The 72,089-nt window shown below is 44.8% G+C and overlaps 1 protein-coding gene and 1 long non-coding RNA gene across 2 annotated transcripts; both read right to left on the bottom strand.

The window, feature by feature from the left end:
• Positions 1–33,850: 33,850 nt before the first annotated feature.
• On the bottom strand, positions 33,851–48,150 carry pspc1 (paraspeckle component 1). The gene is made up of 6 exons (XM_079463003.1): positions 47,645–48,150; positions 41,852–42,153; positions 41,429–41,524; positions 41,149–41,345; positions 34,632–34,716; positions 33,851–34,499 (listed from the first exon to the last, which is right to left on the bottom strand). Exons 1-6 carry the CDS (start codon positions 47,999–48,001, stop codon positions 34,352–34,354), a joined length of 1,185 nt encoding a protein of 394 aa, XP_079319129.1. The 5' UTR covers positions 48,002–48,150; the 3' UTR covers positions 33,851–34,351.
• A 5,987-nt stretch (positions 48,151–54,137) lies between these two features.
• LOC306898114 lies at positions 54,138–58,702 on the bottom strand. The gene is made up of 6 exons (XR_013787083.1): positions 58,566–58,702; positions 58,400–58,493; positions 58,115–58,220; positions 57,569–57,749; positions 57,354–57,479; positions 54,138–57,289 (listed from the first exon to the last, which is right to left on the bottom strand). It is a non-coding gene; the product is annotated as an uncharacterized lncRNA (long non-coding RNA).
• Between the last annotated feature and the right edge of the window lie 13,387 nt (positions 58,703–72,089).

The raw sequence follows: 72,089 nt of genomic DNA, 5'->3' as shown, positions 1-72,089 counted from the left end.
AATTAGAAAAAGACAATTTATTAAAAACATGCAAAGGAAATCTGCCGTCATACACCAAATTCAAATATTTATAAACAAAAATATGTTAACTGTGCATCCTCTAGCAATACAGGATTATTACAAAACCACTGTGGCAAAGTTTAATATAGCTGTAGTAAACAGTTAGCTTTGTATTTTAAATGTCAATAGGTAAGGAAATATTTGTCCAATTAAGTCATTTGGCAGAGGTAAGTCATCTTACCTTGTTTAACACGAAATATGGGCTTACCTTTTATTGCTTTGTAAATTTTTGTCTTCTCCAAAGATTTCTTGCCCTTTTTTCCTTTACCCTTCATATTAAATTGCGCCATCAGTCCGTTAGTGAAGAGCCTAAAGAAAGATGAGAAGTGACATTAAATAATGTAGGATTTAATCTTTCACGATGAGTGGTTTTGATTCACATGCAAAGATACTTTGATACTATAAACAGAAATATTAAAAGATACACTAGACATCAACACTCATCATTCAAACCTCAAAAATTGTGACAATCAAACTAATTAAGATAAACAGATCAACTGCAATGCATGCTTGGTGTCATAAATTAGTTTTATTAGTATGTTACCCAGCATGCATTGCAGCATGAAGTTTTCTTTTGTCGATTGTCTTTTTTAGTGTTGAGTTTCATTCACTGATTCTTCAAATCCAATTAAGTCAGAATTAGGCAATGTTTTTACTATTAGTTCAAATTGTAATTTACAGTGCCAGAGTTTCATTGTAACATCACATACAATCCATACTGTATGTAGAAACATACCTGTCAAGGACTTTATGAACACAGTCCTTGGGGTTCTTTCCTCCAATTCTTGCAATTTGCAGTACGTGATGGAATAAGTCCATGATTAAGTTGAATGACACTTCCCAAAGGAACTTAACAGAAATGCACTGTATTACATTATGCAAAGCTATCCATTACTTTCCAGACCTGTAAAACCTACCAGGGTATCAAAGGCTTGTGCATCGCAGAGGCGTTGCTCCTCTCTTTCAAATTCCTCCAAGGTCTCAATCCTAGCAATGTTCATGGCTGAAGAAGCAGGTTGTGCTTGTTTATGGTGATTGCGGAGGTCGACCAGCATGCTTAAGACCTTTTTCTGGTACACTGAAATAAACATTTGTTGATTACAATGGTGACCTCCAATTAGAATAGCAAGGCCAGTTAGCTGGTTAAGAATTGTTATTGTAAACAGCTTCAGTGTTTGTTATTAATATACTGTAGTGTATACTGTACTGAGAATATACTCGTATGATAGAAACCACCCTACAATTGACGGTAGAAAAGCAAGCCACTGCTATAATTAAAAAGAAGTTTGTGTGGACTGAGAAAATAGTAGAGAAAAAGGGAAGGTGGTACTATTAAAAGTATCTTTGCTCTATTGCTCCATGTCCTATTGCCTCACACTGCAAACAGATCAATACTTACCATCCCAAGGCAATGGGAATGTCCATCTTCCATTCTCGGTTACTGCATCTGCACCACAGAAAGTTTTAGAAATTATCAAATGAAAAAACGTTCAACAGATTTGGGCCACATTAAAACATAAATTATAAAGCTGTTATATTGTAACGATTAGGGGTGCATCTTTACTACTTACTGAATTGCATAGTACAATTGTGGTCTGTAGATAACTCACCATTCCTTGGCCTGTCATAGGAGGGGCTGGTGAGATCACTGTGTCGTGATCTTTCATCATGTCTTGACCTGGTGGCATCACTGCGGGATCTAGCGGGGGGCCTGGAGGCATTACTATAGGATCTGTCATCACATCTGGAGGTGTCACTATGACGTGACCTTTCATGTCTGGACCTGTGTCGTGACAGGTCTTGTCTGGACTTGGAGATGTGCCTCGAACTATCACTGTGCCGTGACTCGTCATGTCTGGACTTGGTGGTGTGCCTCGAACGATCACTGTGCCGTGACCCATCATGTCTGGATGTGACGGTGTGCCTTGAAACATCACTGTGCCTCGACCCACCATGTGGGGATCTGACTGTGTGCTTCGAAGCATCAATGCACCAGGACTTGGAACTGGACCTGTGTTTGGAGACACTGTGTCTGGACCTGATGCTGGATCCACCACTGGACCTAGTACCATTTAAATTCATTGTAATCACTTGACCATTTTATAACTGAAATAATACAATACCATGTCACAATACTGAAACAGTCTACACCTACTGGTTGGCCAACAACAAAAAAGACACCAGTAGAAGCAAGCCACTACTGATGCTGTGCCTTATCCTTTTTCTTTACCTTGAGCGATAGCCATCCCTGGCACAACCTCTTGCTACATGGCCAGATCCTGAAAACACAAAGAATGTTCCTACATTTCACAAGGCCTAACAAAATATTTTATGGATGAATACTCACTGGGTGTCAACAGCTTTCTGTGCCGAGGTGCTGGCTTGCATCTTGAGAGCCTTAAAAAGACAAGGAATCTTCAAATATGAAAAATGATTGAAATGTATCAAAAACGGCGAGCATTAATTGTGATGAATACTGTCACCAATTTCCTTCCCCCATTGGCATGCTCCACCAGGCCAGACAAGTCTTAAACATATAATGGAGCCTGTAACTACTTTCTAGTGTGTAAATAAATCATAGCACTTTGCCCATATAGACTTTTGAAATTATTGGAGCAATTGTGGATAAAGAGAATTGTCTGCATACTCCACTTGAACAGACATGGCTTCATCTGCAGAGGCTGAAACACATGAATGTAACTATCATGTTATGTATCCACAACACATTACCATGCTTCATAAGTGGTCATCAGTACTCACAAGCATTGTGTAACATGTTGTTGTTCTGAATGGACTGCAGCTTGCTTGGTGCAATAGGGTAGTTGGGCAGCTTTACACCTATACCGTGATAATAAAGTAAAAATAACCATATCCATCCATCTTTATTTATTAACAATTTATTTTGAAACCGGAATTATACATTTATTATATACAGGAAAAGTCTTTCCATACAGGTCAGCACAGCACATGACAAAATGTTTGAGAAGTTCATGAGCATATTGGAGATAGGTATTTCGAATCCTGTCATCTGACTCCAGCATTATTGACATGGCTACTGTCAAGGACAAGAAATGTTTGTATCTTTCAGGGGACAACACAGTTTTCAGTACCACGGGTCCTGTGTAGAGCAAAAACTGCCGTAGTTCAGTGGCTTTCCACCTGTTTATTTCATGCAACCCCCGTGGTTGCCTGGCAAAATCACTCTTCCCTTTCAGTGCAATTAGTTTTTGAGAAATTGCATCCTTTTGTCTCACAGATAAACGACAGATTTTTGGGCCACGAGTCAAGTAAATTAACAGGCGTCTAACTACTCCTAAGCAGACCATATGCATATAATCCAACACGAATGAGCTAACACAAGGAATTCCTGCAGCAATGAATGGGCTGACATCAGTTTGGTGGTTTCCGTACTCCACTCTGGAGAAACCGTCATCGGTTCGCGAAGTATATTCCTGTTCACAGAAAACTATTCTTCCCTCAACACGAGCACCTCTGATTAAATATCTTTCACAACTTTCATAGGAGGTATGGCCCTTAATACATTTCAGATAGGCATCAATACTGACAATGTATGTCTGGCCTTTATAAACTACACAATTGTCTTTGAGATGTTTGTACTCAGTCACAAAGTCTTTTAGATACTCCTCAAGTGGACTTGGCTTACATTGTCCACTAAACATAGCTACAATAAATGGATCAAAATGCCCACACTTCACCTGTATTGGCCAGAATTGGACACCACTACTTTTGAAAAGTGGGATGCCATCAATGTTTACACTGAGGTGCACATCATTACCCTCCATCTGATCTAAATAATGACAGATCCCCTTTTCTAAGCCATAGTATTTATACTGCCCGCCACATTTTTGCTCTGTTGTGTTACGTTGTGGTGTAGCAAGTAATGTCCGACAATCAACAGGCAATTGGTGCCCTTGCTTTCTTAAAATGGACAATAAACCATTATGTGCCCTGTGTGTCACTTTGTGGTCTAAGCTCCATTGTCTCAGGTCGTCTTCAAAGCTGCTGGTCACCTCAGCTTCATCATTTGATTCCTTTTCTGAATCAGTAGACCAATAGTCCACATCAGTGTCAAAGTCAAAACTCTCTGACATCCCAGTTACATTGTCACTGATGAAACTATGTGGGGTCCCAGGCACATTGTCACTGCTACTACTTGTCATGATTCCGCTATCATGTCATGTTTATTTTTGGTCTTGCAGCGGAGTCATGGCATAGCCTTAGGTTTTGTGTGAGAAAGCCATGTGCTTTCTCGTGTCTCGTCAGTGTTTCCCGCCATCTCGTTTCCTCGTTAACCTTCCCTGAGTGTTTCAGTACCCGCACCTGACCCTTGTTAATTATCCTTTGTCTGTCTCCCTTTAAAACATCCTCGTGTTCATTGTCTTGTGCTGGTTCGTTGTACTTGTTACCCTGTCCTAAGCCTTGTTGTGTTAGAAACTTTAAAATCTAGTCTTTGAGTGTTCAGGTTAGTCTTAGTGTTTATAGTTGAGTTCTTGAGTCTTTGGTTTTCAATTTGTCGTGTTTTGCTATTGTGTACTCCTTTGTTACCCCCTCGTGGGTTTTTGTTTTTCTGTTTATATATATATATATTAAAGTCCCTTCTGTTAACCCCTTCATCCCCGTTTCGCTGCCTGCAATTGGGTTCTCCCCTCACGATCATAACACTACTACTCGGAGTCCCAGGCACAGTGTCACAATTATTTGTATATTCATTGTCACTGTCAGAATGACATAGAAGCAGATCGAGTTCTCTTTGACGTTTTCGCCATTCTCTCATTCTTAAAGCCATCTGTAAACACAGATGTGAGTCTAAGTTAGTTAAGTTTTATTGTTTTTTTGACTGGGGCATGTGCAAAAGAAAGGAGGATGAGGTCATGATACCACATACCTTGTAAGACACAAGCAGAGGAGAGAAAAATGGGAAACAAGGCTAAATATGACTGGGATGATCATCCACCAATAACAATGTTTCTGCGATGAATACGGACTAATCTGAATGTAATGAGCATGGCAAATCTGAGAAAAACAAACAAGCAAATAAGACTTTTCTGATAGTTAGTCAAAATCTGTACATACAAAGCCAAAGGAAGCACTTTGTTGGGGCTTTTAAAAAAGCCTTTGGTGTGTATTTAGTACCTGTTGAGACACAAGCAGAGGCGATAAAAATAAGAAACAAGCCTAAATATGAGTGTGAAGACTTTTATTAATTATTACAGACTAATCAGAATGTAATGAGCAAGTGAAATCTGAGAAAACAAACAAGCATATAAAACTTTTCTGATAGTTAGTCAAAACCTGTACTTACAAAGCCAAAGGATGCACTTTGTTGGGGCTTTAAAAAAAAAGCCTTTGGGGTATATTTAGCAGCTGTTTAGACACAAACAAAAAAGAACAAAACATAATAAGTTGTATTTGAGTTGTAACAATGAGTATGTAATTGCTCATTATTAACTAATCCATATGGCAAATAAAAATGCAGAATTACTTTATCGCTTACAAAAATCTGTATCTTACAGTATACATTTTTTATTTTATTCTTTTCTGTTTTTAGGTCTACATAAATATAAGTAGCCTACTGTTTTTAATATAGTCATATTTGTTTTTAAATAAGTGCTATATAATTTTACTAGAACATTTACTTTCATATACTTCATAACAACAATAGTGGTCTAAAAAGAAGTGGTGTGGTTCAGCGCTATAGTTTCTGGTAAAGAAATAATGTAAATTGCCTGTATAATTTTACAATATTATACAATTCTGTTTTCCCTATAATTCCATGATAACAATTATTAGACCGACAGAAAAGTGCAAGTAATGTTACTAAAAATATTCCAGCGGAGTGCGTTGTGCAAGAAAACAGTGTCGCCTACAGGCGACATCACACAGCACCATCGATGGATTGACGTTTATCATGTCAAACTTTACTATTTAGTACGATCAATAACTATTTAAAAAAACTCCAAAACAATATTGAATTATAAAACTAGTATATAGGCTATAGGCCTAACTGATGACAAATATATTTTGATAGACCTACTCATTGAAAAGGTTGTGTGATTTTATTTAACTGCTGATGATATAAATATGAGGAACTAAATTATCACTGGTATTTTTCACACGCCCACAACCTGAAAGACGCTATAATTTACATCAAATAATGACTTTAACAGTGTCCGGCCAGTTGATTGGGTAAATAGCACAAAAAAAGACGGAACCGTGTGAGCAGTTAGTGCACTATAGGTTTGCCTAAATAGACAGTCTGTCAAAAAAAGTTGTATTACCTTCTTCTTAATATGTACGTTTGTGTCGTTATACAATATAAATATATAATATTTTTTACCTCAGAAAAACAGCGTAGCCTACGCGCCGTGGGTTCCACTCAGAAGTCAGTCAGGCTATGTGCGCGCGATGGTCAGTTACCATGGTAACAGTCCCCAGCTTCGCGGGCTGGGCACGCGAGCAACAATTTCTGACAGAAGTTGCTCATATATTTTTTGTATTTTTATTGTATATTTATACAATGATACAATGTGTTATACTACTAAATTACCAAAAATATAAACGCATTAAAAAAGTTTTCTGAGATGCAGCTCTGTACGAGTCCAGGATTGCATACGTTATTGCGCATTGCATTTTGGGAAGATTCCGCCATGTATTCTACGCGCATACCAGCTTGAGCTAGCAGTACACAATAACAACGGGAGTTACAAAGATCAGATGTAAAGTTCCATACAGCGAACATCTTAATAGTTAATTTGTTAACGTTAAGGACATTTGCGGTACCTAGCAAATATTAAAGAAATTCAACGATACGCTTGAACGCAAATAAATTAGCTGGTGATCTCAACGAGCAATAAATGGTTGTACTGTGGATTACAGGCAGTAACCTAAAACATTTAAATCAAGTCAGCTTTATTTATACAGCGGTTTTTACAATTTTCATTGTTACAAAGCAGCTGTACAAGAAAACATTGACGATAAGTAAAACATAAAAGGTTATGGAAGTCAAAACACAGGTCAAATATCAGACACACAATAAATTCCTATATGCAGTGTTAATTAAATATATAGGACTATAAAAAATTAGCACATATTAGTTTATTATTATGGTGTCTTAAAATACTTATACTAAGTACACATGTTTTTTAGGATTATCTCAAGTAGTATTAAATAATCATTTTTTTGTATAGACCTATTTAAAGTAGGCTTATGTGTACTTTTTATCACCTGGATATAGCATTTTAAGTTTTTAGTTTTATAAAGCCTAAAGCTTTTTTTTACATTGTAGCGTGTATTTTTTTAGATTTAAATTTTTGGAAAAGATTGTGTAATTGGACCCAATGAGTCATTTACCTTGTTGTAATTTTCTTATCATCATCTTTTAGATATAACCTTAAATAAACATTGCTTTTAAAGTATGAGATTAAATGTCTTACCTGTTTCCCCATCTTCTTTTCTAGTGAGATTTGCATTGGAGAATTTAGCTCATCCAATGAATCTTTTTCTTTGATGTGATCAAAATATCCTCACTGCAAAATGAAGGTCTTGTGTTGTGAACTTGGACTTTTGTGGAGAATTTGAAATCTCCAATAAACTTTAGCCACTTCATCAGGCAGCAGTTTTTTAAGCTTTTAACATTTCAGTTTTTCAAATGGGACTGTACTGTCTGCAAGTTCCTTGCCTCTTCTGCTAGATGTCCAAGGATTTGTGGCCCAGATCTGGTCTTTTACAAACATTCTTAAAAAATATCTTACCTGGTGTTCAGCAAAAATAAAAATTGTACAGGTTTGGGACAACTTGAGAGTGGGTAAATGCCTTTTTGGGTTAACTTTTCAGTGGATAGTTGCATCTTAACATTTAACTGATATCAATTTTAGCCGATGAAAATTTGGCCGAGAGCAGTGAGATGTCTGTCAACTGAAAATGAAGGAGTTTGTTTTTGGATGAGAACATTGATTTTTATTGAAACCCTCACAAACCATCGAAAGCAGCAGTATTGTTATTTTATTGCCTTTTCTATTAATTTTCAGTGTTTGATCCATTTGATCAAATCATTAAATAAAAATGGTAATTCTACTGAGATAAAGCTTTTTTTAAGTAAAATCTCAAACGTATATAAGTAAAAGTTAGTTCTTACTGAGCATGCATAAAAATGTCCCTCACACAAAAAAGGTAAGCTCATGCATGTGTTATATAATGTGTATTAACTGTAAGTGTGAAGAATATATTTTTCCCTTTGAGATGTTTTTTGAACCATAAACACAATTTCAATTAAATGTTTAGGAACACAGGTAAAAGGAACAAGACAAATTATGTTTTTTGTTACAAATAATTAAAACAGAATTCATGCCTAAAAATTGGGCAACTTTGTCTAAGAAAGAAACAAAATATACAAGTAAAATAGTCTATTGTGTATTTATTATTTAATTTTTTCTCACCTTAGTTTTGGTCTGAGATGGCAGAATTTCTAAGTGTTAAAATGAACTGCATATTTTTCTCAAATGTATAATTTGTTTTCAGATTATTCAATTTTCCTAAAATAATAATATTTATTCGAAACTATATTGCTAATTCTCAAAAAGCTTTTAAAGATAATTTACATTCTGAAAAGTAAAAAAGCCCAAATCATGGTGTCTCTACTGAATGTAACATAATTTGTTAAATTATTTTATTAAAGGTATATCCTTTTACTTTTTTGTTTTATTTGTATTATTACACTTATTTAAATTTGTTTTTGTGTAAATGTGAGAAATGTGTATTTGAATTTTTTTTTTTTTAATCAATTATTAAATTACAATTAAAAACAGCACAGGATGCTTAAAGGGCTAAAACTTTGACTTAATAACAGCCATACTCAATAACCATTTCCACGCCAAGGTTTTTCACTAAAGTTGTCAGTATAAAACATTTAGGATCATTTTCTCAAAAAAAAAACAGGTAAACCCCCAAAATATTGTTTCTGTGGAAATATACAAATATATTCTATTTAATAAGAAAAAACATTTGCACAAACAAAGCCCAAGATATGATGTTTTATTAACAAAGTTCGGGAGGAACCTAAGCATATAAATCAGCCCGATGTTCCATCAGCAGTAATCACCTATCAGCCGAGCACGCTATCTCTACTTAATTATCTAGGCTGGTTCACCATCAGCAATCACCTATCAACCGAGCACGTAATCTCTACTTAATGATCTAGGCTGGTGCACCATCAGCAATCACCGTATCTACCCTATCAGCTCCTGCAAGATCTATCATAAATAGACAAACAATCTTACCTGTTGCATCTTGTCAGATAAGCATCGTCAAGTTTTGCCACTATGTCAGAGTCTCCCATGGTCTCTAAAGTAGCAAACGTTCCAGATCCTTCAGTGCCATCATGCGCACCCCAGCTTTCCAGCTCAGGGTCGGATTATACGGACTATTTCCAAACTTCGCCGCGGGGCCGCCATCCCCGCCGCTCTGAGCGGCGTGCATCTAAGAGGAAGGGTTCGTCATCGCTCCCACCGGCACGATCTCCACCTCATTCACCGGCGTCATCATACGCCTCTGCGCTCCCCAAGATATCTGCATGCAGCAAGTGGACGATCCAGAGCCTTCGTCTGGCCCTTGCCAACGCGGACGTCCCATTCAGCAGGCGTATGTTAAAACTAGAGCTCTACACCCTCTACGTGTCGTCCCAGGCTGACGTCCCCTCGATGAGGTTGGCACGATCGGCTGTCAATAACGAGCCAGGCTCGGCTCGGGGTCCCGTCCATTCCAGGCACGGGCAATCTACCTCCGCGGCTCGGCATGGCCTCCCTCACTCGAGCCGACGCAGCAAGCCTTCGGCAAGTCTTGGAAGCGTTCAGGTCAGGCTAGAAGCCACAGATATCCCGATCGAGCACCTCCGGCAGCCCGCGGCATATCAGCTCAATGCGTGGGACACCACCGCGACTGCAGATGACCGCCCCGTCCAGGCTGGCCGGCAACTCTCAGGAGCCCTGGCTCACCCATACGTCTCAGGCGTGAGGCTGCCTCCGGTGGGGATACAACCGCTGGTCTCTGGACCACAATTCTTTGGCGCCGCCGCTAGCGCAAGCTTGTCTCCGTTACACGCACAAACGCCCGACATTAGATTCGCCCTGCCCGCCCCGGGCTCTTGGCTCCCCAGTGCGAGCCTGCCTCCGCTGGGGACACAAGCGCTGGTCTCCGGACCGCAGTTCTTCGCTGCCGCCGCTAGCGCAAGCATGTCTCCGTTAGATGCACAAGCGGCCGCCATTAGATTCGCCTTGCCCGCCCCGGGATCTTGGCCGGCGGCGCCGGAATTGATTTCTAGTGTGAGGCTGCCTCCGTTAGAGTCACAGGCCTCAGTCCCTGGGCCTCATATCTTCGGCGCCGCTGCCAACGCTAGCACGAGCTTGTCGCCGCACAACGCGCAAACGGCTGCCATTCTCTCTCTTCAACAGGCACGCCCCACGTTTTCATTGACCACAGCCGCTGCGATGCCAGCGCCTCCACACGCGCATGTGATGGAACCTCCACCAGCCTCCAGCAACATCAGAGCGCAGATTTTGGCAGAAGTCCAGGCTGCTGGCGCTCGAACCGGACCCCAGGCCTATTCCTGTACAACCTTATCCGGAGTTGATCTTCCAGTGAATCACCCACTGCAAACGCTTCTCGATGCCTCTCTCAATTCCATAACTAAGGCAGTTTCCCCCAGGACCCTGCAATCATACCTCACGGCGTGGAGAAGCTTCAGATCGTTTCACCAGACTTTCAGCATTCCCTTCCCAGAATTTTCTCTCCTCACAATTACCTCATACATCTCATTTCTCAACACTGCAAAAAACCTTCAGGCCAGCTCCATAAGAGGTTACCTCAGCGGACTCCAGTTCTTCCATAAATTGATTTTCAACTCCCCGTCACCGGCCATAGCAAGCTCCCAAACATCAATGGTTATCCAAGGCATACGAAGATCCCAACCCGCCCGTCAGGACGCTAGGAGGCCCATTACCTTGGAGATTCTCACCAAATGCATCTCCACCCTCCGCAAGGGATATCACTCCACACATGTTGCCCGCACAATTGACGCCATGTTCACAATGGCGTTCTTCGGCTTTCTACGATGCTCAGAGATCACCACCACATCCAAATTCGACCCTTCAGTTCACCCCACCATGAATGACCTCCAGGTGCTGGATTCGGAGACGATTTCTTACTCGATTAAGCAAAGTAAGACTGACCAGACCAGGAGAGGCCATTTCGTCTACGTTTTCAACATCAATTCACCGATTCAGCCATATCGAACCCTCCTAGCCTACCTTCGCTACAGACAACCCCGGTCAGCGGCCTTATCGGATCCCCTCTTCGTCGACGACTCTAATCGCCCGGCCTCACGCTTCTGGTTTCAGAAGCACCTCAAAGCCGTCCTGCTCCAATCTGGCATCCCAGCAGACAACTTTTCCGGTCACTCCTTCCGCATAGGCGCAGCTACCACAGCCGCACAAAAGGGCCTATCCCAGCCGCAGATCCAAGCCCTAGGCCGTTGGTCATCTGAAGCTTTTAGAAGCTACATCCGGACAGACCTGTCGCTCCTCAGGGAAGCCCAGCAAACACTCCTTGCCCGTATCATCTGATAGTCTCGGATGTTAGTTCAAACCTCAGCCACTTTGACTCATGACTCCCTGAAGATCGCATCACCTTTGGACCAATCGACTCAAGCAGGTGTCGCATTCACAAGTTACCAGTTGTCCAGCTTTGACACCCTGGAACGCCTTCGGAGGAGATGGTTCTCACATCTGGGGCTCGGCTGAGCCAGTCTTCTTTGCTGAAGGCGGCACCACAATACAGTTTGTTAACAAGGCAGCCAGCGCTTCCATCTCACGACCGTGTTCTCAAAGTCTCGAAGACTGCACCACTCGCCATGGAGACAGTACCGCAGCAGCAACCGGCCCCGCAGGGGTCCTAGCCTCCATCAAGTGGTCTGTAGCAGCAGGAACCACCAGCAATGAAGCCAGCATCGCAGCAGCGACCGCCCCCACAGGGGCCCGAGCTTCCAACAAGTGCTCTGTAGCAGCAGGCACCACCAGCAATGAAGCCAGTATCGCAGCAGCGACCGCCCCCGCAGGGGCCTGTGCTTCCAACAAGTGCTCTGTAGCAGCAGACACCATCAGCAATGAAGCCAGTATCGCAGCAGCGACCGCCACCGCAGGGGCCCGAGCTTCCAACAAGTGGTCTGTAGCAGCAGGCACCACCAGCAATGAAGCCAGTATCGCAGCAGCGACCGCCCCCGCAGCACTCGTGCATTGGTCACGCAACGCGCATTGGTCGCACAAGGTTCCCAGTCACACTCGTGCATTGGTCATGCAACGCGCATTGGTCGCACAAGGTTCCCAGTCACACTCGTGCATTGGGCACGCAACGCGCATTGGTCGCACAAGGGTCCCAGTCACACTCGTGCATTGGTCACGCAACGTGCATTGGTCGCACAAGGGTCCCAGTCACACTCGTGCATTGGTCACGCAACGCGCATTGGTCACGAAACGCGCATTGGTCGCACTAGGGTCCAAGTCACACTAGTGCATTGGTCACGCAAGCGCATTGGTCGCACAAGGGTCCCAGCCACACTAGTGCATTGGTCACGCAAGCGCATTGGTCGCACAAGGGTCCCAGCCACACTCGTGCATTGGTCACGCAACGCGCATTGGTCGCACAAGGATCCCAGTAACACTCGTGCATTGGTCACGAAACGCGCATTGGTCGCGCAAGGGTCCCAGTCACACTCGTGCATTGGTCACGCAAGCGCATTGGTCGCACAAGGGTCCCAGTCACCCTCGTGCATTGGTCACGCAACGCGCATTGGTCGCACAAGGGTCCCAGTCACACTCGTGCATTGGTCACGCAACGCGCATTGGTCGCACAAGGGTCCCAGTCACACTCGTGCATTGGTCACGCAACGCGCATTGGTCGCACAAGGGTCCCAGTCACACAATCTGATTGGGCTGGACGTGCGAGTAAATGTGCTTCACCTCTCCCCTCTAATACAACACGGAATCAGGTTGTTGTATCACTTAACTTGCACTTCTTTCATATTAGTGTATTTTATTCATAGCATACATTGTTAATTATCACTGTCGTTGCTAACCTCTCCTGGTTATTTACTTGAAAAAGTAAAAAAAACCCATCTGGACCCCGGAGAACTAGTTAACTATAGACCTATTTCGAATCTACCTTTCTTATCTAAAGTTCTGGAAAAAGTAGTCTCAATTCAAATATGCTCCTTCCTCCAAAGGAATGAGATTAATGAAGATTTCCAGTCTGGATTTAGAGCACATCACATTACAGAGACTGCTCTGATTAGAGTTACAAATGATCTGCTTATGGCGTCCGACCGAGGTAGTATCTCCTTATTGGTGCTGCTAGATCTTAGTGCTGCATTCGACACCATTGACCACAGCATGCTCCTACATAGACTCGAAAATGATGTCGGTATTAAGGAAATAGCTTTGAAATGGCTTAGATCTTATTTATGCGACCGTTTCCAATATGTAAAAATAAACAATGAGGTATCACGCAAATCGCAAGTCCAGTACGGTGTACCACAGGGCTCAGTACTAGGGCCTATGCTCTTCACATTATACATGTTACCCCTAGGAGATATAATAAAGCGACACGGAATAAGCTTTCACTGCTATGCTGATGATACGCAACTTTATATTTCCTCGAAGCCTCACGAAACACAGCAATTCCATCGAATAGTGGAATGCATAGTCGATATAAAAAAGTGGATGAGTAGCAATTATTTATTACTGAACTCGGACAAAACTGAAGTGTTACTTATCGGACCGAAAACCGCCCTACGTAATAACCAAGAATACTGCTTAACTATTGATGGATGTTCCATAAAACCCTCATCTTCAGCTAAGAATCTTGGCTTTATATTCGATAGTACTCTGTCATTTGAGAACCAGGTCGCCAACACCTGTAAGATTGCGTTTTTCCATCTTAAAAATATATCTAAATTACGTCATATGCTGTCATCATCAGATGCGGAGAAGCTTATACATGCCTTTATGACATCAAGACTAGATTACTGTAATGCACTAATAGGTGGTTGCCCTGCAGGCCTATTACAAAAACTCCAACTGGTCCAAAATGTGGCAGCTCGAGTTCTTACACGTACAAAAAAGTATGAGCATATTAGCCCGGTTCTGTCAACCTTGCACTGGTTACCTATAAAGCATCGCATAAATTTTAAAATCTTGCTCATTGCCTATAAAGCCCTGCATGGTTTAGCTCCTCACTACTTGAGAGAACTTCTTACGTATTATAGTCCATCACGTGCACTACGCTCTCAGGCGTCAGGTCAGTTGGTAATACCTAGAATTTCAAAATCAAGTGCAGGCGGCAGATCCTTTTCTTATCTAGCGCCTAAACTTTGGAACAGTCTTCCCTGCAATATCCGGGAGGCGGACACACTCTGTCAGTTTAAATCTAGACTAAAGACGCATCTTTTTAATCTTGCATACACTACATTATCATAATATATGTATTTCAAAGATCTAGGCTGCACTAGTTAGATCAACCGGAACCAGGGACACTTCCAATAACAACTGATGCATTTGTTGCATCAAAGAGTGCAGAACAGTACTCTACTCTCAGCCAGTCTTGTCTCATTGTTCCAAGGGTACAAGAGCGGAGCGGGCAGGGCGCAATCCATTCCTAGACCTGACAAATGCTGGACGAAGGAAGTGACGCCCCTACAAAACTTCAGCCACTATTAGATTATTAATGATAATTTTAAATCTAATTTTTTTATTTTTGCCTTGTTGTGCAAGCACTGTTGAGCTTGTGCAGAGGCTGCAGTTTTTGCCAGAGGGGAACTGGAATCCCCTGGTTAGGCCTGGTTTCCCTCCGAGGTTTTTTTTCTCCTCCAATGGAGTTTTGGGTTCCTCGCCACCGTTTGCATACTGTTTTGCACTGTTTTGCCTGGCCGGGGGGGCTGCTAGAATTTGGTAGTCTTATTTAATTAACACTGCATATAGGAATTTATTGTGTGTCTGATATTTGACCTGTGTTTTGAATTCCATAACATTTTATGTTTTACTTATAGTCATTTTTTCTTGTACAGCTGCTTTGTAACAATGAAAATTGTAAAAAGCGCTATATAAATAAAGCTGACTTGCGCTCACGCAACGCGCATTGGTCGCACAAGGGTCCCAGCCACACTCGTGCATTGGTCACGCAACGCGCATTGGTCGCACAAGGGTCCCAGTCACACTCGTGCATTGGTCACGAAACGTGCATTGGTCGCACAAGGGTCCCAGTCACACTCGTGCATTGGTCACGAAACGTGCATTGGTCGCACAAGGGTCCCAGTCACACTCGTGCATTGGTCATGCAAGCGCATTGGTCGCACAAGGGTCCCAGTCACACTCGTGCATTGGTCACGCAAGCGCATTGGTCGCACAAGGGTCCCAGTCACACTCGTGCATTGGTCACGAAACGCGCATTGGTCGCAAAAGGGTCCCAGTCACACTCGTGCATTGGTCACGCAAGCGCATTGGTCGCACAAGGGTCCCAGTCACACTCGTGCATTGGTCATGTAACGCGCATTGGACGCACAAGGGTTCCCAGTCACACTCGTGCATTGGTCACGCAAGCGCATTGGTCGCACAAGGGTCCCAGTCACACTCGTGCATTGGTCACGTAACGCGCATTGGTCGCACAAGGGTTCCCAGTCACACTCGTGCATTGGTCACGCAAGCGCATTAGTCGTACAAGGGTCCCAGTCACACTCGTGCATTGGTCGCACAAGGGTCGACCGCCCCCGCAGGGGCCCGAGCTTCCAACAAGTGCTCTGTAGCAGCAGACACTACTAGCAATGAGGTTAGTATCACAGCAGCAACTGTCCCCGCAGGGGCCCGAGCTTCCAACAAGGCTCTGTAGCAGCAGACACTACTAGCCATGAGGTCAGTATCGCAGCAGCGATAGCCCTAACAGGCCCTCATCCTTTCGTTTATTAAATTTCAGGTTGTACCTCCGTAACGCACAGCATGGCAATTTGGGTGGGTGTATGCGTACTTCGGCGGTTGTCCAGCTCTATTTGCATTTGGGGGGTGTGTTCTGGGCTCGAGCCGGTGTCGAGCCCGGAGCACTTGCTCTGAGCAGGGTAGAGTGCTCCGGGTTCAGATAGATCCGGCGGGCTCGGAGCCCACTCCCTGCACAACACGCCAAATACGCATAACCTTCATTACCATGCTTTACCATCTATCCCAACAAGGAGCTGTTTATCGGCGAGGGCGAACTCGTGAAATGATGTTTTATTAACAAAGTTCGGGAGGAACCTAAGCATATAAATCAGCCCGATGTTCCATCAGCAGTAATCACCTATCAGCCGAGCACGCTATCTCTACTTAATTATCTAGGCTGGTGCACCATCAGCAATCACCGTATCTACCCTATCAGCTCCTGCAAGATCTATCATAAATAGACAAACAATCTTACCTGTTGCATCTTGTCAGATAAGCATCCCTCCTCCACCCCAGCTCCTCTCATTTTCTCTAAAGTCCCGCATGACCCTCGGGGGGGGTGTGTTCTGGGCTCGAGCCGGTTCCGAGCCCGGAGCACTTGCTCTGAGCAGGGTAGAGTGCTCCCGGTTCGGATAGATCCGGCGGGCTCGGAGCCCACTCCCTGCACAACACGCCAAATACGCATAACCTTCATTCCCATGCTTTACCATCTATCCCAACAAGGAGCTGTTTATCGGCGAGGGCGAACTCGTGAAAAATGTATTATTGTATAATCTCTTTTCAGCGACTTTGTCAAGATTGATTGATAATGAAAGCCTTAGATAAATATCGGTATTGTTTTTTGGCACTAGAAGCTGTAGTCTACCTTATACGCCATGACAAAAAACGGAAAACTAATGAACTCAATAACGAGTAAATTGCGCAGAATAGGCCCTGTGTAAGACTGCTTGACACAATGTATGAAATTAGTATTGTTTTTTCTAGGACTAATGCTAACATTTAAACTTGCCATCATTGATGCACGCTTTGTTTAAATATATCTTGATCATTATTTTACATTATCTGTTACAATAGCCTGTGTAACAACATTGTAAGCAAGAAATCGACCAAAATTTAGACGTACCAAAAAAATAAAAAAGTATAGTCCATTTCTGGTCTAAATTTGCACCAAATTTAGACGGACCAAAGAAAGACCAGATTTTGACGTAGATTTTAGGGCTAAAAGATGGCATTGGACTGGCCGACTTTATTTAGCCCCAAAAAAGACGTCAAATTGACGTCGGGTGCTTAGTGGGATGTCAATGAATTCAGTATGACTACTGTTTTATTTTCTTCTCTCCTTTGTTTTTGTGTCAGCAGCAGCTTAACAAACCCAACAGCTCTTTTCAGAGCCTAATCACTTTGAGAGCTAAATCACAGAAAATCTGGAACAGTAAGTATATTGATTTTGTTCGCGTAAAAATTAGATATCTGATGGAGAAAGGTTTATATGCATAGATGATTAAAAATGTATGCACAACCAGAACAAACTAAATGCAACACCATTCAACTTTAATTTGATACACTATTTGCAATGTTTTTTTGAAGCATGCTTATGACACATAACATATTTACATTTATTCATTTGGCAGACACTTACAAGTAGTTTTTTTACAGTGGCACATTACTGCAGAGCAATCAGGGGTAAGGTGTCTTTGCTCAAGGGCCCTTCAGTCATGACCTGCTGGCACTGAGATTAGAAGCGGCAACCTTCTGATCACAAGCCCAACACTCTAACCACCAGGCCATTAAAAATATGACTGTGCATTCACTGTTTGTTGCTTTACTGATATTGCACCCAGCAACTTCAATATGGTTTGTAAACTATGTAAAGTTGAAGCAATTAAACTTAGGCCAAAACAAGATTGCTTCAGGGTCAGTAACTGTTATTCCATTCTTGGGTTGCCAACGCATGAAGTTATTGATAGTAATTCTTCTATTTTTACACATGACAGTTTGTTCTGGTAGTGCCAACCTTTTCTTTCTTTTATTCTGCATATAATTTATCCTTCAAAAAGGCAAAAGTCTATATTTTTGCAGAAACCTACAAGCAAATATGATTATTCTTTAAGTCAAAAGTTTACATACCCCTTGCGGAATCTGGAAAATGCTAAACAGTCAATAAGAGGAGTTTAGAAAATTAAAGGGTTTTTGGTTAGTCTGTTACTTCCTGAGAGTTTCATGTCTCAAGAATCAAGAAGAAACCCTTAAACAACTAAACCAAAAACTGTAATTGATTGTTCAGGTAACTTCATACACTATTAAGTATCAGGGGGATGTAAACTTATGACCTCAGCTATTTTAAGATAAGAAATTATCTTATTATATTTTGGTGTAAACTTTAGCAAGTTATTTCACAAAAAAAAGGCAGGACTTACTAAATTTTCTAAATTCCTCTGATTTCCCCTAAAATGTTTAGCATTTTCCAGATTCTGCAAGGGGGGTGTAAACTTTTGACTTCAACTGTAAATATATATATATATTACTTCAATAAATTAAGCGGCTGATGATAACATTCTTCAACCAGACTTTAATGGAATAGTACAAGAACAATAGAACTTAAGAACTATATAAGAACTTAAGAACTTAAGAATATAGTCTACAAAGTGCTAGCATTAGGGTATTCTACCCAGAAGTGTGTTCCGTCCAATACTTAAATGGTATGTCCAAAAAAGAAAGCCTGAAGAACAGATGAGGATTTAGGAATGTTGTCTGTCTTGGGGTGAAAAAAAGATGCTAACATTTTTTTAACCAAAGGCACCATGCAAAGAAAAATGTTTTTGAATGTCATAGTACATACTATGCAAGTCTGCGAGAAAGCCAAGATCACTTTGTGCTTACATTTTTGTAGACACATGGAACAATTTGGAGCTGCGAGTTCTGTCACCAAATGGAGGCGTGTGAAAAATATACTTCATGAGCTCCAAGCTCCACATGAAAATGACACAGACACCGAAGTGACAAGTCCCCAGGAATCTCTTCTGTCAAATTATGAAGCATCATGTTATGAGGACATCACTTGTGACAATTCAGTAATTTCAATACCTGAAAAAAACACAGACAACAACATTGACTTTACCAATGATTTTGGAAATTACAGTGATATTGATGAAGATGATGACAAATTCACTGACTGTCTGAGCAACTTCAGTGAGGAAGATTATTTTTTCAGTGACACAGATGACACCGGCAACTTTGATGACCTCCCAAACGATCTGCGCCAGTGGGTGGTAGAGTCTGGTGTGACACAAAATGCAGCAGATAGCCTACGAAAACTGTTAAACAAATACATCCCCTCACTCCCAAAATGTATAAGAACTTTGATGAAAACATCACTATCACATGATTTGAAAATAATTGACGGTGGGAAGTATGTGCATTTTGGCATATTGGAACATTTGCTCCGTAATAAAGATGGACTTCTGTCACAAACTGACACTATTAAACTACAGGTCAACATAGATGGACTTCCATTATTCAAAAGTTCTCTGAAGCAACTTTGGCCAATTTTAGGGAAATTGCCTTTTGAGAGAGATCCATTTGTAATAGGAGTCTTTTGTGGAAACAGCAAACCACACAATCCCAACCAATTTCTTCAATACTTTGTTGAGGAAGTTTCTTTTTTGGAACAAGGATTTACTGTGGGTGAGAGGAAGTTTCATTTGTCCCTGGACTGTTTTATTTGCGATGCTCCTGCACGATAATTCATAAAGCAAACAAAGGGGCATGGAGGCTACAGTGGTTGCGATCGTTGCACACAGGAGGGATCTTATTGTCATGATTCTGCTGCATCATGTCATGTTTCTCTTAGTGTAGTGGCAGGATCATGACAGAACCTCATGTTTAATGTGGAGAGAGGCAATTATTATGGTCTTACAGACACTCTCTCTGGTCTCGTCTTTGTTCCCATCCTCTCGTTACCCTCGTTATTGATAAATGCCCTACACCTGTTTCCCTCTTGATTTGCTCCCTTACTTAATGCCCTTGTGTCTTCTGGCTTGTGCTGGTTCATTGTGATTTGGTTGGTGAGTTCATGTCTTGTCAGTTTAGTTATTTGCAGTTCATGTCAAAAGTTAATTTAAGTCTTGTTTAAGTGTAGTTAGTTTTAGTCCTGTCCTGTTATTGTATCCCTGTTTTGTTCTGTTACCCCCACGTGGGTCTATGTTTTATTATTAAAATATGTTAACCCCTTACCCGCTGTCTGCACCTGGGTCCTCTCTCCGTGTCTCACCACGAGAATCATGACACTTATGTGGCACGGAAAATGACATTTCCTGAAACACATGCCACCAGAAGAACAGATGAGTCATTTTCAGACCTGCGTGATGAAAATCATCATAAAGGTCGATCAATACTGAGCACATTACATTTAGGAATGGTCACACAATTTGTGCTTGACTACATGCATGTTGTCTGTCTTGGTGTGACAAGGAAGATGCTCAATTTTTGGACCAAAGGCAACTTAAAGTACAGACAAAGCTCACAAAAGATCAATGCCATCTCAGAAAAACTTTTACAGATGTCAAAGTACATACCTAGTGAGTTTGCCAGGAAGCCAAGATCACTGTCGGAATTAGATCGCTGGAAAGCTACAGAGTTCAGGCAGTTTCTCCTGTATACTGGTCCAGTAGTACTAAAGGATATCCTCCCAATTCCACTTTACAATAACTTTCTTTCGATGTCCATTAGCATCTATCTGATGCTTTCTCCAACCTTGTGCACCCACTACTGCGGTTTTGCAAATAACCTGATCAAGTACTTCCTTGAACAGTTCAGATCCTTGTATGGGGTAGAGGAGATTGTCTACAACGTTCACTCTCTATGTCATTTGGCAGATGATGTGAGGAGGTTTGGTCCTTTAGATGGTGTGTCTGCATTTTGTTTTGAAAACTTCCTGGGACACCTTAAAAGAAAAGTCAGAAAACCACAACACATTCTTCAGCAAATCACAAATGCTCTAGAGAGGCAGTCTACACAAAACAGATCCACTTACCACCCAGGTAAACCCAAACTCCATGGAAGACACTCTAATGGACCAACGGTGCCAGATGATGTGTCAAGACTACAGTACAAGAGTGCCACACTTAAACATTTTGAAATTAAATGCAAGAGGGGAGAAAACTGTGAAGATTGATGGACAACTTGGCTTGGTTGAGAACATCTTGTACGACACCACCACTGAAGAAACTTTTATTCTCCATAGAATTTTTTTGGATCTGGCCCCTCTGTACACAGAGCCAATAAACTCCCAAGACATTGGCATCTTCAAAGCTTGTGAGCTTGCTGCACATGTCAAAGTGTACAAGATTTCTGATATTGAGGCAAAATATGTTTTGCTTCCTCTTGGACTTGGATGGGCAGCAACACCACTGTTGCATTTATATTAGAGCTGGGATTCAATTAACCTTTGCCTGCCTATTTTTGAAGTTTTGTTTGACAAATTATATTGTTAAGTTGTTCTAATCTGTAAATAAAACGTCTCGGTTACGTATGTAACCTCCGTTCCCTGATGGAGGGAACGAGACGTTGTGTCGACAGAATGGGGTTTGACTTGAGAACCTACCTTCTCTGACTGACTTGAACAGGCCAATGAAAATTGGCGAATGAAATTTGCATGCCGGACTCCGCCCCCGGATATCCGGGTATAAAAGGGAGCCGGCGTGCCGCATTCATTCACCTTTTGTGCTGAGGAGCCTGAGGATCTTGCCCCGACTGCTGCAGCGGGCGGCCAGCGTTGTGGCATGAAGGACACAACGTCTCGTTCCCTCCATCAGGGAACGGAGGTTACATACGTAACCGAGACGTTCCCTTTCTGTCGGTCTCTCGACGTTGTGTCGACAGAATGGGGTTCCTCGGAAAACGCCACAGCGCTGTGCCGCGTCACAATTCCTCGCGAAGCGACGTTGACTGGCCTGGGCGTGTCAAACGTGGGCGCTAGCATGAATTGCAACCTTCCAGTGGAAGGGAAGGGGTCCAGAGCTTTCCTAAAAGATGGGAGCCCCTTCCACCGGCCGTCACGGACGGCGGCCTAGTTCTCTTAACAGCGAGAAGCCGCCCGGCACTGTAAGGCCACTGGGAAGCGTCATTCCCCCCTGAGGGAACGCGCTACGGAGACCACTTCCTACCGCAGGGAGGAGTTTAGTGGAGATTCACACGGTCTTACCAGATAGGGGAGAGCACGTGGGAACATGCAGACACGAGAGGGTGTCGCGAGCAGGTGAAGTACACCTGGGAGAGGTCATGGGCCATCGATTGAGAGCCATTCATGAGAAGACAACAGACGGAACCGCCCTGTGGGGGGGTTACTACGTGTGGAGCACTAGGCCTTGTTTGAGTCACTGCTAGAGCTCAGAAACAGGCCAAGGGAGGCAGGGCTGCTCCGCCGAGCCCGCCGCCGAGGAGTGCTTAGTGATGGATGGAATGCCTACTCTTCGCCCACGTGGGGGAAGAGGGGAGGCTGGATAGCACCACGTCTCACCTATGGAGGGGTGCTATCGCAGGCGTACGCCCACCGGCTGCCGGACTTACCTGGCAGTGTCTCGTAAGACTCTGGCAGATACCGGTTCCACGCGGAGGCTGTAGAACCTCGCGAAGGTGCTGGGCGTAGCCCAACCCGCAGCTCTACATATGTCTGCCAGAGGGGCGCCCTGCGCCAGTGCCCACGAGGAGGCCACACCCCTGGTGGAGTGTGCCCTCACTGCAAGCGGGCACAGGAGATCCTGTGATCGGTAAGCCATAGTGATGGCGTCCACGATCCAGTGCGCCAACCTCTGTTTGGAGACAGCTCTCCCCTTGTGCTGACCTCCAAAACAGACAAAAAGCTGCTCAGAGCTCCTGAAGCTCTGCGTGCGGTCCAGGCAGAGGCGCAGCGCGCGCACTGGACACAACACGGAAGGGGTTGGGTCTTCCTCCCCAGAAGGGAGCGCCTGCAGGTTCACCACCTGGTCCCGAAAGGGAGTGGTGGGAACTTTGGGCACGTAGCCAGGCCGGGGTCTCAGGATAATGTGAGATTGACCAGGCCGAACTCTAGGCAATCCGTGGCCACGAAAAATGCTTGTAGGTCCCCTACCCTCTTGGCGAGCGCCACTAGGAGAGCCGTCTTCATCGAGAGATGAGAAAGAGCGGCATCTCCGAGGGGCTCGACGGGGGGCCTCTGGAGGCCCGCCAGGACCACATTGAGGTCCCAAGAGGGAACGGAGCGCGGACGGGCTGACTTCAGCCTCCTCGCGCCCCTCAGGAACCCAATGACCAGGTCGTGCTGTCCCAGAGAGTTCCCCCTAACTGGTCCGTGATGAGCGGCAATAGCGGCTACATACACCTTCAGAGTTGAAGGGGAGAGATTGCTCTCGAGTCTCGACTGCAGGAAGGACCGCACGCTCCCGATCGAGCATATCCGTGGGTCTTCTCCACGAGAAGAACACCAGGACGAGAAGAGGCGCCACTTCAATGCGTATAACCGCCTCGTGGCCGGGGCCCTAGCCTGAACAATGGTATCCACCACCGCTGGGGGTAGACCACTCAGGATCTCCTCGTCCCGTCCAGGAGCCAGACATGGACGTTCCAGAGGTCTGGTCTCGGATGCCACAACGTGCCCTTCCCCTGAGAACGAAGGTCCTCCTTACGACCTTCGTAAAGACTCGAGGAGACAGGGACAGACCAAATGGGAGGATGCGGTACTGATATGCCTGTCCCTCGAAAGCGAACCGTAGGAACGGCCGGTGACGAGGGAGGATGGACACACGGAAGTACACGTCCTTCAGGTCGATCGCCATGAACCAATCCTGACGCCTGACGGACGTCAGAAAGCACTTCTACGTTAGCATCCTGAACGGCAGCTTGTGTAGGTGCTTGTTCAGGGTACGCAGGTCCAAGATGGGGCGCAACCCGCCACTTTTCTTGGGGACAATGAAATTCGGGCTGTAAAACCCGGAGAACATCTCGGCCAGAGGGACGAGCTCGATCGCCCCCTTCGCCAGAAGGGTAGCGACCTCGGCCCGAAGCACGGGAGCATCTACTCCCACTGATTTGAAGAGGATGCCCCGAAACTTGGGTGGGCCCATGCGAACTGAATCGCATAGCCGAGACGGATCGTTCTCTCTAGCCACCGTGCTGGTCTGGGAAGAGCCAACCAGGCTCCCAGGGACCGAGACAGGGGGACCAAAGGTTCGATCTGGTTCATTGCCCCCGTGGGGGGTGGTTCGATGGCTGGCAGTACGGCTCCCTCGCCGTCTGACTGAGGGTGCTGGTGGCCACTGAGAGTTATACCCAAGCGTGTGTCTCACCGGAACACAACGTGGGGTTGCCGAACACCGTCCTGCGGAGGGTGAGAGCGGCTGTGAGAAAGACCCAGGGAGAGAGAAAGCTCTCTTTGTGAGAATGTGGGCACCAGGCCCTGGAAAGGGCCCGGCTGGTGTTGCTGGGACGGGGCAGGCACCGTCCCAGTCCGACCCTCTAGCGATGTAGTTGCCAGGGTCGGGCCCGGTGAACTCGATCTCCCTGGGTTCACCCCGTCAGGAACGCTTCTGCTTCCGCGGAGGTCGGTGACGGGATGGTGCTCTCCTCGTCGATGTCCTTCTCCGGGGAGGCCGCCTGTGCAGGGGGCGCTGGAGCCGGAGTCTGAGTCGGCGAGGGGCGGGGCTGCTGGGGAGCAGGCGCCGCGCGGGACCTCGACAGACGATAGGCGGCCGGGTCGCGGCGGGGCAGGATACGCCTCCGTCTGCTTCTTTACAGTCGAGAACAGTTGCCCTCGACCGTATCACCAAACAGCCCACCCTGCGCGATGGGAGTGTCGAGAAAGCGAACCTTCTCAGCGTCCCGCATCTGCGCAAGGTTAAACCCAAGGTGTCCTGGACCACTAATGTGGACATCGTACGACCCAGGGCTCGCGCCGTCACCTTCGTCGCCCGAAGAGCGAGGTCAGTGGCAGTACGGACCTGCATAAGCCCCGGGTCGGACTTTCCCTCGTGCAACTTTTTCAACGCCTTGACGTGAACAGCCGAGGCAGCTTAACCCGCAGCGTAGTAAGCCCTCGACACCAGCGATGCCGAAAACTTACAAGCCTTGGAAGGGAGCCTTGGTCGATCTCTCCAGGTGGCAGCTGTCTGCGGGCACAGGTGCACCGCGACTGCACGTTCCACCTGAGGGATGTTGACGTAGCCCTTAGCTGCCCCGTCATCGAGGGAGGTCAGGGCGACCAAGCTAGTCTGACATGCACGCGCCGAGAAGGGGGCGTTCCAGGTCCGACTGAGCTCCTCATGCACTTCCGGGAAGAATGGTACCGGCGCCGACCGTGGCTTAGAGTCACGGCCGGTCCCCAGATACCACGTGTCCAACCGCGAGCGTTGGGGAAGAGGCGGTGCGGTGCACTGCAGCCCAATACTCGCGGCGGCCCGGGAAAGCATGGTTGACATCTTGACGTCCGCTTCATCCTGAGCTCGACCCCCCGGAGGGGGAAGATCTAAGGAATCGTCGGGGTCGGATGCCAAGAGGTCGCCCTCCGATGCTGCGAGCGACATCTCATCGTCGTCACGCCCCGTGTCCGAGTACGTGACGGAGGAACAAGGCGGCGTTCCGCCTTTTCCGGGACGGTCAGACGAGCGAGGCGGGGCGTGAACGGTCCGCGAGCCGATGGCTGACGGATTGAGGCTCACGGTAATTCCCCGATCACCCTCGGTGCTCGCCGAAGCGGACGGCAGGGCTGATGCCACTGCTGCCGCAGAACGGGAAGCACTCGAGGTGGCGGCTGATTCTCGGAAGAACGCAGCTACCCGTGAACGCAACGTCTGAATTACCATCCGCCCGCAGTGCGGGCAAGATCTATCCAAAAACGCTGCCTCAGCGTGCTGTAGTCCCAGACACACGAGGCAGACATCGTGTCCGTCCCCTTCCTCGATGAGTGCGCCGCACCCACGAGCACAGCGGGACATGCCGCGCTGAAGAAACACTAAGCCCTGAAAAGGACTCGCTCTTTAGAGAGATGCCTTGGAAGTTGCCGAGACGCCCAGGGGAAGTCACAGGAAAAGGGACAGTCCGCTGCACCACGTCGTAAGACCAGCAACACGTAGATAGTATCTGCAGAGTCGTCAGCATCAGGATGCGAAGGCTCCGAAGAACAAAAGGTGAATGAATGCGGCACGCCAGCTCCGTTTTATACCCGGATATCCGGGGGCGGAGTCCGGCATGCAAATTTAATTCGCCAATTTTCATTGGCCTGTTCAAGTCAGTCAGAGAAGGTAGGTTCTCAAGTCAAACCCCATTCTGTCGACACAACGTCGAGAGACCGACAGAAAGGGAACAAGATTTATGAGAATTTTACAAATTATTGTTTTATAAGCATAGACTTTACTGAGATAACTCTAGTAATTCTACTTTAACAAACCATGTACATAAATCTTAATGACTTTACTTGAGTATTGACAAAATGCTGAACTAAAATGTTAAATAAGTAGGTTAGTATTTTCCAGAAGTAATTTTACTTTTACAAGTAACTAATAATGGGCAAACCTAACCAGTCTAATTCATGTTTCATCTTTTATTTAATACACCAGATGAACAGAAAACCATTTTTCCATGTCGTGGATTTTTTGGGACGGGGAGAGGTGGAAGTTGTGAGCAGTAGGTGGATGTCTGGAGAGGATGCTTGCTATTGGCCGCCTCATAAATTTCCCAGCAATATTAAAAAAGCTCAGATGCAACATGAGCAACCAGGAGCTGACTGGAAAATATACAAAGTACAGTCAATTTACAAAACAAGTAAGCCATTAAGAAAATATTGCATTACCATTAAAGTGCATTTACTCAAGAGCTACATTTTGAAATAGCACCAATAAGGATCCATTTTTCATCCCCTAAATTATATGCTCAACTTAATTGGGCAATATGTGTATGACATTGTAACATTGTATCATGCCCAGGATATCAAGGTCGCCCTTCTGTCAGAAATGCGCGAGCTCTACGACACTGCTTTGTTTTGTATCACACTTGGTGTATTTGGTTTCCCATAGTGTAGCCTAGACATGCGTGCGATTTCTTTAAATAATTATCGAAAAGTTTTAATCGATTTTCTAATATTATTATTGTTTTATATATATAAAAGAACATATACAAGAACATATATATATATATATATATATATATGTGTGTTCTTGTTTTCAAAACATGGGCCCTAGTTAAAGCCAACAGACTGTGCTTTTCTATGCAAATATCAGGAAGATTGCTGATCAATTATTTAAAGAAATGTAAGTCACTTACACTTTGGAGACACAATTTGTCCCGTCGAAAATGTATCCAAATAATTCCTCTGGCGAGCAGGTCCACACGTGCATCTCCAGCAGGTACAAATGATAATTTTCAAGGATTTTTTCGAGTACTGAAGTTATTTAGCGCCACCTATCGATTTTTTTTTACTCACGTGTGTCACATTTTCTGTTGTATAAACGCTACAAAAACAGATTTTGCATCATGCAACACACAGTAATATTGTACATTATAGTACAGTAATGTAGTTACTTGTGATCACCACACGAAAGTCACAGTCACAACTTTTCTTTTGTTATCATTTATCCTTTTTACTGATAACTGTATGTAAAAGTACTTTACAAAGATACTTCAAGTGGTAAAAACAAGAGTTAATAGTTATAACATCATGAAAGTTACTGTGAATGTAAGGTTAATATAAATATAATGTTTAGGTTTAAGAGCAATTCAATTTTAATTTTATGATGGAATTTGCCTGAATTTTATTCACAGCTTTTATCTGTTTGTCTGTCTAATTTTGTCACTCTTGAGTTTAACAGAATTGAACAAACTTTGTAATGGAATTACCACAATAGATATAGTAATACAGATTAAAGGCAAAACTGGAGTGATTTTTGTGATTATGTGAGTTAATTACAATTCTTAATCTGTAAAATGGTATAACAAATTTCAACTGTATGTATTTATTTTTCTGTAGAAGATTATGAAAAGGCCAGACAGAATGCCAAAAAGGCTGAGACATCCTCTTGTCTTGCTTCAGAAAACAACACCATGCTGGGAAAATTCCCCCGAAAAAGAAAGTAAATTTCCTTGTTTTTGGATTGATATCATAATTTGCAGATGGAAAAAGTACCCAGATTATTTCAGAATAAAGTTATCAAAATTAAAACACATCTATCTTCCAAACCATGTTTTCATCTTGGAGTAGCCAGACTCTGAGAGAAGTAGCTCCGAAAACATTGTTCAAAGTATCGATGCAAAACTTCATGAAGTAAAATCACTTAAATGCATTTGTTGAAAAAAAGACGGCTAGTCCCTTTTCTACTGTGAATGAAAACACAATGTTTTGTTAATAGTGCTATGCTTTGATACACAGAATCGGTAGGTACAGGGATTTATCAAAATCAAGGACTGGAACCATTTTATAAAAGGTATTTTATTGAAATTTAGTTTGTATCGTTTTCTTCTACTTACACCAGACCAAACTCAAAATACCCTGATGAGTGTTATTCTTCTGATGAAGAAATCATAAGAAAACGAAAGCCATCTGTGCCAGTTCCACCATCACCACCACCTCCACCATCACCACCTTCCTACCAGTCCCATCTGCACCAACTGCCCCACCAGCACATGCAAGGCAGCAAATTACACGTAAGCATTGCTTTGCGTTTTTTACGCATAATAAAAAGTTAATGTTGTTATAAGTATGTGAACCTGGATCACAAAACTTAAGTCTTAAGTAGCACGGGATCATTGTTGAGTAAAAGCCAAAAATACATTGTATGGGTTAAAATTATAGATTTTTATTTTATGCCAAACACCATTAGGATATTAAGTAAAGATCATGTTCCATTAATATATTTTGTACATTTCCTACACCAAATATTTACAACCATAAAAACTTTTATTAATGTGGATGGCCTGCTACATTGCCTCTGATTAACAACTTTCACATAGATTTTATTTAATTGCAACCTTTTTATCTCCACCAGATATAGAATGCTTAATTATTCAGCTTTAGGATTATCCTGGCCTACAAGACCAACACCGGATCTGCACCATCGTATCTCCACTCGCTAATGCAGATCTATGTTCCTGCCAGATCACTGCGGTCTGCAAAGGAACAACGACTAGTGGTACCATCCCAAAAAGGAAAAAAGCCACTCTCCCGTACCTTCTCTGGATCTGTTCCACATTGGTGAAATGATCTACCAGCTGCTACAAGATCAGCACACTCGGTTGCCATCTTTAAAAAACGCCTAAAAACGCATCTCTTCCGTCAACACGTCGCTGATTGATTTTTCCTAATTCTCTTCCCTTTCCTTCTTTATAATAAAAAAATTAAAAATAAACTAATTACTAACCTCACTATTCTTAGCTTTTTATACTGTGCTAGGCTTTAATGGACTAGTTTGATGCACTTATGTATTTTGTTGCCTATGTTGTTATAATTGCTTCCAATGTTTCCTCATCTGTAAGTCGCTTTGGATAAAAGCGTCTGCTAAATGACTAAATGTAAATGTAAAAATGTAATTGTATAAAAATTGATCCATAAGAGTTTTGTTGTCCAAGGTTACATATTATGTTGCAAGATAATTGCAACGGTCTCTGTTTACATGTCTATCTCTTTCATTATATATATATAAGATATTAATTTAGTTTACTTTACCCTCCTGAGATCCAGAAAACTAAATTTGAAAGACACATGTTACAGACATTTACTTGTGTTTCTTTTAGGCAAGGAAAGTTTATTTATATAGCAAATTGTGTACTCAATGGTAATTCAAAGTGTTTTACATAAAAAACTAAAACAAGGAATTTAAAAACTTCTGACTTGATCCAAGTGCTAGTGATCTGTTAGGTTATAATTCAGTGAGCAAATCTGCAATGTATTTCAGTCATATAGTCCATTTGCATTAAGTGATTTAAAAATGAGTAAGAGTATTTTAAAATCAACCCTAAAAGTAACTGGAAGCCAATAAAAGGACCAGAGGACTAGTGTATGGTCAGATGTTCTGGTTCTAGTTAGAATTCTAGCAGCAGCATTCTGTATTGGTTTTCTTGGGAATCCTAAATTAAAAACATAAGCAATATCTGATTTCCATAATGACCAAAGCAATCTACAAACAGCAGCACAATTTATGCATAGTTTAAGACATGCTTTTTTGGGGCATTAAATAAAGGCCCAGATCCTGTTGCGGGAAGCTTTTAAATAATCAACTCATTAAGTTTGCATCTGGAGATGAAACTACTATAAATGCATATGCAATAAGGTCTTAGTTAGTAAGCTGTTAGTAAATTGCTGGGTCTCAGGAGAATATTACTTTTACCTTCCCTAAACTTTAAAAAGCTTAACCATTACCAGCTTAAAACAACCAGCTACCATGCTTTAGAACCTACCTTACCAGCATATGCTGTTTTTTCAACAGGGTTATATAACATAGCATTTTTGTAGAGCCTACAAAAAAAGTATATATGGAAATTCTGCTGTGACAATACACTGGAGTTTAATAGATCTATACCACATGTAATATATGTCATAATTTACTGTCAACAGCAACAGAACGACACATAATATGTCAGCTAGAACACCTCAAAGAAGAAGTTGGAGTCATCAAACAACTTCTTCTTAGACTGACCAACCAAAACACTGCAGCTGCAGACCTGCCAGAGGGTGTCCATTTGCCCCTTAAAGATAGACTGCACCTTGAACAACTGGAAGTCAGGCTGAAACAAGAGGACTGCTACAATGCAATGGTACATTTGCTTTTTATAAAATCCAGCCCAAAATCAAAGTTCAATTTCAATCAATAATTTCCATATTTCATTTTTCATGTTTTAAAATTACTCAATATTAAAGATATAATGGTTCTATTTTTTACAAAAAGTTTATTTTACATTATGTAGTTTGAATTTATGTAGAAAACAGTAAATAACAAAAAAATTACTTAGACTGGGACACATTTTGTACTTATTGGCTTTCCTGTAGCTCAGTGGTTAGAACATTGCACATACTCAGAAACAAAATGTATAGTGTAATGAAATGTAAGTTACTTGGATAAGGGTTCTGCCAAATGAATGAATATAAATCTAATGGTTACAGTTTCATTTAAGTTTTCTAGTGAAAACACTTAGTGTAATACTTTCTAATACCTTCTTATTTTAGACAAAGTATCTGGCAACAGTTGGTGGTCAAAATACTTCCGCCAATACAAGGCGCGTTCTGATGCGCCTGATTACCAATCCACTGGCCCAGCAACTGTGCTGGAATGGCTCTGGCCAGAAGTTGGCATTTAGGAAATTGCTGGTCTGCAAAGCAGTCTTAGGTATGTACAGAATCTACACCCTTTACCATCAGTATGCAGGAAGGCAATTGTGCACTTTTCTGTCTTTTATAAATGTGCTTCAGAAACACAATATTACATTTAACCATAAAATAAATGTACGTAAAAAATCTGGGGTAAGAGCTCAACTAAAGAAAACACTGATCACTGCTAGGGTGACTTAATATTGTTCATGTTTTATTTAGTGATTGTGATGATTAACAACAAGTGTTTCTCCTCATTGACTATAAATATTCACCCTCATTACCTTACAAACTTTAACACCGGACAATGTTGATTTAACGCTGGTGATTTTGCTGTGTACATTTACTTTGAGCAATAACACATATTTCAGAGTGGTAGGTGTAGTTTAAGCAGGTTTTGATGCAAAATTATTTAAGTACGGTATACTATGTTCTGGAAAGTGTTAACTTTACATTGCAATCACATTTTTGACAGATGTGGCTTGTAGAGGGTTTTTTATCTGAACTCTTCACTTGTTTTGTTTATGTCCCACTTAGATGCAGTTACCAAATGCAGCCAGGCCACAGAATGTGAAGTGGTGGCGAGCATCAAATTGTGGCTTTGCAATGCCAGGGATAGGGATGGGGGACGGCAGGGAAGGGCCAGAAGAAGAGACACTGTTGCCCTTCATAATCATTTTTAATTTTCTTTAAAAAAAAATTAAATGTTCTGTGGTTACGTTTGTCTGTTATGCAGTTTTAATGTTACAAATAATTTTCAATGTATCTAACTATTATTAATATTGTCTGTGAATAAATATATTTTTTAAATCATTAGGCTAAGTTTATTACTGTTTTAAGGAACGCTGTTCTGCATATGCATCAATAGTAATATTGAGGTGTTCTGCAGGTTTTAAGGATAACAATTTTCCCAACTCTTTGTCAGTATGCCTTCAGTAAGCCCAGACTTCGCCCTTTGAACCCACAGTAAGCCCAACCTTCCCCACACTTCCCCCAGTGTACCCACACCCAGCCCACACTTCCCCAGTGTACCCCACAGCATGCCCGCACCCAGCCCACACTTCCCCCAGTGTACCCACAGCATGCCCACACTTCCCCCAGTGTACCCACAGCATGCCCACACCCAGCCCACACTTCCCCCAGTGTACCCACAGCATGCCCACACCCACCCCACACTTCCCCCAGTGTACCCACAGCATGCCCACACCCACCCCACACTTCCCCTAGTGTACCCACACCCAGCCCACACTTCCCCCAGTGTACCCCACAGCATGCCCGCACCCAGCCCACACTTCCCCCAGTGTACCCACAGCATGCCCACACCCAGCCCACACTTCCCCCAGTGTACCCACAGCATGCCCACACCCCCCCACACTTCCCCTAGTGTACCCACACCCAGCCCACACTTCCCCCAGTGTACCCATAGCATGCCCACACTTCCCCCAGTTTACCCACAGCATGCCCACACCCACCCCACACTTCCCCTAGTGTACCCACACCCAGCCCACACTTCCCCCAGTGTGCCCACAGCATGCCCGCACCCAGCCCACACTTCCCCCAGTGTACCCACAGCATGCCCACACCCACCCCACACTTCCCCTAGTGTACCCACACCCAGCCCACACTTCCCCCAGTGTGCCCACACCCAGCCCACACTTCCCCCAGTGTTCCCACAGCATGCCCACACCCAGCCCACACTTACCCTAGTGTGCCCACATTTCCCCCACACCCAGCCCACACTTCGGGCTGTCCCATTAGTGCCCCAACTGGGCCCAATAATGTGGGGCCACACGTGCCCCGCATTTCACGCCGGTAGAGGGGCCCACAGTGGGCTGCCCACTGTGGGCCCGCATTTTCTGCCCACAGTGGCCCCACATAGGGCCCAAAGTTACATGTTTGCTGGGAAGACAGGTTGTCCATCACACGCATTTTACGTGCACAGTTGACGTGCACGATTGCGTGAACTGTGAGAATAAATGGGCTTCAAAATAAAAGCAATGCGGTTTTAGCCCACCCATAAGATAATTCTGAAATATGTTTTATTTTCTAATTATCACGTAATCTTTCGCGGGCCTGTCAGAATCATCCCGCGGGCCGTACAATGCCCAGGACTGTCCTAGAGGGTGCAGTGGGCAGAACTAAAGCATGAGAACACAATACATTATCTTATTAAACGTTTAATTCACTATACAGTTGTGTTGTTTATATTATGCACGTACGCCGATTGCCAACAAAACTGATACATGACTCATTTACACTTACCATGTCCGGCATATAAACGCTGGAACTGCACCATCTATCAGTTTCTGCAACGATCTGCAAATCCAGCATTTTATCCAGTTTTTATAACATTCAAAATCGTATCATTAGACATGTAATTGATGATCAATCCATTTGGATGTATCTTATACCCCTACAAAACACATGCGCAATATTAGGCAAAATACTAATAATTTAATTAGGGTTTTTTCAATCTCAGTAAATGCATTGCATGATGAAAAATTTTAGTTGCACACTCTCCGTGAAGCTGTTTTTATTTACATATAATACACCATGTAGAATGTTTCAATCTTTTAAATTTCTAATAGTACTAAAGGGAGAAAACATATCATACTCACAGTAAAGGCTCATTCACATTAGAACAATATCAAGAATGCCTTTAAATTTACAAAGAAATTTAAATGAATGTCAATGTTTTGTTTTCAGATGGAAAAAAGGATTTCAACAATATAATTCCTCTGTATCTTTATTGTTATAGTTGTGGACAAACCTTAAAAACATCTACTGAATCAAAGGCCAGACAAATCAACACAGCAAAATGCAGAAATATACATTCCACAGATAAGCACAATAACTTTTCTTAATTTAACCTTACCACTAAATTTCACTTGGATGTATATCTGTGTGCCTGGTTGAAAGCAAATAAAAAACGAAGTATTTAAAAATCGGAATGAAAGTAAAACTTTTGCCCTGCATTCACACCCTCTGAAAAATTGGGCTTAAATCCATCTGGTGGGCATCTTATGTCACCCTCCTCCCTTTGGCGAATCATCCCTTCTTCACGTCTACGTCTATCTTCCTCATGCCTGAACATACAGAAACTCATTTCAAATGAAAATGCACAGAAAATTAACACCATCATAAGTTTGTGAATCATAATATAATTAATATTATAATTATAGAAAATACATAGGCCCTGTTTCGAGTCACAAGCACACCTTAGATCAATCTGCTTGCGTTTCTGCAGCTCCTGATTCCTGAGCTCCTCCAAGCAACGCAGTTCCTCTTGACGTCTCATGAGATCTATTTGAAGTTTACAGATATTTATATAAACAATTGGAATAAGCAGACAATATTTTTAAATGTTGAAATTATAGCAAACCTTAAAATGGCTAAGCAAGTAAACAAGGAATTAAAGCAGATGAGTTTCAATTCATCATAGTGGTTGCATTATAAATGTTGTAGCATACTAAATTTAAAGATTGAAATAACACATCTATGTTAGCATTTTTAATTTAATAAAATGTTAACTAATTTTATGTTATTTAAGTAAGTGAGAATAGCTAAATAAAGTAAACTGTGATATATATACCAAAATGTTTTCATACAGTAGATTACAAGTAAGATTGATTAAAATCTGGGACCAAAAATTATTCAGACACTTTGACCTGACAATGTTGTTGTCACAGTTTCCAGTCTGTTAAATTGTCACATTGTTTCACCCCTGGACTAACTACCCTACACAATACTGCTACTACATTCCAGAGCTTCCCAGTCACTCCACTCCTGACTCCAGAGCTTCACCATCAATCTGCTCCAGAGTTTCCTGGCAACTCCACAACACAAGTCACAGCCTAGATGCAGCCATCTTCGTCTTCGCCATTCTGGTCTCCAGCGTTGTAGCCACGGTGCCCGTCTGGTCCCCCCTGTTCCAGAAGCGGGCTGAACACCCTGGTCTCCAAGACTGCCGGCACTCTCCTGCTCCTGGTGCACGATGATGCGCCTTCCGGGAGGGGTAATAATGTCACAGTTTCCAGTCTGTTTCCCTGTGTTTTCCCCCCTGGACTACACTACCCATGATCCTCCACAATCCCTCATTGTCTTCACCCTAACCTCCCAGTGATCTCCTAATCAACAGTTCACTTTTACACGCATTATGTTCTCCTCATTGTTGTCAAGTCTTATCATTGTTTCACATACTAGTATATTATCTCTGACCTGGGCTACTGTTGCGCATTCAAAATGTTTACTGTTGTGTTTTAGTAGGTGATGTTAAATGAAGCTCCCCCAATAAAGACGTAACTTTACCTTCATTAAATGAAACAGCCATGAATTTATTCATGTTGGAAAAAATTGCTGAATTGAATAACCTTTGTTGTCTATGCTCATCATTCATATTGCTGTTCAATCACCGGGTTGAAGCTTATGAAGTTTTAGCATAGCCGCAGCAAGTAGCTAACATTTTAACAAGGATTTAAAACACCCTACTTTCAAGGACTATATAACTATTATTTCAGTAATAAACATTTAAATAAATACAGCCCTGTGTTATTAATTATTTATTATCTCCACAAGCGATGGCAGTTTGAATGTAACGTTGGTTATTTATATATAAACAGTGCTTTGTCCGCAGGTATTTAAGAAGACTGACAAAAATATTATTAACGTTACGTAACGTAACGTAAAATTAACAGTTGAGATTTGCAATGATTTATATGCCGTTTTGTTTGTTACTTTCATGAAAATGTATTATTCCATCAGTGTTTCCCATACAAGGCATTTCGTTTGGTGTCATCCGGTGTCACATTTTATAATTTTTGTATCCATCCGTGATAGTGACTGTATCTGTGATTGAATAACTAGAAGATAAACAGCGCTTCTGTGTTTTCTCTCTTTCCTGACGTGTTTGATGTGAGTTGAAGCGCGCTCCCCTGTTCACATGCACTCCCTTTCTCGATGAGCTCTGTGTGTGTGCAAGTCCTCGGTCCCTACCAATGAGTTTGGTTTGTGTTTCAGACGCCCTATTTATTTTTTTAATTGATTAGAATTATTTATTTTTGAACAAAGACACTTTAGTAACAGTGCACTTTTTCTATTTATTGGTATATAGATGCAAATGTTTTGCTTTGTATGCAAGGAGGGAGTGATTGTTCTTAATAAAATAGTTTGTTCAGTTGTGTTGTAATCAGTGTAAAAAACAGAAGTATAACTGTAAATAAACATCGGTTCTGCATATCGGGCACATAAAAATGCAAATAATCGGTATCTGTATCCGTTTAAAAAAACATATTGGTCGATCACTATTATAAAAGCTTACCCTCGAGTAGGGATGTATTAAACTGTGTTAATTAAACATGTATATACAAACTAATGAATGCTTAACTCTGAAATCATAATTATCAACTTTATGCCTTTTACAAAGAAAGGTTGGATTCAAAATCAACGAATCTCATAAACTGCACTTTAAATGTTGTTGAAACAACTTATTTTTTATTGTGGCTCAGATGCCGTACGCATAGTTTGACTGCCAACTGCGCATAGTTTCACTTTGTTTTTAATAGTAAATTATATTTCGATAGTTTTAAAAAAAGTTTTTTTTAGTTCGAACTGAACGCATAATTTGATTGTCAACCCTGCCAGAGTTAGGATTTGAATGCATGACGGGCATGAGTCTGCTTGAATTCCTCCTTTAGCTTTGGCTGTCAAAGTAAGAAAAACTTTATACGGGTACGCGCCAAATGATAACTTTGTACCCTGTGTCACCTTGTCCCAAACTGTTCAAAATATCTGGTTTGTCAGACATGTAGCAGGACTGTGTAGATCGATTGACGTGTACCGCAGGAGAAAGCGTCTTTCATTAATTGCTCTCATGTTACTTTAATATCCTCAGGTGATGGGTCCGTGCAACGCGCGCATAGTTGAAAACATAATAAATCGCAAACTAAGCATTACTCTGTTGTGCTTAGAGAGTGCATTCTTTTCCAAAACTGTTGCAACAGTGATCAAAATGTAATCAAATGAATGACTTCCCCCGTTACAACGCTGTTACAGTTACAGACAATAAAATGCAACTACTATAATTGAGCTGCACTTCTTGTTAAACTATTTGCTTCTGTTAGAAAATACGAAAAATAATTAGTACTGTACAGTAGGTATAGAAGTTGTGAAGTTATGTGACAGTTTTATCATTTTAATTTGCACTAATACCCCAATCAGAAGCCATGGATGAACAAGGAAGTGCGCCTCCTGTTGAAACACTGCCTTCCGATCGGATGATGCACAGGCCTATAGTACTTCTAGGGCAAATCTGAAGAGGGGCATCAAAAAGGCCAAGCACTGCTACAAGCTGAAGCTAGAGCATTTTTCCAATTCTGACCCTCGACGCATGTGGCAGGGCATCCAGGCCATCAGTGATTACAAACCCAACCACTCCACCCCCATAGCCACAGATGCCGTCTTCCTGAACGAGCTTAATGACTTTTATGCTCGCTTTGAGAGAGACAGTAAGGAAACAGCTACCAAGCTCACACCCTCTGCTGACCACCCAATCATCACACTTAACTCCACTGATGTTCACACTGCACTAAGCCGGATCAACGCGTGCAAGGCTGCTGGCCCAGATGGCATCCCTGGTCATGTACTCAGGGCATGTGCGGAGCAGCTCGCTGGGGTCTTCACGGACATCTTCAACCTGTCCCTCGCCCAAGCAGTGGTTCCAGCATGTTTTAAATCCACCTCCATTGTGCCCGTTCCCGACATGCCTGAACGACTACCGCCCTGTAGCACTCACACCCATTGTAATGAAGTGCTTTGAGCGGCTGGTCTTGGCACACCTAAAGGACTCTCTACCACCCACACTGGACCCATACCAATTTGCCTATCGTAACAATAGGAGCACAGATGATGCAGTGTCAATGGCGCTGCACTCTGTGCTCACACATCTGGACAAAAAGGACACTTATGCACGCATGCTGTTTGTAGACTTCAGCTCTGCATTCAATACAGTCCTCCCTGCCAAGATAATCATCAAACTTGGAAACCTAGGCATTAACAACCCTACCTGCAACTGGATTATGGACTTCATGACGAACAGGCCTCAGCTAGTTAGGTTAGGCCACATCTTCTCCACCACCATCACCCTCAACACTGGTGTACCACAGGGCTGCGTACTGATACCCTTTCTCTACTCCCTTTTCACACTCGACTGCAGGCCTGTGAACGGATCTAACTCCTTCATCAAGTTTGCAGACGATACAACAGTGATTGGTCTCATCAGCAACAACGATGAGACTGCATACAGGGAGGAGGTCCGGCACCTGGCCACATGGTGCTCAGACAACAACCAGCTCCTTAACACCTCCAAGACAAAGGAGATCATCGTGGACTTCAGGAAGGCGAAAGGAGGCACACACGACCCCATCCACATTAATGGGATGGCTGTTGAACGTGTTTCCAGTTTTAAGTTCCTGGGGACTCATATTTCGGAGGACCTGTCCTGGACACCCAAAACCTCATGCCTGGTCAAGAAGGCTCACCAGCATCTTTTCATTCTGAGGACACTGATGAACCTGGTGAACTTCTATCGCTGCACGATAGAGAGCATCCTGACCAACTGTGTCACAGTCTGGTACGGGATCTGTTCTGTTGCTGAGCACACGGCACTGCAGCGGGTGGTGAAAACAGCCCAGCGCATCACAGGGACTACACTTTCTCCCATTGAGGACATCCAGAAGAAACGCTGTCTGAGTCGAGCTCGCAGCATTCTCAAGGACTCCTCTCACCCAACTCATAGACTGTTTACTCTCCTGCCTTCAATTAGGCGCTTCCGGTGCCTACGGACAAGAACCAGCAGACTAAGAAACAGCTTTTTTCCCTAGAGCTGTTTCATTATTGAACTATGCCCTCCACTGATTCCACTTCCTCTCTTCCTTTAACTTCATGGCTGCTATTACATTGTGTACCTTGCACTACAGGGCTGCCATGTATGACTGAACTGTACACACCAGTACTTCATGTTATCTGCTCTACTGGACTGTTTACAAACGCACAGCATCATTTGCACTCTATACTGCTCACTTGCACACTAGGAATATTTAACTGAATGCTCATTTGCACTAATGGACCACTTTCATAACTGCACTAACCTATCTACTGCACTGTAACTCTATTAACTGCATTAACTAATCTACTGCACTGTAACTCTATTAACTGCATCTACTCATCTATTGCACTGTTACTTCAATAACTGCATTAACTAATCTACTGCACTGTAACTCTATTAACTGCATCTACTCATCTATTGCACTGTAATGTCAATAAGTGCATTAACTAATCAACTGCACTGTAACTCTATTAACTGCATCTACTCATCTATTGCACTGTAACCTCAATAACTGCATTAACTAATCTACTGCACTGTAACTCTATTAACTGCATCTACTCATCTATTGCACTGTAACCTTATTAACTGCATTAACTCATCTTCTGGACTGCAACCTATTAACTGCATTAACTCGTATACTCGTTAACAGCTAATGTCAATAATTTATGCACACTTAAGTCACTTGCACTATTGTTTAGTCTAAAATATTATCTGTTCATATCCACCTGTACATTAATGTTCATAGTGTTAATGTTCATAGTATATAGTCATCTGTATATATTGTTCATAGTATATACCTACTGTCATATTTTCATAGAACATACCTTCTGTAAAATATTTTTATAGTCCATGCACACTGTATAATATTTTCTCAATATTGTATTCTGTATTTATTCTAACTGTTTATCCTGCACTTGCTAATTGCACTTCTGGTTAGACCTAAACTACATTTCGTTACACTGTACTTGTATATATGTAATGACAATACAGTTGAGTCTAATCTAAAACTACAAAGAGTTTATATATATTTTTATTATTATTTATTTTTTGGTCTTACGGAGCATAATTTTTTTTCTGACATATTTGTTGACCCGTTGTGGTCTGTGCAATAAATATTAAAAGTTCTAAACCATTTATTGTATTTTATTTTCCAGTATAGTAATGCTAATATTTACATAATCAAATTTATTAATTTAAATAAAATAAATTAATTGGTGTCTCTATTATAGGCATTGTCCCACAGCAACATTAAAATACTTCCCTGGTAATTAGTTACTTTTACAATAATGTACCTCAGTTACTTACTCAGTTACTATTTGTTTGAAGAGTAACTATTTAGAAAATTACTATGTAGAAAATCATCAGCCCTCTGGCTGCACTTCGTACGTCATCAAAACCACGTAATTGCAAACAACCTCAACCTTCACTTAACCTCCATGTCTTCAGAAATGTCTTATTGTTAAATCATAAATTATTTCTGTAGCTGTAACAAATGTCATAGGTGAGCAAACTTAGGCTTCACATAATAATCAGTAAGTACTGTCACAGTATGTGATTTCGAATGCAGGATCTGTCTTCATCATCATTATGATGTTTTAGATGCGAAACATTATAAAGCTGGCTCTTGAAATATAAAATAAAAAAATCCAGCTTTATTACACTTTAATTTGATTTTAAAGTGAAACTGTCATCAAATTATATTGAAGCCTAATGAGTCCGGTTTTGACATGTAAACGATCGTAACGCATCTGCCACAGAATTTATAAACATAAATATTTTTCAGAAAAATATTTCCTAAAATACAGTTCATATAATACCCTTTTTTGTAATTTGCGTGTATGATTGCCTATTACCTTGTCTCATCATCATGAGCTGATGCTCATGTTTGGCAGCCTCCATTTCAGCCTCCAATTTCTCTTTGGCCTCTAGTATGTTCCGGTCCACCTGTTCCTTTTGTTGTTTTTCAATATCATCCAGAGCTTTCCAGCGTGAGGAGTACTCAAACTCAAAGGTGCCTGGCTCTGCAAAATGTGGTGGGTGCTCCCTTTCCCTAAATTGCACATACTTATTGTTAATTTCCTTTGCAATCCCCTATTGATATTTTTACACTTTAAATATAGAACAAAGACACACTTGTAATATTGTGCTGATTTTTGCAACAGCTTTTCTGGGAGCCCATCTTCGTCTTCAAATTGTTCTTTTGGCTCAAGAATGACTGGACAAGGAGACCTAAATGTTAGAAAAATAATACACATTATAACCTTCATTAAGCAAATGTCAGATAAATGAATACTTGACCAGCCAACCAGGGTTTACATGACCAGCATTAGCCTTTTCAAAAGTGTTTTAGCCGCAAGTTAAACTAAAACAATACATGGAAATGTAAAATTAAGTAATGGTAAGTTTATGTGAATGAATGCAGTTATGAGGCAGCTTTACACACAACATATGAGGAGTAATCATATTATCAATTCCTTAATAAATATTAATATGTTTGAATTGACAATAAAACAGCTATAAAATAATGTTGTCACATTATTAAGTGATTTTAATTACGCTGTAAGCAGAAGAGCTCCATCTGCACAGTGATCCAAAGCTTTCCGGGCATCAGATTTATTGGCAAATTCCACAATACCCTTGCCTGTGGGTCGGCCATGGTCATCAACTACCACAACTGTGCGCTCAACTGGACCAAACTGGGAGAAGGCCTGTTCCAACAACTCATTGGACACCATTGGAGAGAGGTTTCGCACCGCGAGGGCAGCTCCATGTGCAGCAAAACGGATATAAATTGTCCTATTCCTTAGTACTGTGCCATCCAATTCAGCCTTAGCAATCTCTGCAAGGGTTCTTGTCTCCTAAATAAGTGAAAAAAGTATTTATATGCCACAAACATGAGACATTTTTAAACAAGATTGCTGTGTTGTTCAATAACAAACTTATCAATTCTTAAACCTTAAATTCCAGAAACTTTGAATACAAGTTCTGATGAATGTTACTTGTCTTCTCCACTAGATTACATTTATTTTAACATTTCGCAAGCCCATCTGTTATATTTATTCTGTGTTTAACATGATGAATGCGGCTGTGTGTGGATCGATTTTAGTTTCATTAAATTTTCACACGTAAAAGACAACTTCACATGCATAAAACCTAATTCACATGCACAAAGTACACAAAGCCGCAGAAAAAAATTAAGAGACAACTTCAGAGACCGTGTAAAATTAACTATTTATGTGTTTAGGTAAAACCATAGTTTTTGTTTCATTCTGTTGACTACTTACAACATTTCTCCCAAATTTCTAAGAACATTTTTACAGAAAATGAAAACTGGAGAAACATGCCAAAATAACAGAAAAGATGCTCTGTATTTTTTAGACCTGAGAAAACAAGTTCACATTTACTTTTAAGCAATACAACTGTAAGTATTTAAAAATATAGTGTATGTGATGACCATGATTTTATCACAGTTTTCATGTGTCTTTCTTTCAGTCTTTCACATTTGCTGTTGAATGACTATGTCACTCCTGAGGTTTGATTTTGTTGAAATTCAACAGAAACTGGAGTGGAATGGCCACAATACATCTAGAAATGGTGATTTGAAATCAAATTTAGGAATGGTGTCTTAATTTTTACTGTGGCTGAATATACATTGACAAAAAAGATTCACAAATGCGTTCACCACTCTAAATACAATTCACAGATGTACAAATGTGCACAAATGTTTTTCAAGTTAAAAATATACACATTTATCATGAAATGTAAATGTCACTCGCACATGTCAATCGCCTTGGATATATTTGTGTTTTAAGACTGTTTTGCAGTGCTCCCCCTTCAACGTCAAACTTTTTAGCCAATCAGATTCAAGCTTACCATTCAACCAATCATAGCTTTGAAAGTATTTGTGCAGTTGGATGTCTGTGAATTGCATATAGCATTTGTGAAACACATTTTATAAGGATTTTATTTTATTTAATGCACGTTGTACATGTGAATTAGGTTTTATGCATGTGACACTGAATACACGAGTGTACATCGTGTTTTACGTGTAAATAATGAATGAGACTAAATTCACACTTTTATAATAGACACGAAACACAATATCATAATTAACAGAAAAAAGATAAGAACGCACATCTTTTCTGTAAACAATACAAAACATTTGTGAACAATCTTGCCTATCCGTCTATCTTGAACTAATATCTTAAAATACAAAACTGTATTTCATTACAGTTTCTTTTAAATGAGTGGTAATGAAATTATAGTTACATCCCAAAATATTTTAGATTACCAAAGGGATTACTTATTTATATGTAATTTATATAATTTAAACATTAATATAAACTGTAACAGGCAATTAATGTTAACAGAAACCTGTGATTATATGACTCTGCAAAAGCATCCTAAACTACATTTGTGCCCATAGGTTCACACCCCTGGGCGGATATGCAAATTTTAAATAATTTTAATAAAAGAAGTCTCTGGGTGGAAAAAGATTGCATGTGAATTGTATTCAATACTGTCCTGAATAGGGTATTTCACACAAAAAAAAGATTACATATAGCCTACTCCAGAAGACAAATTGTCTGAATTTACTGAATTGCCACATTACTAAATGAACATACCCTTGCATTTTTATTGTATGTCTTTACTTGAATGATCCACAACTATTTTCATGTTTTGTGATAGTTTTTTTGTGAGTGTCTTGTTAGAGGTAATTGCGACTTTTGTCACACTGACTCTGACATCTCACAATTAAGAACTATGTTGTCCAACGAGGGAAACTGGTAAAAATGCTTTAAAAAATATGCAAATGAGTCAAGTTCTCTGTTTGGTGATCCCTTTGATTTATGTACCTTAGTATCCCAAAGTATTCTGAAGTATTTTGATTCAGTTACCAAACTTGTTTAATCTGTGGCGAAATACATTTTAAAAGTAACCTTCCCAGCCCTGGTAATAGGCAGCATAATACAAGCCAAAATACTGCATGCAAAAAATTTGAAACCAAAATTGCATTGGATTAGCATCGAAAGGATTAAAGAGGAGGAGTGGGGTTAATGACACCCACCCCTAACCAGGCCTTGTGATATCGTCTCTTCAAAAGACCAGGTATCTCAGGGCTCTCAATGGAGAATACTTACTTTTAAAGGTAACTAGTGACAACTAGTTGTTTTAAAAAGAAAATATTGCTTAAATTGCATGCATTAATATCTGTAAAAACTTAACCTATTAAGTGCATATCATTGCCATAATACATTTAAAATGCAATATAATACAAACGTATAAACAAGAAACAATATGAAAGAAAGAATAACTTCAGTTTATGCATGATGCATTTAGTTTATCTTTAAATTAGTTTTAGTTTCTTTTTTACTATTAATTAGAAATATATATGTCCACATAACATTACAGAGTTAACCAGACTATTCACTTTAACAGGTTGTTGGAAGACGCTTATTTTGGGATCTTTTTTTCATCTCTACAGATGAAGTTCATGTGTTCATGCCCTCATACAGGGCAGACAAATTAAGAATTCATGAGCATATTGCACGTTAAACTGTGCAGTTAATTCACCTCAGACACGCAGAACAGCCAGATGGCATGTTTAAATTACAGGATTCTGTATCCACTAGTCCGCATCTAGTTTGCCAAATGATGAACAACAAATTCCCACAATCAATCTTCATTTACTTGACGATCTATTAATCGATTACTTGTTAACATTAATACTGCAATATGCCTCTGCAGTGGCATTTAGGCATGAGGGCGCGCAAATGCTACGTAAAACACCAGCTTCCTCACCTGAATATAAAGGTTCCAAGTTTAATAAAAAGCCTAGTGGCATTGTTAAAATGAATCGGTGTTATTGATAATATAATCATATATAGGATAATGTATTTAATAATTTACATATGGACCAATATACAACGTGTCACCGCATCAGATGTGTACTCTGGCAATTTTATATGTTTTTCAATCTTTTTTGTCAACTTGTTTTCAATCATTTAGGACTGGTTTTGTGTTTCTTTTTCAAACGGATTAAATCACAGGCCTAGTTAATCTGAGTTCCAGGTATGTCTTAAGGAGGTAATCACAACGTCTCAGCAACGACCAAAGTTAAGTAGCTGGAACGTTATTTGGTACGTCACTGCCACGAATACGGTCCGGTCTAGATACAACGTTATAAAGTAACTGTGTTAACTGGGGTAGCAGATAGAGCTGCACGATTAATCATATCGCAATCGCGATGTCAGGCTATGCGATTACATGACGGAAAATGTTGTGATTATATTAAAGAATCAAGTGCATTCGTGGACGTGACAAGACATCCATTCTAAGAGATATATGACCATTTTCTATGCAAGAAAAAAAAATTGTCGTCTTGTGTAGCAGTGTCACGTGACTTGTGGTGCGCTGTGTGGAGACGGGAGAAATGGATGCAGAGTTAGGGGAGGGCACTGACCTAGTACCCAGAAAAAATGCTTCCTCTGTAATTTGGCGATATTTTTGTTTCAGGATATCAAACACTGAGCAGAGAGAGGTACTGTGCAGAATTTGCAAAACTAAAGTTGTAAATAAAGTACAACTTTATTTAATAATAGAATAATTTCATAAATAATAGAATGTTTTAGAAAGAGGATTCAACCAGTTGGTTGAGTAACAACCATTTAAAGTAACAAAAAAGATTATAGAGGTTTAAGTTTTACAGAGTGAACCACACATTTATATCCAGTTTCTTTTTCAAAAGAGTTCATACAATTAAATGTTACAATCTGCTTAAATGTCTGTATGTTGGGATTATGTTCCTTAAAATGTGTACATCTGTATTTATGTTCTATTTGTTTAATTTAACCTGTACTGTTGAGGATATATACATTTTAAGTTAATTTAATTCAGTAATGCAAAGATGTTACTGTTATTTAATTTGATAACATTTTAATTTGAAAACTTTGTACAATTCTAGTTCTTGTTGCTAGTTTGAACTGTATATCTCAGTTGAGAAATACAAATTTCAGCATTTTCAGTTATCTATGTATGCCTTTTCCTTGATATCAACCAAGTTGACTCATTATAGCCAGTTTATCGCATCGCAACCGCACATCACAATTTTTACCATAATAATCGCAATGTGACATTTTCCTCAAATCGTACAGCCCTAGTAGCAGAATGAAAAGTTAGTGTCTTTCTGCAGTCCCTGGTGACTTGAATCTGTTGACTGGTGAAATAACACTATGTTGTCACCTAGTTAGTGAGAGGCAATACTAGAAAGTAAATAAACAATGTCCCCATCTTTTACTCTCACAATGAGCTCATCATATTCATGCTACATTAGTAGGGCCCCATGATTTCTGTGGAATGTCACATTTTGAATATATAAAGCCACACTAATTTTGATAAGAAGTACTGCAATACACACTGCAAACAGAGTAAATTATAGCCTATGTGTAACAGCTGTAAATCAATTACATATATCTATTAGCCATGCTCTATGGGTCTTCAATCGTGGCTCCACGACCCCTAAGGGGTCCGCTGTGGAACTGTAAGGGGTCCACTTATTCATGTTAACTCACATTTTGACTACTTTTTGTTAAAAATGTTACAACCAATGTTCCCTTAAAGCTCTGCACCTGCATCTGGACAAAACCTTCCCATCGGGCAGCAGAAGTGATAGAAGAAACGTTACATCTGCATCATAATAAAACAGGTATGGCTTAATAATTTTTCATTAATCATCAAGTACCTATATCTTTCAAGGATTTAATTTTAGAATCTGTGTATTCTTTCCCTCCCATTGAGTGTAGAGTGCGCATGAAAGGAGTTGCGGGCAAACAATGTGCATTGTCATTCGTTTCTGAACTTGGAAGGCTATTTAAAACTGTTCAAATTTGTTAAAGCTGTAAAAGTAAAGCGCTAATTTGACAGGCAAATGAAATGAAACCACATCGCATCCAGAGTAAACATCAACCTACATTAGACCAGAATTTCTGCCATTAACAGGGGTCAGGCATCTCATTAAAGTCTCAATAAACTGAAAGCAAAGTATGTTTCTTGTCTATCTCGCAGAAAAAGTGTATGGTGCTGCCCCTTAAAATAATCAATATATTTAAACAATAAAAAAGAATACACATAAAATGGTGTTTGTGCAACAATAACATGCATAATAGCCCTGTGACAATATGGGTTGTTTCTATTTAAATAGCTCCGTTTTACAAATTTAGCATCAGGGGTCCATGCATCTCTCATCTACGGGGTCCTTGCCCCGAAAACCGTTGAAGATCCCTGCTCTATAACCAATTGAATACGGCTATTCGGAGAATTTTTTATAGAAAGGCTGATTTAGCGCGTTACCAGGCGTATAAAGCCGAATCCTCTGTCTCGGTTGATGAACACCTCGTTGGCCTCGCTATATTTGAAAAACAGTTTCTTGAAATCTTCCTCTGTTATGTCCGTTGGTAGATTACCGACAAACAGTTGGCATCTCTGATTAAAAGTTTTCTCGCCGGGTTTTCTGTTTTTTGGTACTTTTATAGCATCCTCTTTTGTTACGGTTTCAGAGTTGAATGCAGAATTATGGTCCCGCGATGTTCCTGCCTCCATGTATCCGCTGCGGTCTGATGGAGATTCTATGTTGAGTTGTATATTCTGAGGTTTCGAAGACGGAACAGTATTTCCCGTGTTTACCTCTTGAGTATTATGCTTTTCCATAGCTACGCAGACTTAAAGTCTAATACAACAACGGTTTAAATTTCCTTTTGCTTGAATCACCACAGTTTATATGTAACAAATATTGCGGAAAAGACAACACGTCTTCGCATAACAAACGAGTGCGCTTGCTTCTTTTGTTTTTGAATGGCGGCTGGCTAACCAGCTCTTGGCGCATTTCCGCCACCTATTGAGCTGGAGTGTGGAGACCAAGGAGGTGGTGAGGTCAGAGGGAAATGGGGGCCGTTTCTCAATTCCAATAAGGCAAAGAACTGACTTGTGTCCTTGCTAGATCGTACTTGGCAAGTTTGCGACGGGAGGACATAGTCTGGTTATATTAGAAAAGGAATAGTAGAGTACATGATGCCTCACTCAGTCAAATACATGCAATCCTTTTTCACTTTGTAGCCTATTTATTTTAATGTAGGCCAATGCTCCATTAGGGCTCCTCCCCTAACCGCATGTGATCTCACTCCAAGCTTTGGATAGAACTTGAGAACCCTGTAAGTAATCCTCTTTTAAAATAAACGCGATCTTTATTAAACAACTGCAGATTTGAACATTATACAAACACATTCATGCCTAAACAATCATTTAAACTACATTGTGTGACAAAATAATATTGTAAGCATTTAGCTGTTTTACTGCTCTACTGAAGTTGGTGCATCACAGCAAACACAGAACGTTCCCTAATGTTCCCATATGGTTCCCATTAGGTAATTATTTATGTAACCAAAAGAGAACCTAGAGAACGTTCCCTGCAAGTTATTTTATGGTTTATTTAAATAAACTAAAAATAACAAGCAGGGAACATTCTCTACAGGTTCTCGTTTGGTTACATAAAAAGAACCTAAAAAGAACCTAATGGGAACGTTCTCTACATATTCTCGTTTGGTTACATAAAATAACCTAAAAATAACCTAATGGGAATGTTCTCTACAGGTTCTCGTTTGGTTACATAAAAATAACCTAAAAATAACCTAATGGGAACGTTCTCTACAGGTTCTCGTTTGGTTACATAAAAATAACCTAAAAATAACCTAATGGGAACGTTCTCTACAGGTTCTCGTTTGGTTACATAAAAATAACCTAACGGGGTTAAAAGCATTAAAGCATAACACGATTTGACCTTTTATCATATTACCGTTTTCAGACAGTAGGGAACGCTCATATACAATGTTTGTTTGAGCACGTACCATTTTTCTGGAAAGCCCCAACACTGAATTCAGGAAGCAAACTGAATCATCAGGTAATGTGTCGAATCGAATCATTTTCAAACATTTCCATGCACTATAAATAGAATAGGATTTCACAAAACAGAAATCGCTTCACAAAAGTTTATTACCCACATGTGCAAGCATAATGTTTATTGTTTTTACCAATAATTGAGAAAGTTACAGTGCTGATTCAAATTCCTTTAAATCAAGTTATTGTAACATGAGTGGAATAAAACGTAACAGTACATAGGCTACATAGTACCAAATACTGCCCGCTCTCTGTAATGCACAGTGGGGACCAAATAATATACTGTATAATATCCATTTGTATGATGTGCACAGATCGTGATGAGACGGAATTAATTTCTGGACAGCAGAATAGTTGAATAGCTATGTCACAGGAAAAGTGGCAGAACAATGCTGTATTCTCCTCACTGAAAAATAAATATTAGGCAGTCAGGCAAGAGTTATCCTCAACTCTAGATGGTAACCATATTGAAATAGTTGGCTCCTATAAATATTTAGGTATATGGATGGATGAGAAATTGGCTTTTAATGTCCAAATAGATTTTTTTACCATGCAGCATTACCTTTTGTTTGTGGTGCAAATTCACGCTCTCATCATTGTATATTATATGAATCTGTTTCATGTTCCTCTTTAAATTTTAGGAGGAATGTTCATATATATATTTATTTATTTCTTAGAAACTTCTGGGCAAATTACCCTCTTATTTTTCTAATCTTTTAACATTGTACACAAATAGTTATTGCACCAGATCTCAATCGTATTTACACTTAAAATTTCCAAAAGTGTCCTCAGAATTTGGTAAATGTGCTTTTTCATTCTATGCCCCTTCCAACATGACATTGAGCCTATATAAAAGAAAAGTTTCAGAAAGAAATTATTAATTTAGTAAGCGAAGAAGAACTTGACTTGTCTGCATAAAGCCAAGTCCTGAACACACTTAAATGCAGACTGAGCCAAAAATTAATCACTCCACATCAGTCCCTTGTACACAAAGGTACAGCCATTTTGGACCAGAAAAAGATGCTTCTAAAACTGTTCCAAAAACGAGGGAAACAAAATAATATACAATGACATTTGTAGACTACTCCTGACTCTGCACAAGTCATTGGTGTTGGGTTACGAGTTTTTGGCTCAAAGTTGAATATAAGGGTCACACCAAATGTGCTTTATGCAGACCAATTGTTCCACACTGACTCTACGAACAATGTATTTTTAAACTATGCATTACTAGACCCATCCCAAACTGCTACTTTAAAATTAGAAGCACACAGTTCCCTAGAATATTATTATATGCTTTGAGATTTGTTGTCACGGAAATGACTAAGCTTCATTGGAGCTTCCCGTGGGCTCACCACGTGCGGGAGGGACCATAGGGGGTCGGTGCAGAGTGAATCGGGCGGCAGTCGGAGGAGAGTGCCTCGACAGCCCGATCCCTGGATACGGAAGCTAGCTCTAGGGACGTGGAACGTCACCTCGCTGGCGGGGAAGGAGCCTGAGATGGTGCGTGAAGTTGAGAGGTTCCGACTAGAGATAGTCGGGATCACCTCTACGCATGGCTTGGGCTCTGGAACCACACTCCTCGAGAGAGGATGGACACTTCACCACTCTGGAGTTGCCCATGGTGAGAGGTGGCGGGCTGGTGTGGGTTTGCTTATAGCCCCCCAGCTCTCCCGCCATGTGTTGGAGTTTACCCCGGTGAACGAGAGGGTCGTCTCCCTGCGCCTACGGGTCGGGGTTAGGTCTCTCACTGTTGTTTGTGCCTACGGGCCGAACGGCAGTGCAGAGTACCCGACCTTCTTGGAGTCCCTGGGAGGGGTGCTGGAAAGTGCTCCGACTGGGGACTCCGTCGTCCTACTGGGGGACTTCAACGTCCATGTGGGCAACGACAGTGACACCTGGAGGGGCGTGACTGGGAGGAAACGGCCCCCCTGATCTGAACCCGTGCGGTGTTCAGTTATTGGACTTCTGTGCTAGTCACAGTTTGTCTATAACGAACACCATGTTCAAGCATAAGGGTGTCCATCAGTACACATGGCACCAGGACACCCTAGGCCGCAGGTCGATGATCGACTTTGTAGTCGTTTCATCTGACCTGCGACCGTATGTTTTGGACACTCGGGTTAAGAGAGGGGCGGAGCTGTCAACTGATCACCACCTGGTGGTGAGTTGGATCCGATGGCGAGAGAGGAAGCTGGACAGACTCGGCAGACCCAAACGTACTGTAAGGGTCTGCTGGGAACGCCTGGCCGAGTCTCCTGTCAGAGAGATCTTTAACTCCCACCTCCGGCAGAGCTTCAACCAGATCCCGAGGGAGGCTGGAGACATTGAGTCCGAGTGGACCATGTTCTCCACCTCCATTGTCGAAGCGGCCGCTCGGAGCTGTGGCCGTAAGGTCTCCGGTGCCTGTCGAGGCGGGAATCCCCGAACCCGGTGGTGGACACCGGAAGTAAGGGAAACCGTCAAGCTGAAGAAGGAGTCCTATCGGGCCTGGTTGGCTTGTGGGACTCCTGAGGCAGCTGACGGGTACCGGCAGGCCAAGCGGACTGCTGCCCGGGTGGTTGTGGAGGCAAAAACTCGGGCCTGGGAGGAGTTTGGTGAGGCCATGGAGAAGGACTATCGACTGGCCTCGAAGAGATTCTGGCAAACCGTCCGGCACCTCAGGAGAGGGAAACAGTGCCCTACCAACGCTGTTTACAGTGGAGGTGGGAGGCTATTGACCTCAACTGGGGATGTCGTCGGAAGGTGGAAGGAGTACTTCGAGGATCTCCTCAATCCCACCGTCACGTCCTCCATTGAGGAAGCAGAGGCTGAGGGCTCAGAGGTGGACTCGTCCATCAACCAAGCCGAAGTCCCTGAGGTAGTCAAGAAACTCCTCAGTGGCAAGGCACCGGGGGTGGATGAGATTCGCCCTGAGTACCTCAAGTCTCTGGATGTTGTGGGGTTGTCTTGGCTGACACGCCTCTGCAGCATCGCGTGGCGGTCGGGGACAGTGCCTCTGGGATGGCAGACCGGGGTGGTGGTCCCTCTTTTTAAGAAGGGGGACCGGAGGGTGTGTTCCAACTACAGGGGGATCACACTTCTCAGCCTTCCCGGGAAAGTCTATGCCAGGGTACTGGAGAGGAGAATACGGCCGATAGTAGAACCTCGGATTCAGGAGGAACAGCGTGGTTTTCGTCCAGGCCGTGGAACGCTGGACCAGCTCTACACCCTCTACAGGGTGCTGGAGGGTTCATGGGAGTTTGCTCAACCAATCCACATGTGTTTTGTGGATTTGGAGAAGGCATTCGACTGTGTCCCTCGTGGCATCCTGTGGAGGGTGCTTCGGGAGTATGGGGTCTGTGGTCCTTTACTAAGGGCTGTCAGGTCTCTGTACGACCGAAGCAGGAGCTTGGTTCGCATTGCCGGCAGTAAGTCGGACTTGTTCCCAGTGAATGTCGGACTACGGCAGGGCTGCCCTTTGTCACCGGTTCTGTTCATAATTTTTATGGACAGAATTTCTAGGCGCAGCCAGGGGCCGTAGGGTGTCAGGTTTGGGGACCACACGATCTCGTCTCTGCCAATTGCGGATGATGTTGTCGTGTTGGCCCCTTCAAACCAGGACCTTCAGCATGCACTGGGACGGTTTACAGCAGAGTGTGAAGCGGCTGGCATGAAAATCAGTACCTCCAAATCCGAGGCCATGGTCCTCAGTCGGAATAGGGTGGCTTGTCCACTTCAGGTTGGTGGAGAGTTCCTTCCTCAAGTGGAGGAGTTTAAGTATCTCGGGGTCTTGTTCACGAGTGAGGGAAGGATGGAACGGGAGATTGACAGACGGATCGGTGCAGCTTCTGCAGTAATGCGGTCGATGTACCGGTTCGTCGTGGTGAAGAAAGAGCTGAGCCGCAAGGCGAAGCTCTCAATTTACCGGTCAATCTACGTTCCTACTCTCACCTATGGTCATGAGCTTTGGGTCATGACCGAAAGGACAAGATCCCGGATACAGGCGGCTGAAATGAGCTTCCTCCGCAGGGTGGCTGGGCGATCCCTTAGAGATAGGGTGAGAAGCTCGGTCACCCGGGAGGAGCTCGGAGTAGAGCCGCTGCTCCTCCACATCGAGAGGGGTCAGCTGAGGTGGCTTGGGCATCTGTTACGGATGCCTACTGGACGCCTTCCCCGGAAGGTGTTCAGGGCCCGTCCGACCGGGAGGAGACCCCGGGGAAGACCTAGGACATGCTGGTGGGACTATGTCTCCCGGCTGGCCTGGGAACGCCTCGGTGTCCCCCCGGAAGAGCTAGAGGAAGTGTCTAGGGTGAGGGATGTCTGGGCATCTCTGCTTAGACTGCTGCCCCCGCGACCCGGCCCCGGATAAGCGGTAGAAAATGGATGGATGGAAATGACTAAAGCAGACAAACCTGTTCATGAAAAGGGGGTGTCCTAATACTTTTGTGTATGTAAACTATGAGTGTGTGCTTCTATACGTGATTTACGAGGATACAAAGCTGTGTAATGACATGTGTATAACAACGTAAACATGGTTTCTGTGTCCTCGTAAACTTCATTGCTTAAATAACATTCTAAATTATAATTTCTTTTAAAAGAAAGATTTTCTGTGATGTTTAGGTGTACACAGCAAAAACAGCAGTGTACATTTTACTCAAATTGAGTCAAATTCAACACTCAAAAAATGTACATATGACTCCCTCCGATTTGGAGTTAAAATAACACTTTTGACAGTGTTAAATATGTACATTACTCTCAAAATAGATTTGTACACCGAAAGAGTTTATTTGTACACCCAACAGAAGTGTATGTATATCCTGCCACAGTGTTATCTTTTCCCACAAGTGTTAAAATGTACACCCTTGTAAGATTAAATAGACACCAGCAATGTGTTAATATGAATGACAACATATGAATTATACATTTTAATTAATTAAAATGTATGTAAAATGTGTGTACTAATATATACACAATGATGAAACAAACATACATAGAAATGTTTTTTTTGTTCCTGATATATGAATTTTTTTGAAAGTTTGTTTTAAAGAACATGGATCATTTCAGAAATCCAAGACATTTTTCCATTCAAAACATTTGAAAGCATAACTTCTCTGTTTTCTGACACATCAGAAAGAAGTGCAAGAATCAGTAAAGACACACAGTATATATATAAGATTGCAATATAGGCCTACATCAATGCAAAATAGAATTCACATGTTGGTAATGCTAAGTTCTTTTGTAAAAACATTCTTAAGCATTCTTTTTAAACATCGCATGCGAGACCATACCATTATAAAATGAACAATACTTTTTTTAACATGTTAAACAAGACATGTCAATTCAATTGGGTTGAATTTGTGATTGCATTTTACATTCTTACATAGTTCAAGACTAAACATCTTCATGAACAAAACAATGAATTGGAACAATATACAAATGCGGTTCGTCAAACCCATATGATGCTTGTATATCAAATTGTCTGAAAAATAGAATATCCTCTACTCTTAACAGACCGAAAACATTATGTTCTCTAACATGGTAAACATGAAGATGCTCAACAAAACCAACCGTTTCGAAGTCCTTAGTTACTAAAATATTTTCGTCATCTATTAGAACAATATCAATAATTTTACTAAAAATCGGTAGGTCCTTCTCCATTTTAGTGCAAACCAGTAAATCAATATGATATTCAGTTCCAGAATGTCTTAACCATGAAGTTACTGTGATGTCACGATTCGAATTTGGATACTTTTCAAGAAAAATGCCCCTGTATGGTACATCATTGACTTCTAAAGTTTTTAGGGGCCCATATTCAACATTTCTAAAGGGCAAAGTTTCCCAGTGATACGCAATTGCATACTGATGTTTTAACGCGAGAGACTTTGTGATGTTTTTGAAATTTTTTACACTGTTTTTAAAAAACTTGTGTTTTGCCTCGAATCGCATGGTCCATACATGGATTAATGGACCAATTTTGCGTATGCAATGTGGATAATGTAACATGTAATGGTGTTTTGGAATCAAATTCCTCTGTGGATATAACTCTTTAAAAAGACTATGATGTTCCACAATAAGGTGTTTTAAGAAGTAGGTCATACCTTCTTTGATTACAGGAGAAAACACTATGTTTATAATCTACAATAACAGAAGTAGTAAGTGCCAGTACTTATTTCCCTCACAAACAATGTCTCCTGAATGGCATTCAGTCCAATTCCATTCCCTGCCTGATCCAGATTTAATCTAGTAGGCCGATTTTTCCTTTCCAAATAGCCATAATTAAATGAAAATTCGGTTACATATGTCTTGTCTGGATATAATTCCAGACAGATACTCAAGAAGTAATTTTATTTCATACTGTCCAACGCCCTCAAGTATGTCGTGCATTATATCTGGTGAGTAATTGTCACATATATGAAAATATTTCAAGTCATTGAGCAGACATGTACGTTTAACACTAAAAGACGAAGAAATGGAAGGGTCTGCTAACAAATCTGCATAGTGCTGTTCCTGTAAACCTTTGTTTCATAATACAACATTAGTGCCCTCTTCACTGAAAACTGACTGTGATGTTTTCTTGTCTACTAGACAGAACCGACAGAAGTAATGGGCACTGAAAGATTCCATGAACCCAAGAAGTGTATGCATCCCTAAATTATCACCTGTAACCTGGGCAACTGTGCCAAACAAGGGCTCTTTCGAGAAAGGAACTTGAATTCCTGAACTTTCAAGGACTTTTAAATCTTTAACAAGGGGCAGTAAAATGGCATCAAATCCATAATTCTTAACATCGTGTGCATGAAATAATGACAGTAAATGAATATTCATTAAACTTGAATTGAGTTTTGGTGGGATGGCTCTGATTTTGTGGATACCTTGCTTGGAGCCCAGGGGATTCAAATTCGTCATAAAATAACTGTATTTGAAGAGAATTTGGTTGTTTACTGAACAGTGGGTGGTTTTTATAATAATTTCCGTCACAAAAATCCTTATAGACACTGTTACTCTTACTTGGATTTGACATGTTTATGTATCTCAGAATTCCTAAAAATAAACTGCAAGGTATCCAGCAAGGGAATGTAAATGAATTTGTCAGTTACAGGGGTTTGATCATACGTCCGTGTCACCCGATTTAATCTGCTATCAAATCTTACACCTAATTGGATCTCTGTAGGGTCAAGAACAGCCCATTTCTCTTTTAAATATTTTTTCCATTTGGTTTCTGTACTTAGTTTTGAGAATGGATTATCAAGATTATCAAAACAGTGCTCTATTTTAGATGATGTTGCAAAATCATCAGCTGGAAGTAGATTCATCACCTCACTTTTGATATTTGAATGAATTTCATGTACCAGTTCTTCCATATCCGATACTACAGATGTTACAACACTGGTTGCTACTCCACTGTTTTGCAATCTAGCGATAATGGATGCACACATTTCTTGAGTTTCAGTACCTCTTCTTTTATCATTGGATGATGTCTCTGGTATTTCAACATCATTATTTAAATCCGACATCATCTCAACCTGTTCATTATCTTCGTCAGTTTGATTTTCAGTCTCAGTTTGGTCTAGATAGTCATTTCCATGAACACTAGTTAGGTGTTTTCGAAATCCAGCATAAGTCATGAAGCTGCGTTTACAATTTTTCTGTGCACATTTCAGGTTCAATTTTTTCCCAGGATAGTAAGCATGAATAAGTTTTAGATGACAAACAAGGTCATTGATTTTAGAATGTGCCAGTTTGCAAACAAAGCAGCGAAACATTTTAATCTAGTTTAACTAGTTCAAAAGTTTAGCGCGTAGGTCCTTAACCCTAGGGGTTTCACGAACTATACCAAGATCTATCTTGTAGATAGTTGTCTGGATGAATGTATACATTGCACCTAAGCAGTGAGGATAAGACACGCTAAAGACAAAGTATGCTTTAAAAAGTTCATCAAAGGCAGAAAGTGAAGACTTTGCCTGACATGGAAGCAGTTTTCCATCCATCACGATGTAAAAATCATGGATGACGCTCTTCGCTGAGCCAACTGCAAGGAGATGTGGTTGAAGCCCTTCAGTCTTAAGCCTAAATAAAAAAATTATATAAGAAAACATATAACCCAATATATAACCTATGTTTCCATGCAAACCTTGTGAAACTGCACAATATGGTCCATTGCCTCTCTGATGCTTATCTTGGTAGATTTATTCCTACCACCAGCTGAAGGAGGCAAAAGATAGGCCAGGAGTAAAATAGAGGACGTCACTGTCCCATCCTGCAAAAAATAAAACATGTGGATTAACAGAAATTAGTTTATTGTGAGTAGCAGACAAACATAAACACCATCTTTACAGAAAACCTTACCTTGCCAATCGGAATCCTCGTCTTGTCTGTTACCCTGGGCATCTGACAGCAGGCTGTTCAGATGCAAGGTCGAAGTAAGCGTTCTTGCTTCTGCAATGATTTTGGGCTTTAGACTATCCCATTGTTCAAGAAGCCTGGAGGCTGTTTCGGTTCCAAATTGGATGTCAAAATCTTGAAGTATCTGCAACAAATATCAATTAACATTACTAAACAATACAGATCCTAGACACCACAGTTTTTCACATGAGCTTAATTTTCTCTTCTCGTTGTACTCATCAACTGTATTTTACCAATCCCTTAGTGTTGAGAAATCTGGTAAAAACTGAAAGGACTGTATTGGACTTCGCTGAATCATGAATAAGGAGCTGTCTGTGCTTGAATGTTGCTTTCATTTTGTCAAGAATCAGGTCATTTTGTGCACAATGATTCATGATATTGCTTCTTTGCATTGGTCACCCGCCAACTGCAGTTCCAAATGGTTGCAAGTTTCTCTATGAGCTGTTGGTCCTCCACTGCCCTCAATGTCTGATGTTCCACTTGACCTACCATCCTTCCTACTGTGGTGTCCGGCGTGGTGTTTGCTTTGCCGCGAAACTGTTTTGAGTCGCCAAGATATGTATCCTTGGTTGCTCTTAGGATCATAAAAATGCTCCTTTATATAAAAACAAACAAAATAGTTTTGAAGATCAAATAAAAAAATTCTTAGTCTTAACTTGTTTTAGGCATGATTCAGAAAGTGAGAAGAGTTGCTTAGCCATAATAAAATCCTTCAGCATTTTATTAAAAATTTTCTTCTAGTAGGTATTTATGACAATGAATACAAGTACTTACATATCCAGTTCTTGAGTATGGATCCTAAAGTGATGGGAACAGTGTTACAATTCCCAAAGCACAACGAGTCTTTGTTTCTTTAGAAGGGACATGGCTTTGAAAGGAACAATAACAATATTCAAATATGTATTGATCTTCTAACTATGATTTACGAAACTGTGCTTACCCTTCTTTGTCAGTAATGTGCGCAACAACAATGTTGACCAAGTGTCGCCTGGTTGAGTCTGTGAGTTCCCTTTCTGTCGGTCTCTCGACGTTGTGTCGAAGCCGACAGATGGGGTTCGCCCTTGAGAACCAATCATCTCTGACTATTTTGAAAAGGCCAATGAAATTGGCGAATGAAATTTGCATGCCGGGCTCCACCCCCGGATATCCGGGTATAAAAGGGGAGCCGGCGTGCTCATTCATTCACCTTTTGTTCTTCGGAGCCTTCGCATCTGATGACATTCTTCGAATTGCCGATTTCTACGACGCGGTGCAGCGGAGATTCCCCTGGGCGTCCTGGCAGTATTTTTCTAAAAGAGCAATTTCATCAGCGTGGCATTGCCTGCTGATCTCTTGGGTGCAGTAGACTCATCGAGGACGGGGACGGACACGGTGGTTGCCACAAGTGTTCGGGGGTCCGACCACTGTGGCAGCCTCGTGGATTCGTCCTGCCCGCACTGCGCGCGGATGGCTAGTCAGACGTTGCGTCACTGCGCGCGGATGGCTATCCAGACGTTGCGTCACTGCGCGCGGATGTCTAGGCAGACGTTGCGTCACTGCGCGCGGATGTCTAGGCAGACGTTGCGTCACTGCGGGCGGATGGCTATTCAGACGTTGCGTCACGGTGGCTATGTTCTGTCAAGAGGAAGCCACCACCTCGTTTGCTTCCCGTTCTGTGACCGCAGCGGCTACGGACCTGCCGTCAGCGGCGGCGAGCAGCGAGGGTGATGTGGGGACTATCGTGAGCGTTAATCCGTCAGCCGCGGCTCGCGGACCGCTCGCGCCCCGTCTCGCTTGTTTAGCAGTTCCCCAAGGATGGTCCTAAGCCTTCTTATTCATCAGCCATGCGCTCGGACACGAGCCATGGAGATGAGGTGTCTCTTGCAACATCGGAGCGCGACCTGCTGGCATCAGACTCTGGCGATTCCCTGAAGCTCCCTCCCTCGGGAGGTCGAGCACAGGTGAGAGCAGACGTCAAGATGTCAGCCATGCTCGCTCGGACCGCCGTGAGCGCCGGTTTGCGGTGCGCCGCAGCCCTGGTGCTCGCGGCTGGGTACTTCGCACATTGGGCCCGGGCGCGACTCCAAGCCGTGCCCGGCTCAAGTGCCAAGTTTTACCGAGCTGCATAAGGAGTTCAGTAAGACCTGGAGCGTCGCCTTCGGCGCGCTTTTCGTCTAGCTGGCTCTATCGCCCTCTCTTCCCTCGGGGCGGGGAGGCGGCTAGGGACTATGTCAATGCACCCTGGGTGGAGCATGCAGTCGCGGGTATCCGCAGACGGTGGCCACCTGGGAGGCTTGACCTAGACTCACCGTCCACGGCATGTAAGGTCTCGACATCCCTGGTGTTGAGGCTGGCAGTGCCGTGGGCCAAGCTGCCTCCACTCTTACGCCATGGCCACCCTGCAGGCCAGGGCGCTAAAGAGAGACCCACCGGGTAAGACCGACCCAAGTAGTGCTGCCGCCGACTGGCCCTCCGGGGACCGCGGTGGCAGCACAGGCTGGGTCGGACGATGTCCACATCAGTGGCCCGGAAAAATGCCTCGGACCCAATCTTGCGCAGGGGGACGATGTCGAGAAAGGCCACTTTCCGACTCCCCTCTCGCAAGGTCAGCTGATTGGTGGCGCTGTCAAGGACTGCTCCAGCAGCCTTTTGACAGTGTAGAAACAGACCGGCCTGCTGTGACCCGGCCGCCTTTCGGCCGTCGAGGTCCCGCACGTGGTCTGCCCCCAGCAGCCCTGGCCTTCTCCAGCGTCGACTCCGGTTCTGGTGCCCCCGCAGGTGGCCCCCCGGAGGAAGACGTCGAGAGAAGGACCACCTAGAGAGATTGAACCATCGGGCCCGACCCAGCCTTGGTTGCTGGATGGTCGGACTGGGGCGGTCCCTGCCACGTCCCAAACACCTTCTGGGCCCCTTTGGGGGCCTAGTGCCCGCCTTCTCACAAGGAGAGGTCTCTCTCTGGGTCCCACTTGCAGCCGCTCTCACCCTCTGGAAGATGGTGTTCGGCAACTCGACGTTGCGTCGTGGCGGCACGCAATGACGAGTATAAAGCCCTCAGCCCTCTCGCTTCGACGGTGCGTCGAGCTGCGCCATCGCCTGGCAGGTGATTTAGCGGAGCCGTTCCCCCCCGGGGGGACCAGCACTGCTAGTCATTGAACCAACCCCCGCGGGTTGATGAAGCAGATCGCAGCCCCCCCTGTGAGGTCCCTGGGTGCTTGGTTAGCATTTCAAACCATCACGGTGGCTGGGAGTGTGGTCCGTCTCGGCATTCGATCCAGTTCGCCAGACCTCCGCCGGACCTCGGGCATCCTCTTACCTCAGCAGAGGCAGGGATGTTCCCGTGCTCCAGGCCGGGGCTGCCACCCCTCTGGCGAAGGCGATCGAACCGTCCCCTCGGCCGAGATGTCCAGTGGCTTCTACAGCTGCACTTCATCATCCCCAAAACCAGGGGTCGCTGCATACCTTGAGCAGTACCTTGCAAGGGTGCCGTTCAGGAGGCGCAGAAGCGCCAGGAGTGGTTCATGACAACTGACCGCATACTCTCATGTACAGTTCCCTCGGCACTGTCGAGGGGCTGGCATGTCAGTAACGGGTCAGCCGGGAGAAAGAGGGCAGCTCTCCCTGGCGCGGAGCTCCCCTTTTTCCTGGTAGAGAACTCAACACTGTCTCCATGACGGCGTGATCGCTCACGAGCACGCACAGTCAGTGCTGAGCTGCTTGAACTATCAGGCAGCAGCCAGCGGTCCCCTGAAATCAGTTTCAGAGGCTTCTGGGCATGGTGTCCTCGGGGGTGGCCTGTCCCCCTCGGGTTGGTGCACATGGGACCGCGACAGCACTGACTACAGAGATGAGTTCCCTGGAGAGCGTGGTGCACTGGCAGTAGGCGTATCGTCATTACGCCTGCTGCCGTCGCATCCTAAACCCCCCGCAGGTCCTGAGGCTGGTCGTCGTAACGACAGACGCCTCCCTACGGGGTGCGGTTGCGGTGTGCAACGGGCGCGCAGTGTCGGGTCGGTAGACGGGCCCCCGCCTGCGTTGGCAGATCACTGCCTGAAGTTGCTAGCTGTCCTGCTTGCACTGACAAGGCTCCGGCCTCTCGTGCAGAGCCAGCATACTGGCCCGGACAGCACGACCGGCGTAGCGTACTAAACCCCAGGGTGGCATTCGCTCGCTGCAGTCATCGCAACTCGCCCAAGAACGCCTCCTCCCGTGGAGACAGCTGGTGGCAAAGCCCCTGTATGTCACACGCCCACCGGGTGTCCTGAACCAGACAGCCAAGCGCTCTCTCGTCAGTTGACACCCCGTGGGAAGTGATGACTCCACCCCTGCGGGCTGGCCTGGGTGTGGTTTGCGCGGGCACAGGGCGACCTGTTGCCTCCCTGAACACCACCCAGTACCGCTGGGCATTCCTTGGACGAGGACCCCCTCGACACGGAGGCCCTAGCGCGCAGCCTCCAGTGGAGACAGCAGGTGGAAAAGCCCCGGCAGGTCACACGCCCACCGGGTGTCCTGAACCAGACAGCCAAGCGCTCTCTCGTCAGTTGACGCCTCGTGGGAAGTGACGACTCCACCCCTGGTGGAGACAGCAGGTGGCAAGGCCCCTGCATATCACACGCCCACCGGGTGTCCTGAACCAGACAGCCAAGCGCTCTCTCGTCAGTTGACACCTCGTGGGTAGTGACGACTCCACCACTGCGGCCGGCTTGGGTGTGGTTTGGGCGGGCACAGGTGGACCTGTTGCCTCCCTGAACACCACCCAGTGCCGCTGGGCACTCCCTGGTCGAGGCTCCCACCTCGACACGGAGGCCCTAGCGCGCAGCTGGCCGCGGGACAAGCGAACTACGTTTCCCCCAGTGAGCTTCATTGCGCAGGTCCTGTGCAAGGTCTGGGTAGGGATTATCAAGTGCTGCTAGTTGCGCCTTACGGGCCCAACTACACTTGGTCCTCGGAGCTAATACTCCTGACGACAACTCCCCCTGGCCAAATCCCCTGGCGAAGGGCCTACTCGCAGGGGATGGACACGTTGTGGCATTCGAGCCGGACCTCTGGGTCTGGCTCCTGGATGGGACGAGGAGTTCCTGGATGACTTACCCCCCTCAGTGGTGGAGACTGTCACTCAGGCAAGGGCCATGCCCACAAGGCTGGATGCCTTTAAGTGGCGCCCCTTCTCGTCCTGGTGCTCTTCTCGAGGAGAAGACCCGCGGAATTGCTCGCTCAGGAACGTGCTGTCCTATTGCAGGAGAGGCTGGGGAGTAATCTCCCCTTCCACATTGGAACGTGGGTACCCGCTGTCGCGGTTATCACGTACCAGTTGCTGGTGAGCCTCTGGGGCGGCATGACCTGATTATTAGGTTCCTCTAGGGCGCGAGGGGCTAAGGCCTCGTCCGCGCCCCGTACCCTCTTGGGACCTTAAGGTGGACCTTTGGGTCCCCTTTTTTCGGGCCCTGCCGAGAGCCCCTTCCTCGTTCTGCGAGGGGGGTTGGCTCTCCTGCTGGGGCTCGAGTCCATCCAGAGGGTGAGGCACCTGCAAGCATTCCGTGTCCACCGATTGCCAAAATTCAGGCCCGGTGACTCTCACGTGATCCTGAGACCCCGGCCGACTTACGTGCCCAAAGTTCCGCCGCCCCCCTTTGGGACTAGGTGGTGAACTTGCAGGCGCTCCCACACCGGGAGAAAGACCCAACCTGTACGTGGGGTGTCCAGTAAGCGCATTGCGCCTCTACTCGAACCACACGGAGGGCTGCAAGGCCCTGAGCAGCTCTTGTCTGTTATGGAGGTCAGCAACGGGAGTGCTGTCTCCGAGGAGAGTTGTCGCGCTGGGTCGCACACGCCGTCACTATGCCGTGCCGATCCTAGCCCGTGCCCATTTGAGTGACGGTACACTCCGCTCGGGGTGTGACCTCCTCGTGGGCATCGGCTTAGTGCGCCTCTCTGGCAGACATCTGTAGAGTTGCGGGTTGGGCTACGCTATACCTCGCAGAGGCTTGCAACCTCCGTGGGGAGTCGGCAGCTCGAGTCTTGCCAACAGGTGAGACCAGCATTCGTGGGGCGTACGCCTGCGCATAGCGCCATTCCCCTTCTTAGGTGGATCAGTGCGCTATGGGCTGCCTCCCTTCTTTCCCCAAGGGTGAAGAATAGGCAGTCCGTCCATCCATCAATAGCACTCAGGGCGGCGGGCTCGGCGGAGCAGCCCTGCCGTCTATGGCCGGGTATTACATATAGCTCTAACCGGACCTAGTGCCCCACACGTAGTAACCCCCCACTAGGGTGGTTCCGTCTGAGATGTCGTCATGAGATGGTTCCCCGCGTGGCAACCCATGACCTCCCCCAGGTGGACATCCACCTTGCGGCATTCCGCACATACCTCCCATGAGTTCTTCCCTATTTGGTGAGACCATGTTGGTGTCTCCACTGTATTCCCCCTTAGGGTGGGAAGTGGTCTCCGTAGCGCACGTCCACATTGAGGGAACAGCGCTTACCCAGTGGTCCTACGACTGGGTGGCCCTCGCCAATGGGGCTGTCTGAGTTGGCAGAGGGCAGGGGCTACTCATCTTTGCCAAAAGCTCTGGGAGAGCTGCCCACTGGAAGGTTACAATTTCGCGAGAGCGCTTACGTCTGACTCGCCTAGGCCAGTCAACGTCGCTTCGCTGGAGATTGTGACGCGGCTAGTGCCGTGGCGTTTTCAATAGGAACCCCATCTGTCGGCTTCGACACAACGTCGAGAGACCGACAGAAAGGGAACGTCTCGGTTACGTATGTAACCTCTGTTCCCTGATGGAGGGAACAAGACGTTGTGTCCTTCTTGCCACAACAATAGCCGTCCGCTGCAGCAGTCACGAGATGCTCTCAGGCTCCTCAGCACAAAAGGTGAATGAATGAGCACGCCGGCTCCCGTTTTATACCCGGATATCCGGGGGCGGAGCCCGGCATGCAAATTTCATTCGCCAATTTCATTGGCCTTTTCAAAATAGTCAGAGATGATTGGTTCTCAAGGGCGAACCCCATCTGTCGGCTTCGACACAACGTCTTGTTCCCTCCATCAGGGAACAGAGGTTACATACGTAACCGAGACGTTTTCCATGATCTCTATATTCAGCCAAAATGGCAGGTCCTCCTGCCTTTTCCTCTAAAATGTCTCTAACAAACTATAATGACAAACATTGTGTTCTGCAATGTTCATAGGATAACAAAGTCAATAACTGCTATACAATCCATCTAGTAAATTTTCTCCTGTTTTGCCTCAAAAACTCCACCAAAACAAGGTCTCTTGGAGCTTGGTACAGCACTGTCATCAGTCTCAGACTACACTGAAAGAGTGTCAGTTTGTGAGCTACAGGAAGAATCAAGGACTGCGCATTCTGGAAGCAAAAAAATAGAAACTTTTAACATACAAAAATGTTATCAATTCAATGCTACGTATTTTCCATTATTATAAGTTTTTATTTGGACTGCTTCATGGAAAAAGTGATTTCCTTAAAACCATTTGCATGTTCGTATATCACAGACACCTGCCTGAATCTTTGTCAACAACTCTCCATAGGATATCATGTGATCTCTCCTCCAGCAAGTCAGTGAATACATCTTCATCCACCTCCACACCAGTGTCGTCTTGTAATATAAGATCTTTGTCACTGATTGAAAATTTCTTCTTAACTATGGTTAAAAGGAGACAGAGATGTTTCAAAACTCACAGCAACTGATAGCACGCAAACAGCATCAATAACCAAGAGTATAAAAATTAAATTTACTTTAAATCACATACCTTGAGTGAGTCATTAAACTGGTGTAATCTGCTCCATCTACTTTTATTAGTTTCTTCTTTCCTCCGTATAGAACAGTGAACAGCATTGTTACTAGTGAAAACAAAAAAAAAACATTAATTTAACAAAGACCTTGATATGTTTTAGGTTTAAATCAACGGGGTAAGTATGATTTTGACATTGTTGGGGACATAAAAGTGGTCTGTAGAGCCACATTGTCACTAAAGTTTAGCGCTGTTTACTTTACTAATTTAAACAATATAAAAATGTAACAATGCTTAAAATAGTTTGAAACGTCTCGGTTACGTATGTAACCTCCGTTCCCTGATGGAGGGAACGAGACGTTGTGTCGACAGAATGGGGTTTGACTTGAGAACCTACCTTCTCTGACTGACTTGAACAGGCCAATGAAAATTGGCGAATGAAATTTGCATGCCGGACTCCGCCCCCGGATATCCGGGTATAAAAGGGAGCCGGCGTGCCGCATTCATTCACCTTTTGTGCTGAGGAGCCTGAGGATCTTGCCCCGACTGCTGCAGCGGGCGGCCAGTGTTGTGGCATGAAGGACACAACGTCTCGTTCCCTCCATCAGGGAACGGAGGTTACATACGTAACCGAGACGTTCCCTTTCTGTCGGTCTCTCGACGTTGTGTCGACAGAATGGGGTTCCTCGGAAAACGCCACAGCGCTGTGCCGCGTCACAATTCCTCGCGAAGCGACGCTGACTGGCCTGGGCGTGTCAGACGTGAGCGCTAAGCATGAATTGCAACCTTCCAGCGGAAGGGAAGGAGTCCAGAGCTTTCAAAAAAGATGGGAGCCCCTTCCACCGGCCGTCACGGACGGCGGCCTAGTTCTCTTAACAGCGAGAAGCCGCCCGGCACCGTAAGGCCACTGGGAAGCGTCATTCCCCCCTGAGGGAACGCGCTACGGAGACCACTTCCTACCGCAGGGAGGAGCTTTAGTGGAGATTCATACACGGTCTCACCGGATAGGGGAGAGCACGTGGGAGACATGCAGACACGAGATGGTGTCGCGAGCAGGTGAAGTACACCTGGGAGAGGTCATGGGCCATCGATTGAGAGCCATTCATGAGAAGACATCAGACGGAACCGCCCTGTGGGGGGGTTACTACGTGTGGAGCACTAGGCCTTGTTTGAGTCACTGCTAGAGCTCAGAAACAGGCCAAGGGAGGCAGGGCTGCTCCGCCGAGCCCGACGCCGAGGAGTGCTTAGTGATGGATGGAATGCCTACTCTTCGCCCACGTGGGGGGAAGAGGGGAGGCTGGATAGCACCACGTCTCACCTATGGAGGAGTGCTATCGCAGGCGTACGCCCACCGGCTGCCGGACTTACCTGGCGGTGCTTCGTAAGACTCTGGCTGATACCGGTTCCACGCGGAGGCTGTAGAACCTCGCGAAGGTGCCGGGCGTAGCCCAACCCGCAGCTCTACATACGTCTGCCAGAGGGGCGCTCTGAGCCAGTGCCCACGAGGAGGCCACACCCCTGGTGGAGTGTGCCCTCACTGCAAGCGGGCACGGGAGATCCTGTGATCGGTAAGCCATTGATGGCGTCCACGATCCAGTGCGCCAACCTCTGTTTGGAGACAGCCCTCCCCTTGTGCTGACCTCCCAAAACAGACAAACAAGCTGCTCAGAGCTCCAGACGCTCTGCGTGCAGTCCAGGCAGAGGCGCAGCGCGCGCACTGGACACAACACGGAAGGGGTTGGGTCTTCCTCCCGAGAAGGGAGCGCCCGCAGGTTCACCACCTGGTCCCGAAAGGGAGTGGTGGGAACTTCGGGCACGTAGCCAGGCCGGGGTCTCAGGATAACGTGAGATTGACCAGGCCCGAACTCTAGGCAATCCGTGGCCACGAAAAATGCATGTAGGTCCCCTACCCTCTTGGCGAGCGCCGCTAGGAGAGCCGTCTTCATCGAGAGATGAGAAAGAGCGGCATCTCTGAGGGGCTCGAAGGGGGGCCTCTGGAGGCCCGCCAGGACCACATTGAGGTCCCAAGAGGGAACGGAGCGCGGACGGGCCGGATTCAGCCTTCTCGCGCCCCTCAGGAACCTAATGACCAGGTCGTGCTGTCCCAGAGACTTCCCACTAACTGGCCTGTGATGAGCGGCAATTGCGGCTACATACACCGTCAGCGTGGAAGGGGAGAGATTGCTCTCGAGTCTCGACTGCAGGAAGGACAGCACGCTCCCGATCGAGCATATCCGTGGGTCCTCTCCACGAGAAGAACACCAGGACGAGAAGAGGCGCCACTTAAAAGCGTATAACCGCCTCGTGGCTGGGGCCCTAGCCTGAACAATGGTCTCTACCACCGCTGGGGGTAGACCACTCAGGATCTCCTCGTCCCGTCCAGGGGCCAGACATGGAGGTTCCAGAGGTCTGGACTCGGATGCCACAACGTGCCCTTCCCCTGAGAAAGGAAGTCCTTCGTCAGGGGAATCGGCCAGGGGGGAGTTGTCGTCAGGAGCATTAGCTCCGAGAACCAAGTCCGGTTGGGCCAGTAAGGCGCAACTAGTAGCACTTGATGCTCCTCTTCCCTGACTTTGCACAAGACGTGTGCAATGAGGCTCACTGGGGGGAAGGCGTACTTCCGCTTGTCCCGCGGCCAGCTGTGCGCCAGGGCATCCGTGCCGAGGGGGCCCTCGGTCAGGGAGTACCAAAGCGGGCAATGGGTGGTGTCCAGGGAGGCGAACAGGTCCACCTGTGCCTGCCCGAACTGCACCCAAATGAGCTGGCGCGGGGGTGGAGCCGCCACTCTCCGCGGGGCATCGACTGACGAGAGAGCGCATCGGCTGTCTGGTTCAGGTCGCCCGGGATGTGCGTGGCTAACAGAGACTTGGTCACCTGCTGGCTCCACAGGAGGAGGCGTCGGGCGAGTTGCGATAGCTGCCGTGAACGAATACCACCCTGTCGGTTGATATATGCCACGGCAGTCATGCTGTCCGACCGGACCAGCACGTGCTTGTCCTGCACGAGGGGAAGGAATCTCCTCAGTGCAAGCAGCACCGCCAACAACTCTAGGCGATTGATATGCCAGCGCAGGCGGGGGCCCGTCCAGAGACCCGACACTGCGTGCCCGTTGCACACAGCACCCCAACCCTGCAGGGAGGCGTCTGTCGTCACCACGACGCGCCCCGAACCTGCCCAAGAGGGACCCCTGTCCGCAGAAAGGTCATTGAAGACCATGGGGTTAGGGTGCGCCGGCAGAAGGGCGTGATCGCGACGCGCCTGTTGCCGGTGTGCCACGCACTCCAAGGAACTCTGCTCTGTAGCCAGTGCTGTAGCGGTCTCATGTGCATCAACCCGAGGGGGACCACCCCCGCCGAGGACGCCATGTGTCCCAGGAGCCTCTGAAAAAGTTTCAGCGGGACCGCTGGCTGCTGCCTGAAGTTCCTCAGGCAGGTCAGCACTGACTGGGCACGCTCGGAAGAAAGACGTGCAGTCATGGAGACAGAGTCGAGTTCCATACCGAGGAAAAGGATGCTCTGCACAGGGGAGAGCTTGCTCTTCTCTCGGTTGACCTGTAACCCCAAATGGTCTAGGTGCCGGAGCACCAGGTCCCTGTGTGTACACAACAGATCTCGCGAGTGCGCCAAGATGAGCCAGTCGTCGAGATAGTTGAGTATGCGCACCCCCTGCTCCCTGAGGGGAGTGAGGGCGGCCTCCACGACCTTCGTAAAGACTCGAGGAGACAGGGACAGACCAAATGGGAGGACGCGGTACTGATATGCCTGTCCCTCGAAAGCGAACCGTAGGAACGGCCGGTGACGAGGGAGGACGGACACATGGAAGTACGCGTCCTTCAGGTCGATCGCCATGAACCAATCCTGACGCCTGACGGACGTCAGAATGCGCTTCTGCGTTAGCATCCTGAACGGCAGCTTGTGTAGGTGCTTGTTCAGGGTACGCAGGTCCAAGATGGGGCGCAGCCCGCCACTTTTCTTGGGGACAATGAAATACGGGCTGTAAAACCCGGAGTACATCTCAGCCAGAGGGACGAGCTCGACCGCCCCCTTCGCCAGAAGGGTAGCGACCTCGGCCCGAAGCACGGGAGCATCTACTCCCACTGATGTGAAGAGGACGCCCCGAAACTCGGGTGCGCATAGCCGAGACGGATCGTTCGCTCTAGCCACCGTGCCGGTCTGGGAAGAGCCAACCAGGCTCCCAGGTACCGAGACAGGGGGACCAGAGGTTCGATCTGATTCACTGCCCCCGTGGGGGGTGGTTCGATGGCTGGCAGTACGGCTCCCTCGACGCGGGGGGGACCCCGGGGAGGAGAGCGGTTCTGCCGAGGTGCCTGTCGGGCGATATCGCGGCATACCGCACCGTCTGACTGAGGGTGCTGGTGGCCACTGAGAGTATACCCAACCGTGTGTCTCGCCGAAACACAACGTGGGGTTGCCGAACACCGTCCTGCGGAGGGTGAGAGCGGCTGTGAAGAAGACCCAGGGAGAGAGAAAGCTCTTTCTGTGAGAAGTGGGCGCCAGGCCCTGAAAAGGACCCGGCTGGTGTTGCTGGGACGGGGCAGGCACCGTCCCAGTCCGAACCTCTAGCGATGTAGTTGCCAGGGTCGGCCCGGTGAACTCGATCTCCCTGGGTTCACCCCGTCAGGAACGCTTCTGCTTCCGCGGAGGTTGGTGACGGGATGGTGCTCTCCTCTTCGACGTCCTTCTCCGGGAGGCCGCCTGTGCAGGGGGCGCTGGGGCCGGAGTCTGAGTCGGAGAGGGGCGGGGCTGCTGGGAAGCAGACGCCGCGCGGGACCTCGACGGACGATAGGCGGCCGGGTCGCGGCGGGGCAGAATCGCCTCCGTCTGCTTCTGTACAGTCGAGAACTGCTGCCCTCGACCGTATCACCAAACAGCCCACCCTGCGCGATGGGAGCGCCGAGAAAGCGAACCTTCTCAGCGTCCCGCATCTGTGCAAGGTTCAGCCAAAGGTGTCTCTCCTGGACCACCAGTGTGGACATCGTACGACCCCAGGGCTCGCGCCGCCACCTTTGTCGCCCGAAGAGCGAGGTCAGTGGCAGTGCGGCAGTAGCCCAGGGTCGGACTTTCCCTCGTGCAACTCCTCCAACGCCCTGGCCTCCTGCAGGATGGCCATGGCGCGAAGAGCCAGGGCAGCTTGACCCGCAGCGTTGTAAGCCCTCGACACCAGCGATGCCGAAAACTTACAAGCCTTGGAAGGGAGCCTTGGTCGATCTCTCCAGGTGGCAGCTGTCTGCTGGCACAGGTGCACCGCGACTGCACGTTCCACCTGAGGGATGTCGACGTAGCCCTCAGCTGCCCCGTCATCGAGGGAAGTCAGGGCGACCGAGCTAGTCTGACGTGCACGCGCCGAGAAGGGGCGTTCCAGGTCCGACTGAGCTTCTCATGCACTTCCGGGAAGAATGGTACCGGTGCCGACCGTGGCTTAGTCACGGCCGGTCCCCAGATACCACGTGCGTTGGGCGGACTTACCTGGCAGTGCGGTGCACTGCAGCCCAACACTCGCGGCCCGGGAAAGCATGGTTGACATCTCAACGTCCGCTTCATCCTGAGCTCGACCCCCCGGAGGGGGAAGCTCTAAGGAATCGTCAGGGTCGGATGCCAAGAGGACGCCCTCCGATGCTGCGAGCGACATCTCATCGTCGTCACGCCCCGTGTCCGAGTACGTGACGGAGGAACAAGGCGGCGTACCGCCTTTTCCGAGACGGTCAGACGAGCGAGGCGGGGCGTGAACGGTCCGCGAGCCGATGGCTGACGGATTGAGGCTCACGGTAATTCCCCGATCACCCTCGGTGCTCGCCGAAGCGGACGGCAGGGCTGATGCCACTGCTGCCGCAGAACGGGAAGCACTCGAGGTGGCGGCTGATTCTCGGAAGAACGCAGCTACCCGTGAACGCAACGTCTGAATTACCATCCGCGCGCAGTGACGCAACGTCTGGACAGCCATCCGCGCGCAGTGACGCAACGTCTGACTAGCCATCCGCGCGCAGTGCGGGCAAGATGTATCCACAAACGCTGCCTCAGCGTGCTGGAGTCCCAGACACACGAGGCAGACATCGTGTCCGTCCCCTTCCTCGATGAGTGCGCCGCACCCATGAGCACAGCGGGACATGCCGCGCTGAAGAAATATTAAGCCCTGAAAAGGGCTCGCTCTTTAGAGAGATGCCTTGGAAGTTGCCGAGACGCCCAGGGGAAGTCACAGGAAAAGGGACAGTCCGCTGCACCACGTCGTAAGACCAGCAACACGTAGATAGTATCTGCAGAGTCGTCAGCATCAGGATGCGAAGGCTCCGAAGAACAAAAGGTGAATGAATGCGGCACGCCGGCTCCCTTTTATACCCGGATATCCGGGGGCGGAGTCCGGCATGCAAATTTCATTCGCCAATTTTCATTGGCCTGTTCAAGTCAGTCAGAGAAGGTAGGTTCTCAAGTCAAACCCCATTCTGTCGACACAACGTCGAGAGACCGACAGAAAGGGAACTGTTGTTCATTGTTGTCACTCTCATAGTTACACTGTCTATTGCTGTCAGCAGGATCAGTTTCCTTAGAAATACACCAATTATAAAGCGACGTGGGCTAGAGAGGCGGGACTCAAGAAAGCTAAAGCCAATCCTATTGGCGACGTGTGCTACGGAGGCGGGACTAATTGCAGAGAACGAAACTTAACTATTTGTGTACCACGAATCACGCTATTTTTACGGTTGAAAAAGATGTTTAATTTCAATAAAAT

The sequence above is a fragment of the Barbatula barbatula genome (genome assembly GCF_947034865.1).
Source record: "Barbatula barbatula genome assembly, chromosome: 8".
In the NCBI taxonomy this organism is placed as follows: Eukaryota; Metazoa; Chordata; class Actinopteri; order Cypriniformes; family Nemacheilidae; genus Barbatula; species Barbatula barbatula.
This window is presented reverse-complemented; position numbering and strand designations above follow the sequence as displayed.

Bases quoted from the DNA above. Each gene is read 5' to 3' on its own strand.
- pspc1 (XM_079463003.1), bottom strand. From the start codon at position 48,001: ATGGAAAAGCATAATACTCAAGAGGTAAACACGGGAAATACTGTTCCG. The intron at 41,525-41,851 runs GTAATTAAAATC...TCTAACATTTAG, and splicing joins GGAGCTCTTCTGCTTACAGC to GTCTCCTTGTCCAGTCATTC. The intron at 34,717-41,148 runs GTAATAGGCAAT...AACTTCAAATAG, and splicing joins GCTCATGATGATGAGACAAG to ATCTCATGAGACGTCAAGAG.